At 37.3% G+C, this 58,313-nt stretch overlaps 4 protein-coding genes and 2 long non-coding RNA genes across 7 annotated transcripts in view; all 6 read left to right on the forward strand.

Annotated features, from left to right (window-relative positions):
- Window positions 1-430: 430 nt before the first annotated feature.
- LOC139152098 (uncharacterized) lies at window positions 431-21,731 on the forward strand. The gene is made up of 3 exons (XM_070725203.1): window positions 431-751; window positions 11,470-12,441; window positions 15,139-21,731. The coding sequence occupies exons 2-3, from the start codon at window positions 11,750-11,752 to the stop codon at window positions 15,212-15,214; spliced, it is 768 nt and encodes a 255-aa protein (XP_070581304.1). The 5' UTR covers window positions 431-751; window positions 11,470-11,749; the 3' UTR covers window positions 15,215-21,731.
- A 1,549-nt stretch (window positions 21,732-23,280) lies between these two features.
- On the forward strand, window positions 23,281-31,988 carry LOC139152103 (uncharacterized). Its single transcript, XR_011556550.1, has 3 exons — window positions 23,281-23,581; window positions 27,669-28,075; window positions 30,447-31,988. It is a non-coding gene; the product is annotated as an uncharacterized lncRNA (long non-coding RNA).
- Window positions 31,989-33,087: 1,099 nt separating this feature from the next.
- On the forward strand, window positions 33,088-37,000 carry LOC139152092 (uncharacterized). Of its 2 annotated transcripts, none has more exons than XM_070725194.1 (2): window positions 33,088-33,945; window positions 35,646-37,000. In XM_070725194.1, the coding sequence occupies exons 1-2, from the start codon at window positions 33,251-33,253 to the stop codon at window positions 35,863-35,865; spliced, it is 915 nt and encodes a 304-aa protein (XP_070581295.1). In that variant the 5' UTR covers window positions 33,088-33,250; the 3' UTR covers window positions 35,866-37,000. The 2 variants fall into 2 exon arrangements, with proteins under 2 accessions (XP_070581295.1, XP_070581294.1); XM_070725193.1 differs by having other exon boundaries at window positions 33,090-33,945; window positions 35,640-37,000.
- A 5,453-nt stretch (window positions 37,001-42,453) lies between these two features.
- Window positions 42,454-45,805, forward strand: LOC139152104 (uncharacterized). Its single transcript, XR_011556551.1, has 3 exons — window positions 42,454-42,756; window positions 43,159-43,778; window positions 44,264-45,805. It is a non-coding gene; the product is annotated as an uncharacterized lncRNA (long non-coding RNA).
- A 1,707-nt stretch (window positions 45,806-47,512) lies between these two features.
- Window positions 47,513-52,758, forward strand: LOC139152099 (uncharacterized). Its single transcript, XM_070725204.1, has 3 exons — window positions 47,513-47,904; window positions 49,987-50,742; window positions 51,104-52,758. The coding sequence occupies exons 2-3, from the start codon at window positions 50,025-50,027 to the stop codon at window positions 51,130-51,132; spliced, it is 747 nt and encodes a 248-aa protein (XP_070581305.1). The 5' UTR covers window positions 47,513-47,904; window positions 49,987-50,024; the 3' UTR covers window positions 51,133-52,758.
- A 4,114-nt stretch (window positions 52,759-56,872) lies between these two features.
- LOC139152093 (uncharacterized) overlaps window positions 56,873-58,313 on the forward strand; it is a 3,154-nt gene continuing 1,713 nt past the window's right edge. The window contains exons 1-3 of the mRNA XM_070725195.1: window positions 56,873-57,016; window positions 57,233-57,363; window positions 58,255-58,313. The exon at window positions 58,255-58,313 is cut by the window's right edge and continues 59 nt beyond it. Coding sequence (XP_070581296.1) covers window positions 56,947-57,016; window positions 57,233-57,363; window positions 58,255-58,313 — 260 coding nt within the window. The 5' untranslated portion in view covers window positions 56,873-56,946. The remainder of the gene's footprint in view (window positions 57,017-57,232; window positions 57,364-58,254) is intronic.

Consider the following 58,313-nt stretch of genomic DNA (forward strand, 5'->3'; position numbering starts at 1 on the left):
CTCTTTCTTAATTACGTTCGGAAAATATCAAAATAACACTTGTAAATGCTTTCAAAGCATCTTAAAACCGGCATATATGACAAACAAAACTCATTGCTTGTATCATGGAAGGGGGAGTTGTCTTTTTCAAGTTAGAGTGCTTTTCATGAGCACAGTGCCAGCCAGCTTCATCAATGGGTCAGGGAACCAGACTGCACATCCAGGGAAGAACTTCAAAAACATTGGATATAAACTTCCAATTTATCGGGTTCACATATATAGTCATAGCAACTGTTTTAAGGCACTTAGAGTCCTTCGTTATCGCTTTAAGGATGCACAAGAGTATACCTGCTTGCTTTCTGCGGCAGTTAGATCTGCAATTACTTAGATACTAACCGAGAGTTTGATGGGGGCGCTGTGTTTTACTTACTCGGTCAGAGGTTAAGGGTCAAGGAATATGCCATAGAAGCACTCTCAGGTGACAGAGTGTTTACCACCGTTGTATACACCACATCAGAACTGTTTCGTTTCGTGTGATGACCTCGTCTGTATCTCACTAAGCTTTGTACCAAACCCAGAATAGCAAACAATCTTTTTAACTGCATTGTCTCATGACGGTAACATTAACTGTGTCGACAGATGTCGACCAGTCTGTCGTCAGTATGCAATGTCACGCCGCGCGTCGGGACAGTTGTGTTGCCCGGCGGAGTAAGCTGTTTTGATCTCACTGACGTTGTTAGGCTCACAACTGTACAATGTTAACCGATGCAAGGTGAGTAAATTATCCCTTTTTAGCATACTACAGTAAACCTTGGCTTCGATAAACGTGCACCGTACAGGGCTCCAAATATGAACATTTAGTTTGTACCATATCATGAAGGTCATTACCAAGGAAAACGGATGCTACTTTCTTTGAATTTGTTCACATCGTCATCATCTCATTTAGCCATGAGAATCAGATCCGAATCAAGTAACTCCATTAGTAGTTTAAAGCAATTGAAAAACTGTGAAAAAAATTACATATTATAGTTAACCATGTTGAGGTAGGAAGTGATCTCATTTCCTACCTCACTCACAGTGTTATTATCAGGAATTTGCTCAAAATACGAGATCAAAAATCATGAACCAGGGCGATCAAATCGTTTTGCTAGTAATTTTTAGTCGGATTTTTGGCTCCACACTTCTGAAAAGTAATACACAAACATTTTCCACTGATCTGCTGGTATTTTTAGTTGTAATTGCCACAGAGGCTCAGAGTCAGTACATGTACATCATATGAAAAGATCGTGTAGTGTTGACAATTACTTTTCATCTGTCACTGTTGGAGGATAAGAAATTTTCTTGATATATATATATATATATATATATATATATATATACACACACACACACAGTAAGACCTGTCTAGACCAAATCGTACAAGGACTGAGAAAATTGTTCGGTTTGGAGCTCAGGTGTTTGGTTTATAGAGATCCTTTTCACAGAGAGATCTATTGGAATGGGAGTGGGAAAAGGGTTTAGTGTAGACAAGTTTCAAGTTTCGACAGGGTTTGGGTTAGACTAGTTTCACTGTATGTGTGTGTATAAGTGGAAGCAGGTCTCCTCGACCCTGGTCCATTTTGACCCCAGTCATTCACACCCTCTTGTTTCTGGTTTATATGGTCACCTCAACCCCCATACCCTAAGTCACTTCGGCCTCGTCACCCTTCTGTTACATGACAACATTTTAAATATATCATTCAACTTGCCTGGGAGAATTTATGGCATTTCTATGAGAATCTGCATGCTTGTTCAGAACAATAATATTGCCGTTTTTATACAAAAAATGCAGGCACCATTGTCCAGCGCCTGTGCATGGGGACAATTGGCTATGTAAAGCTATAAAATGCATGTGCAGCCTACTCTTTGCCATGGAGGTTTTTGGCACTGGTAGCTTCCAGGCCTCACTAGCTTAGAGGGCGTGGTGTACGACGAGCTTCCGCTATAGCCCTTCAAAGTGCTATGAGCATTGAATAAAACTGACGACGTGCTTTCGAGATAACAATTTACAAGTTTGTCTCTGCAATACTGAAGGAAAGGTACGAGGGGGACAACGTGACCGGGGCTGACGGAGTCAAATCAGTCAGGGGTCGAAGTGACTAGAAACCCTCCTCATGATGTTCCATGTATACAGAGGGAAGCCCTGTCTCAATGTAACTGTCAGTGTCAGGGGAGGTGTGAAATACTTTATTTATAGGGATTGGGAAATATTTGGAAAGGCAAAAGAAGCCAACTTGTGTAACTTTCCGGAAGTGCCATTTGTCAATTTCATTCATCCATTTGTCTATGATGCCGGTAAACTTGTGCAGTAAATGACAGTGGAAATGAACACATCACATCCAGGGGCCACTAAAACTGATCCTAATGTTTGTGTATGAGATAATTTCATGGATCATGTGATGTAGATACCAGTACATGTATGTACGGTACTTATACTCAACCAATGAAATTTCCTTTCTCAGACTTGGTATTCACTCATTTGATGTCGGAGTGCTGCCATGATGGTATAAAAACAGATCTTCACAGTGCTGCTGACTCATTAAGCACAACAGGTCAAGTCCTTTTCTGGTCAAATATTAATTGTTACTTTGAAAAGATAAGGACACCTGTATTTGATTGTTGAAATGCAGCTGTAATCTGCCCATCATTTATAAGCCATTATGGTCATTTTTCTGTTATTGAGATTCAGAGTACGATATCAAAAATTAACTTTGCTCTGGCATTTTCTTGATTCAAATACAATCCATTGTTATAGAAAAGTTTGCACTGATTAGGTGTCTGTTTCAGGTTGTTCAAAATTTTAAGCTGGTTTTGTTTACGGAAAGAGAAGTGGATTTTAAAAAAGTTCAATGACTTAACTTCTTTCACACACATACCAGTAGACTGGTTTATTGGTGATTTTTACTAGTTTTAAAACCAATGATTGTGAACAACTGCCAGACAGAGCCATTTGTATTCTGTCACTCATAAATGTGATCAAATGTGATCAATCAGTCTGATGGCAAATTATGAAGTGCCATGATTTTAAGATTTCCAGATAGCATCTGTGTTAACTTTCATCCTATGCCATCATTTTAGTCAAACTGTCTGTTAAATATATGTGAATGCAGTTTCAACAATTGTACTCCAAGAAACATGCACAGATACTACTGGGCTCAATTTAACCTTACTATTCTCCATGAAAATATCTTGATGGAAGGAATCTAAGAAAATCGTAAATTTTTGGTCAGAAAAGACAATGAAAGCCCACGACAAAAACTCCCACCTCTAATGGCGAACTCAAAAGAAGTGAAACATGTTCATTTACTGCTGATTATAGAGTGCTGTCTGTGTTTTCACTAAGATACAGAACAAAACAAAACATGAAGAAACAGAAAATATCAGTAAATATCTCTTTGTCATTTTTATTTACATGTACCGGTATGGTAAATATATCATTTTTATGGTGTGGTAATATTTGAGTATCTAATGCCTTCATCCAAACTGTTACATTATATTCTCTGTCTGACATCAATGCTTTACACTTCTGAACTTTCAGTCAAGGGACGGAGGTTCAATTTAAATAAGGAGATTCCATCTGCTGAACTTCAAGCATGACAATCTGAGATGGCCCCTCTCTTCAGTTTTACTCACCAATACTTTCTATGTCACCATCATTGTTAACTGTTTATTATGAGACAGGAGATCAACTCAGAAAATGCTATGTTTTCTAGTATATAAAATGGCTAACATTTATTATTGGTACGAGTAATACCAAATTTACATAGGTGACTACTGAACGATGTTATATACACTGTAATTAGATTCTTGTATTGTAAAGATAGATAGATACAGAGTGTACATACACGTGTATACGGCATTCACAGGTGCTTTGACCGAAAATCAATCTGAATGGATGTTCACACTATACATGTAATTGTGGAGCATGAGGGTCGGGTATGTCTGCCACAAGGGAACCCTATACTAGTAATTGTTGTTATGTTGACCATGACAAAAATATTCACTGTGTGCCCCAGTAAAATTAAGTCTGCTCATTATCTTATATTAAATTACATCGCTTCTCATCCCAATATAATTAGATCACTGGCATGTTGAACCTGAGCAGGGAAAGAAAAAAATGTACTACACAACGTTGTTAATTTACCGTCAAAATATATTAGCATTCCATGTTCACATATATTCCAAGGAAGCTTTATCCTTTTCCCGTCGAATATCAAATACCGGTACATCCTTGTATTTAACAAACAAATTTGAGAGTGTTCAAATGATGATAACAGATCATAGACTATGGAATAATAGTGAAAGTTTATTCACAAAATACCAGTATTTATGTTTATTTACATTGTACAGCAGAGGCATTGTCTCACACATGTAGCATCTCAAAGTTAACAATGTATGTGAACATAAACCTTGGTATTTCTTGAATTATCCATTATATTGAATTTTACAAGAAAATTAATGTAGTGCTTCATGATCACAGTCCCTCTATGGATAGAGGGACTGTGGTTTGATGAATGTTCTGTACGTACATTTGGTTGCGTGATCATGTGCATCAACAAACATACGGAACCAGCTCCTGCTGTCAAGGAATTTATCAGCCTGGGTTACTCCATTCATCATGTGATCATGTGATTTAATTATTGTGAGAAAAGTTTCTGTGAAAAAATATGGAAAAGAACAAATTCTGCCAAAATTTGAAGAATTAGAGCATTCAAATATTATAAAGTTAATAACATACTAAATAGTGGGTACAAACATCAATTTTGTTCGTTAAAAATCTGTTTAACCCTTTGAGTGCCAAAGTCAAATTTTGTCGCCTTTACAGAATATACCTCATTCAAATTTTTTCAGATTTTTGCCAAAATTTTGATAAAGAACTGTACAGTAGCAAAGGAAATGTGATTTCCATTTGATAAATTTTCAAAAATTACAGAATTCATAAAATTTGGTAAAATATTACAATAAAATTTTGATGGGAAAAATTACGGCACTGAACAGGTTGATCACCCATTTGCCACTTGTACATGTATCTCCAAAAGGGGTACCGACGACTGATTGCATTCTTAAACTTTCATCTGTCTCACGAGACTGAAATAAGAGTTTAAAAAATTGCATTTTTAGTAAAATTTCAGAATTTTTATAACATAATATCTATACCACCATACTTCTGAAATTGTAGGGAACCTGGAGCCCAAAATGACATTCTTCTTCAAGCTATAGCAAGAACAGGGCAAAATAAGAAACAAGATCAAAATTGTGTAAGGAGTAATAACCAGCTGTAGATGTATGTGTCAGATTATTCAAGGCTCCAAACTAAAAAATTTATGAGATCATAGTGGGTGTATAATTATATGAATTATGGATAAAAAATGAAAAAGTTGACTAGGTCAAAGGTTGAAATTCCAATGTGCTTTACTATCAGCAAGTTACAGGGTAGAACTATTTTATTTTGGGGAAGAGTACAGGATTTTGGGGGGGGGGGGGGATTGTTGGCTGATGACGGAGAAAAATAATTTGTTTGTGCAATGGCTCAAGAAAATATATTCCAACGGATTGGAGGAAATAAAAGTTTGTCTTGATATGCCTGTTATCAGCAAAAATTTGGAAGCTCCGATTGTAGTGTTTGTGTATTTTGACAGCATTCTTGATACATGTATATGCACCCAACAACAGTATGGTTAAAACTCATTGCAGTCATTGTTGCAATTGGCAGACATACATGTACTGGAACACATACACTTTGCAGCATAGCAATATTTATACAATCAAGGTTTTACTTTGTGACTTGATCAGTAAAGAGTGAAAATACAGGATTATTTCCAATACAATGTATTATTCTCTGTATGCTGTAAGATTAGTATGCTGGATTGCACTGCACATGCAAGACATTTTCACATGGCTCCTGGTAGCATTATGACAGCTTGAAGGAAAGCAATTCACAGAGCTTGTGAATACAGCACTTCCTAAACCATTTTTTACCCCTTAACACATGTACATTTAATTTGAAATAAATGAAAACCTAGATTCTGAACTTTTACTCATTGCTACTTGTACAGAATGCTGCAAGTTATCGATAGGTGCAGTTGTGAACTAGTGACAGGTAGATACAGGTACTCATGTACTCATAACAAAGAAAAAAAACATTTGCATATTGTTTCTGGATATTGAAAAAATAATTTTATTTGACTGATGGTAAAAGCAATTGTTGTTTGAGTGACAGAAACAAATATCATTGGCATACCCTCTTTCTCCATCCCTTTGAAATCAAATGGTTCTCACCTAACAGTTGAAAACAGAAAAACAAGGTACTCTCGTGATAGATCTGTTAAAAGCCAGTGTTCTTACATTGTATTTCTCAATAAGATGTTGACTGTCAATACCATTCAGACACTGCATTTACCGTACAGTGTGTCATAAGCCTTTAGTTACATACTGTATGTATACCGGTACCATTTCACATTCTATGGGCATAACAATATTTTATTCCAAACATTCAATTTCCTGATAATACAATAATTAATTCAATAATATCACCACTGACATAAAAATTATCTGAGATTTAGAAATGCCATGATAATAAAGTCATACCTAATATATACACTTACAAAATTATTACATTATGTTTGAACTGAAAAAGTTCAGCTAAAATTATTGTAAGATTTACCAATTTTGCCTTCTCTCCTTTGGTAGACATTTATTGAGAAAAAGGAGATTCATATGAATGATATTTGTTACTAGGCAGACAGCTGTAACATCAGTGGAATACAAATAATCCTTGCATTGTACATCAAGGTTGAGAGGTACATACTCTTATCTTTGATGTTACCATAACCATTGTTCCTCTTGTGATTTCAAATGCCTCAGGATTACAAGCTGCTGTCCCCCTGTTACCATGGTAATACATGCGTCATAATGTAGCTTTGGTAGATGTGCTGTAATGATGGGTTATCAGGGCCAATTACATCAACTTTGGTCATCCATAGATCAGCCAGTACCGGTATCTACAGCTAAAATTTAATTAGGTAATGTGATCAGTTGAGCAAAACAAACATATCAATGATAGAATAGAGTTGATATACTGATATCAGAGAGAGTTTGGTAAATTTCTTCATTGTGTATGCATGAACCTTAACATACTGTTAAGCATGTCTTTTTGCAAGCATCCTTTTGTAGCAAATTTAGCAAAGTCTGTCAAATAGCTAATTAAATATGCCACCGATTTGATCGTTACTCTATATTTACTATGGTTAGGATGTCCTTTGAGCTACATTAAAAAGCTGCTGATTGCAATAAAATCTGAAAATGCTAAAAAAGCATGCAGCTAATAAAAGGTGTTTTACACTAGGTCTTAGTTAAGAAATAAATTGTAATTGACTCTTTACTGTGAACAATGGAGCAGGACAAATACCAGTAGAGGTTAATTAATAAGCAAATGATAAATGTTGTAAAAATAGAATTCGGGTATAAAATCAATTTTTGACTCAAATACCCCATAATGATAGAGCGTTACTTGTTAACGTGCAAGATAAATGTTATAAGTTCAAGGCAATATGCAGGTGTGTACTCCTTCAAAATCCACTAATTTCATGACTTTCGCAAACACTATATTGTCAATCTGAATCAAGATACATCAAAAGTTCCTTCTTTTTATTGAACTTTATTTACACATGACGTACTGGTACATGGACACAGAGATTAACCATGGTTCATGGTCAGGATGCCTGGTAGGCTCATCGACCCATACAAGACTATTGTATTCATTATTGGTAGACCAAGTTAACCATCAACATTTGTCTTGTGAGCTTTGCTGCTGCCATCTCATGATCAATAAATTACATACCACAGGTATTACCTACAGCCTTTGTAGTAATATTTCATCAGAATTCATCCTGTCTAATACTTATCCAGATCCCAAAGCAACACTGCCATCAATAAATGTCTCATGGTATGTTTGATGTTTCAAAGGCAAAAGGTAATGTCTTTGAAATATTGTAGTGATTCATAGACATGTAGATATGCTCTGCATTATACAAAAGACAAAGTCATTTCTCTCACAAAGCTTGAACTGAACAATTTCTCATATATGACCAAGGAATAGCTTACAAATCATCCAAATCATCATACATGTATAGATACATATATACATATTCCCATGGCCAGGATTATACGATGAAGAAAAATAAGTTGATTTGAGGGGTTGATTTTATAATGCCAGATTTATGAATAATAGTATAATGACAAACAGGTTTCTGATTTGTAGGGTACATGTGCAGAAATTTTTTATGAAATATCTTCTATGATCATACCACCCATGTTCACCTACAGTATACTGTATGAACAGGTAAGGGGGCTTAAAAATTGCTTCCTTTATTGGCTTTGCTTTCAACAACACTGATCTGTTCAGATTAGTGACTGACCAGTAGCGTCTGGTGTCTGATGTCCATAATGTCAATTTCTCATGAAAAGCTGGTCCCATTGCTTTGATATTTTGAACAAGTAGTCCCGGGGAAAGCATAAATTTTACTCATGTAAATTACATGAATTTTTTGTCAGTTTTCCTCCAAAATAATTCTTTGTCACCGAAACAGCTGATACATTTACCTGTCAAATTGGGTTTTGGTTCCTTGGGATGACCTTATTCAGTTTTGGTTGAATAGTTGTGACATTTACATATTTGTATTTTGGGATTGTCCCCCTCATTTTTTGTCAAAACAATGTTTTCTCTGTAACTGCACTTAGAATAGCTTAGATGTTTGAAATGTACAGGTGTGTAGAGGCTTCACTTAATGTATATGTAGATGTATACAAATGATGATCAATATATGTGTACATATCTTAAAGGGGCAGGTCATTTCTCACCATTATCTAAAAGCAAATAGACAAACTTTTAAAGTTTCAATGGAAAACAAAGTTTAACACAATGTAAATACTCAATGTCAATAAGAATTAATGTGAGAATTAGGGATTGAGGACTACCCCTTTAATCTTTCTGGTGATGATTGTCGCTCCACTTTCACAGACATATACAGTAGCTGTAGAGATAGGTTGGTTGACTGTGGAGTCAGTCATCCATCTTGTGTTATCTGTTGTCCTCCATCAACTTTGCCCTATTTTTCAAAAGCTGCTGTTCATAAATCTTTGATATTTTATGTACAAGTCAGTCAACATGACCAAACTCTGTTCTTAATGTAATAAGGATAATTTGCAGTTTTCTATTACCATGCATGTACATGTACTTGTACAGATATTACCTGCAAAGTAGACACCACTCTGAACAACTGTGACTGCTTTCAAGGTGATACTGTTAACTCACTCACAAAGTTTCCTTCTCAGAAACTATAGGGTCAATTTATTGAAATTTGTCTTGCAGAATCTGACATGTGTTGTTATATACTCTTTACATGTAATTGTATCGATATCAAGATGAAATGATTGATATTGTTGAAATCATTAGGGCAAGGCTTCATCAAAACAACTGACTAACTGTTCCACAAGGTTTTATAGAAAAATTAAATCAAGGATTAATATCATATCCTCATAGTAATATACACAGATATTACATGTACCTGTTAAGTACACAATTTGGATCACTTTCAACAGGTGCCACCAACCAGTAAATTTCATCAATTTCGCAAAATCATCACAAAACATGTTTTGAAGGCTGACATACCAATTTTACATATTTTTGACCTTGACCTAAAATTTGGAGGGGAAAGTACATGTAGAGCTGTTCGTAACTTCCCTCCCACTGGCATACACAGAAAATGTGCCCTCCCACTGAATTTTGATGCCCAACGCCCTGCTGTAACTATAGTCTGCCCGCTTCCCACAACAAATCAAGCTCCCCACTGCCCTCTCCCTACTGCTAAAATTCCCCATTGCTCGCTAGATGCCCACTAGGCAACCCCAGATCAACGCAGAACTGTGCATTGCTCCCCTCTAAGTTAGGCACTCAATCTCCCCTTAAGTTCTATCAACTAGGCTTTCCCCTCTCTCAACATATTTTCTGGTACCCATTGTCAAAAATTTTCTCCCCGCCCGCTGAAAATAATAAAATTTCTTCCCCACTGACAGTAAATATCATTTTTTTGTCCCCGCCCACTGATTAGTTTTGAAATTTGCCTGCCCGCTGAAAAACTGCCACGGACACCTTTTTGCATGAACAGCTTAATTAGTTGGCGGCACCTGTTTCAAAGTTAAATTGGTAACTCACTCACAAAATGATACTGTAACTTTAGAATGTCATTGTTTTCATCAATGTTTTTGTTCTTTTGGAGATTATACATCTTTTTAATTCATTCTGTGAACCTTCCTTCAACTTTGAATATTATTGTATGTAGAAATAGATATGCTTGAGCAACTATAGTTACAGGGATAAGTTCATACATGTATGCTCAAATGTATACAGCTTAAAAGATGGAAATGAAATATTTACCTATACCATTGTGCACAGTGAAATAGCGTTGCCTTCCTGTAATGTTTTTGAAATCGTGGCGGAGTGTAATATTTAGAATTGTGAATGCCAACTTAGTTTGCCCGGTGTCCTGCAAAAAAGTACACACTATGTATAGAATATTGGGTCCAACATTAATTGCGTGTAATTTCTTCCAGTTGTTTATTGAAAATACACCTTTTCATTGTAGGAACCATTCATTCATTTTGAGAGCAAAAATTGCCAGTAGAAAACAGTCTGTTAAGGTACATGTAGAATACACATCAGGGACAGATACTCTCCAACTATTACTGTTAGTCTATCACATGGGGAAACTCATTTGAAAGCTGATGGGGCAAAAGTTTCAGTTTTTCAATTTCGAGGCACCTATTACCTTAACTGTTACTTACATGTAGATATATTATTTAATAATAATAAATAAATGTATAATAATAAATGTATATATAATAACAATATTTGCATTATTACATTCTTTAGAATATTGTCATTATTTTTTTATTTATAATATTCATTTTTTTATCTCCTGTATGTTATTGTTGTTTGCTTTTTTCATTTGTACATATTTCATCTCATTAGGGTGACTGGCTTTGTATAGGTGGTTCACACCTGTTTCAGTCATCCTATCCTATGTCGGTACACGTATCGTGTCCGCTGTGGATGAATATTATAAATAAATAAATAAATAAAATAAATAAATTATTTGGAATTTTCTTTTCATTCATGTACATACATGTACATGTATACGTATGGCTTTCAAAGTTGTCCGTGTAATGTTCTCATGTTAGTTTGTTCTGAATTATGACAAAACTTCTAACATATGTAGTTTAACTCTGCCCAAAAATTACATTCAAAGTTTAATACCTCCTAGTACCGTAATGTATATACAACCCAATATGAGATTGGGTTTGCTCGGTATAGATAAAGGTTATATCTTAATTGATGATGGTCTACATAGGAGCACAGTGTCATTGACACTATTTTTATCATTTTCCACACAGATATCACTGGTCATGGACACATACCTCCAGTACATGCATTGCTGTCACTGACAAACAAGTTTCTTCATGTCTACATGGATGTCACCTCTGATTAACTGTTCTGGACAAAGAAATCTCATCATTGCAATACCAGGGAATATATGTCTCATTTGTACAGAGAATTGCTGAATCTCTCACACAAGAGAATGCCACAACTCACTATCAACAAGACGTTATTTCACAAGAAAAAACGGTCACAACATTCGCAATAGTTTCAGTATCCTAGTTTTCAGTGTATAAAATGTCAACCTGTTCATGTGCATGTCTATGGAGGGCATTCAAAACATGTTGGTCCAGAAACTGTCCATGTTTTGACTGTTTCACTGGAGACTGCTCTGGAGTATGCATGATCATCATTTGTTTCTGCACTATTGGAGTGTCATTGACTCTAATCGGCGTCTTTGTGCTCTTGAAAGGCTACGTATTTGATGATGACAACTTTGTACAAGTCGTAGGTCTAGTGGAACTATCTCTGGGACTGTTTTTCTGTCTCTTATCATGCCTTGGTACGTGGGCATTTTCAGTGAGCAGAAAAAAGTCAACTGCTATGAGACGACAACCACAAAATGAAGGCAATAATAAACACAAGGAACAGGCATCATCCTCAGAGTATCCCACGGATATCGCTCTTCAGGTCATTCAAAATGGAGTCACTCCAACCGGGGCAGTTCCAAATGATCGTGAGAACTGCCTTGAGGAGGTGCCACCCACCCCTCCCCTAATGGGTGAATCACCACTTGACCTCTATGTTCATTCAGGACCACCATCAGAGTTTGGCAGTGCATCAAATATTGGAATTGACAATGAACCTGCCGTTGTCATGGTGAAATCAAGAGACACTGATATGGACAACTCTGAGGACAATGGAATCCCAGCCATAAACACATCATTCCAATTACATAGTACTAGAAAAGATGAAGACCCTAAAGACAGGTAAGTTAATGGAATTCAGAACCACCAGTATATTGGAACATGTACATGTTTTGTATTGTACATGTATGTCTACCATGGCCGTTTGAATAGTGTGAAATCCATGTTTCCTGATCATTTGTAACAATCAGAGAATAGAGACACAAATCTGCTGACTCAATGGAACTTCTGTCAGATACAATGTAGATAAGTTTGTTTCGACTCATAATGGTCATTAAAATGTGGCAAGTTCAGTAGTGTTACTTGTGGGTACACTAGTATGTATCCATCACAGATGCTTAAACGCACAAGGGCCTTGAACCAGACCTGTCCCAAATCTCTAGGCATATTAATGTCATAACAGAATGAACAGAAGGAAAAAACCGGCAAAATGCTGTCATGTTGATATTGGAGTAAGACCACAAACAGCCATATAAACCCTGTCATGGTGATATTGGAGTAAGGCCACAAACAGCCATATAAACCCTGTCATGGTGATATTGGAGTAAGGCCACAAACTGCTATGTAAACCCTGTCATGGTGATATTGGGGCACACAGTCCATGTAGCCGACAATGAGATGCAAATGATATGCGGTAAAGGTCTCCTCGACTAACTTTCAGCTGGTTGCTCACTTTCTACTATTTTTATAGTATTTTATACAAAGGCACAGACTTATTCTACCTTCAACTTAAAACTGATAGTGATTTTGTAGCTCGTTCTTTACTATTTTTCATACTTTTTGGTAGCCGGTAACAGACACTTCGTGTTCGTGTCGGCTACATGGACGATCTGCCGATATTGGAGTAAGGCCACAAACTGCCATGTAAACCCTGTCATGTTGATATCTGAGTAAGGCCACAAACTGCCATGTAAACCCTGTCATGGTGATATTCGAGTAGGCCACAAACTGCCATCTGTCATGTTGATATTGGAGTAAGGCCACAAACTACCATGTAAACACTGTCATGTAAGGCCACAAACTGCCATGTAAACCCTGTCATGGTGATATTGGAGTAAGGCCACAAACTGCCATGTAAACCCTGTCATTGTGATATTGGAGTAAGGCCACAAACAGCCATGTAATTCCTGTCATGGTGATATAAAGGCCACAAACTGCTATGTAAACCCTGTCATGGTGATATTGGAGTAAGGCCACAAATGCCATGTAAACCCTGTCATGTTGATATCTGAGTAAGGCCACAAACTGCCATGTAAACCCTGTCATGGTGATATTCGAGTAAGGCCACAAACTGCCATCTGTCATGTTGATATTGGAGTAAGGCCACAAACTACCATGTAAACACTGTCATGTAAGGCCACAAACTGCCATGTAAACCCTGTCATGGTGATATTGGAGTAAGGCCACAAACTGCCATGTAAACCCTGTCATGGTGATATTGGAGTAAGGCCACAAACTGCCATGTAAACCCTGTCATGGTGATATTGGAGTAAGGCCACAAACTGCCATGTAAACCCTGTCATGGTGATATTGGAGTAAGGCCACAAACTGCCATGTAAACCCTGTCATGGTGATATTAGAGTAAGGCCACAAACTGCCATGTAAACCCTGTCATGGTGATATTGGAGTAAGGCCACAAACTGCCATGTAAACACTGTCATGTAAGGCCACAAACTGCCATGTAAACCCTGTCATGGTGATATTGGAGTAAGGCCACAAACTGCCATGTAAACCCTGTCATGGTGATATTGGAGTAAGGCCACAAACTGCCATGTAAACCCTGTCATGGTGATATTGGAGTAAGGCCACAAACTGCCATGTAAACACTGTCATGTAAGGCCACAAACTGCCATGTAAACCCTGTCATGGTGATATTAGAGTAAGGCCACAAACTGCCATGTAAACCCTGTCATGGTGATATTGGAGTAAGCTTAGGCCACAAACTGCCATGTAAACCCAAGCAAAACAAATACACATAAAGGCTAACATGTACTGGTTGTACTAGTGAAAAAAATGATATACTTCAAACAAAGAGCTACCCTTGAACAAGGGATTCAGTTCCTGATCTTTATTGAATAAAAAAAATTGCACAACACCTGTAATTTTTTTATTTGCACTGACTTATAGGATATTTTATCTAATATTGCAATATTACAATTAAACTTCTAGTCAATGTTCATGTGCAATCACATCTCAGATTTCTTTATCTTGTTCAAGATGTCATTTAATAGCTACCGTACTGTAGTACATGTAGGTTGATTGATTCTGATTTCTAGTGTTACTGGCTTTTGAAGTGAAAATTACATGTAGAATGGCAACATACACACTGTGTATTTTACATTGTTTCTGAGCTCACGTGAAATCCATTTCAGCAAAGACTGATCCTGTTTTGCATGTGTGTAATTTTCAAGTAGAAATTTACCAACAATTGACCAATGCAGGATGTTGGTGATATGCGAGAGAGTCCTATTCAGAAAAAATATAAATACATGTACCAGTACAATGAATAGTATGGTTATTGTGTAGTGTACAATTGTACAGCACTTCCATCCCACATTGCCTATAACTGCTACTGTATATACATGTATAAATGTATTTGAAAAGCAGCATGCAGATTCAAAGCCCAACGGTTCTGTTGAAAAGTATTCAAAAATTATGTGCATGTGCAATCAACTTCAGCCAAACGTTTTTGACCCAAGTAATAATTTCAATGCGGTGGAAGTGTCACTAAATACACTCTGTTTATTAATTACTTTACAGACCATCAGGGAACAAAATGGAAGCAAACTTGACATCTGAGGTTTCTCTTGTTGATGCAGAAGATGAGTTGATCTAGTGAAGATGAGTTGATCTAATGAAGACAAGCAAACATGTATAACATCTGTTAATCATGATGGTATGTGAAGAAGAATTTTATTGAGAGCAAGGCATTCACAAGAACTGTGTATGTGTGACTGCTTTTGTCTACTAACCAACCATGAAAGATGTTGTCATTTGTCTTCAAATTAGCTGAACTTACCCAACTTCAATAAGATTCCATCCAAATTGAATATTCAATAATCTACTGGGAATGATATCGATAAGAGCAGAGACACATTGATAAATGGGATAAACACAGATTTTAGGGAGCATATATCATAAATTGAATATGACATATCCAAATGTGACCATGTTTTGATTTGTAGCAGATTACTGTGGAGCCCTAGCTCTTGTATTTTCAACAATACCTCTCCTGTCTGATCATTCATAGTTTATGGATGAACTGTGCTTGATGCAGACACTTAATTCAGTCAGAATGGTACTTCGTAAAAAGTACTGTAAAAGTATTGATTATTTACCAGGATTAATTTTGCTATTTTCGCTGATAAATGAAATTCCACTCAAAATGTCAAATGACAATAAATTCTATTGTTTTGTTGGCAATCAGTGAATTTAAATTCCAGTAAAAATATATCAAACATCAAAATATGGACATTAAATACTAGTGACAATTCCAGGGTTTTCTTTTTTCATGACATGCATCCAATGTGTTAGTGTAAATGTTACTAATAGATTATGTACATGCAAGGTAACCCAGAGTATTCAAACCCATCCCCCTGCTAAAAAACATCAACAATCAGTTGCAAAAAACTCCAGGTGACAACTTCCACTTCTTGTACTGTAGATAATTTTCTACCTTGGCAATTTTCACCGATAGATCAAATCTGCTCAATGAAATTCCCAATTTGTAGATCATTGCTTTCTTGTTCTGTATGCATTAAGGTAGTACTAGTGTGTGCCTCGAAAGTGAAAAACTTAAACTTTTGCGAAAACTTTTCCCAGGGAATCTTTCAACCATTCTCTTTCAAAACCAAAAATAAAAATCGGGGGTCACCGTGCAAATTCTTGTACTAAAGAAACAAACTACTCAAAATTTACCAATATTTGAAATTCAAAATGGTCACCTTCAACAAAGACTGATCCTGTCTTCACTAGATCAACTCATCATTTTCGATTTTAAAAAAACTAAGATGGTGAAAAATTTTCTAACACCAAGAGCTTGAACATGACCCCCAACAAGTGGTATATCAGAAAAGAATTGTAAAAGTTAGAGAGTCCGAATATCTGTCTCCGAGGTGCATTCTACCTTAATGCATTAATTTTGTCATCTGAAAATAATATACCCAAAAGTACAAGAGATAATTTGACCCTAAAGTACCAGAAATTATTTGACCCAAAACTATCTCAAAATTGAATGCAAATCTTGCTTGCAGTTTTATATATGCAGTAAGCATTTATTTCTGAAGACAAACTGGCTGTGATTCTGGAAGTGTTTTGATATGATTGACTACCAAGGATTATCTGACAGTTACACTGACAGTACAGGTCAGGAATAGATTTCTGACCTGGCAAGTCTATGTCATAATACCTACACAATGTATGATATACATAGTTCTGACTTATGTCTTCCTCATTTGCATAAGCCAAACCAAAGCGATTCATAAATAATAAGAATATATGTATAACAATTAATGAAGCAAAAGAGAATAATAAGAAAAAATAACTTGACCAATTATATTCTTTGGTTTTTTTCTATGTGTCTTTATGTCTTAGGATCAGCTATCTCTGTTTCAAAATACCTATAGTCTTTTTGACCTACCTGTAACCATAGCCAGTCAAGAAGGAAAGACTTGTTATGCTGTAACCGACATTTCTAAAATCTGGATATATGCGCCCTCAACGGCTAACATTAGTTATTCCTGTCAGTGTATGGCTATACTCTGGCTGTACTTAGTACAGGCAGAGTCAAAAAGACAATAGGTACACAGCTTAATGCATAGGTAGTTAATCCTATGGCAGTAAAACAAAGGGCACATAAAAAAATGAAAAAAGTGTTCTTTATTTACCATAAACAACAAGCTGAAAAGAAAACTGAAAAGAAGAAAAAAAACAAAGAATAAAATTGGTCGAGCACTTTGATTTTCTTATCATTCTCTCGTTTCAAAAATATTTACCCTGTTCACACTGAGAAAAGTGCGTCACCACTACACCAACATCACTTTTACAATTCTTATCTGAACTCTCAGCGTTGGCCTAGCAACAGACCAGTTTGTCTGGATCTATCCGGATCTGGAGGGGGTCTAGGGCTGACACAAAATCAGAGTCAGCCCAGATATCTGTGTGTGGATATACATAACACTGATTGATTGCCAAGTTTGATCATCAGGATTACAATTCCTGGAAGTTTTCAATCCAGCCCTGACCATCCCATGTTGTCAGTACAACAACTTACCGCCTTGTTTCACTCTGCAAACCAGATTATATCAGCTGGTTCAGAGTGCTTGTACAACTTACCGCCTGGTTTCACTCTGCAAACCAGATTATATCAGCTGATTCAGAGTGCTTGTACAACTGACAGACACAGACATGATAACAGCATTGTTCAAATTGCCATGTTCTGATCATTTCTTCACTGCTGACGAATCTGATTCCTGCCCGTAAAGATATGCTGAAGTTGTCTCTGATGGTTAAAATAATCAGTGGCAATCATAGTAGCCCTTCTTGTGCATACTGTAGAACATGTACGAAAAAGCATGTACAGTACAAACATTGTGATGTTAATCCAAGGCTGCCATTTTCAACTTTGAAATCAGAGGTCACCTTAAGAGTTAAAGTTATGTTGGCGTATTTTGTCTTTGAGATCATGTCTGAACATAATTAGATTTAATAATGGGTCTGGTGCTATGTCAGATCTATTTGGCCCTAGCCAAATTTGTCTGTGTGAACCAGGTTTTTTATACATGTATTCTAATTTATTTATGAATCCCTGTGACCTTATCAATGAATAATCACCCTGAGTTCTGTCTATAATCTTTACAATGTCTTTTGGTGTGGAAATCGGTATCTGCATGAAGTACATCAAAGTGTCTTCTTCAAAAGAAAACACTTTGCACTAACTGACACTTTGTAGATTCCAGAATTCATGCTGCTGTTTTTGTGATGTCTTTAGGAGAGGCATGTCATAACTGATGAGATACTACTTTTACCGTTAAATGGTCAATGACAAATGTTTTTTGTAATGCTTGAATTTTTTGTAAATACTTCAATAAATTGTACAGTAGTGATAATGTAACTACCATTATAAATTACCTAGAATTATTATGACAAACAATTATCAACAGACGAAATCAAATTTGTATTTTATGATGTTACATTTATCCAAGCAACACTTAGACTGAAAAATGTGTTTGAAGTCAATGATTTTGTATAATTTGTGATTTTTAGGCATTGGTTACATTTAGTGCAGTGTGTTACAAAGCTGTTTGGATGTTGTCACTCTTTGTTTATCAAATGCAGCATGTGTTGTCAATCCTCAAACAAATAAGTAGACACTCATTAGATGACAGAGAAAGTGATTGTTTGATAAGGTTGATTTGACCTGTGTTTATCTGATTTTATTGATTATTTGGAATGGCTATACAGATCTATTCCAAGTATTGTATAAATTCATATTCTGTACATTCTCCAATTTTCATGCAGACTACCTGCTGACTTGTGTGTCTAAATCTAACATAATTTTTCCAAGGTTTGAAGGACGTCATCTTTTGCATATGGTTACAGTACAGACCAATTTAGCTTACTTCCAATCTTTGGTGAAATGTACCTGTTTAAACCATGGCAGCCAACCCACAGAAGTCCGAAAATGTGCATGATCTTAAAACAAGCTAGTAAATTAAAGTTGAACTCACAATATACCCCAGTATAACACAAAACAGCTTTGAGCATCACTGTACAGTGTACATGTCATTCTTTATCAAAGAATGTTAACCTTGGACACAATTTGTATCTGTAAAAGGAGTGTCAACAAAATATTTGAGTCACTTTCAGTCATATCATTTTTAATGCATTCAAAAAGTTGATGTTGGTGCCATAACTAATCAATAATTGATCACTCGTTAAAACAGTCCAATCATATTGTACAAAAATCATGAAGGAAGTTATAATTTAAAGAATACAATCAGTGCATTTTACACTTCATCTACATGTTTAACTTTCAGTTTATGACTTCTCAGTTTTGAGATACTATAGATGAATTGCCTGTCCACATGCATCAACTCTGCTGCAAATTGTAAGCACGCTATACTTGGTGTGAACCGTCCAAGAATTTGATATTTTCGTATTGTAAAGGACTCAACAGAAGGACTCAAAGTAAGCTTATTATCACGAATTCTAGGTTCATTTACATGTATTTGATGTATGTTAGTATTTCAGTTCGGTGACTTCTGACCTAAGAGACAACATTATTAAATTTAAAACCTTTGACATGATTAACTTCACAAGGATACAATCCCTGTAACAGGGTTTGTTTCCTGTATGTTTTCTTAAAATAAAGTTTTCTTTGTGTTTAACATATATTTTCAGTAGGCCAAATGCCCCTACTCTTAATTTTTTCAGGTTTTGTTACAGATGCTTTGAAATTACAAGGAACAATGACAGAGAATGTGAAATCCATCCATACATTTGCATTTATATGATGTAATATGCCGACACTGAACTTTGAAAATTTGAATCAAGCACACTTCACAAAACAGTGCAAAAGTTGTCCATGAGTAACATCACATTATACATCAGAAGTACAGTACTGTCATGCAGTGTATTTTTGCTACTTTTCATATTGTGCATTTTTGATTGTTTTGTAATACAATGTGCAAAGTGTAAAAAACATCGCTTTGATTTTGTACATACAGCGAGTTCATTCATATATTTTTTATATCAATATTTATATTTATACAGCGTAGATGTATAATATTTTAGATGTATAATGTTGTAGATTAGTTTCAAGAACCCAGCTGTGCTACTCTTTTCATAAAACATCTCAAATGAAACATAACAACAGTTTCCTCAATGTAAAGCCCTTAGCTCTTTTGGAGTTGTCAATGAGCCACTCACAGGTCATGTGACATTATATAATATCTCTCTTATATCCTGTTATGTTCACTCCTGAGTATAGAAGATAGAAGTCAGCTTCAAGAATGTAGTAGTGAGGATGTAATTTTTCAGAGACTGGTCGAGTACTGGTGCAATATGATTGAAGTTCATGTCAATGGCATACAAAGTTTGCACTATGACCATGAAATCAAATATCAAATCAGTGACTTTTCCATTGTACACACAAATAACAAAACCAATCTTATTTATACAGTATACATTTTAAAAAGTCCCTATTATTTCTAATTGTATCTATTTGGTTTATCTTCAACTCTCCATGTCACAAATTTCTGTAAATCTTACATCGTTGAATTGAATGAAAAGTGAATTTCTACTTTAATTTTTCAAGTTCTATGGTGAGCTTCAGTGATAGGGTTACTTAGAGTATTTACCAAGAGGATTGGTGTTGACTTTGCTTATTAGGTAACAAAAACCACAGTTCATGATACTCTCAGTTTGGAGATCATTTGTGCATGTGGAGATGATGATGAGAAGAAAGGGTGTATAACCTTGAACTTGTGTATTTATCAGTATAGCTGCTGTCACAGTAACAGTTCTTGTTTCAAAAACTACAACCTTCCATGGATATTAGCAATATAATAAATACATGTCATATTTTCATATCCAATCTCATTATTTTTGACAATTTCTCTGATTGTCCAACATGAAATGTATTTTGTTCTTATCATACCAGTTGTCACTATTCATTTTCAAAATTTCTTTCACCTCAGTGGTATCATGTTGACAATTTTGATCCAATCAAATAAATAATGATTTGTAATGGGCGACATGTCAATGGCCATTTTCACTTGACTGTGGTGTACTCTGTCCATGTTATTATTATAGATAGCACTGTAGGTATGCTCTACAATAACAGAATGTTTGATTTTGTTAATAACAAGGTTTTAGTTTTAACAGGTTACAATCCGTGGGATTGTGTAACTAGCCTGGTATACGATGGATCATCACCACTATTAAGATCATCAACATCATCAACATCATCATCATCATCAACATCTTCATTAAATTTGCCATCATTGTCCTTCTTATAATCTCTAAGAATTTTTCTGAACCAACTTTTATGGTTTGTTGATTACAGAATTTCAAATTTATTCCCAATTTTTGTTGCACTAATACTTTGTTATTTTTTTTATATTGAACATAACATTACGTGCATTAATTTGATGATTGATATATTTTTGATCACGTATTTACATTTATACTTTTTCCAATTCATGTCATTATGTATGTTCTGTTTGATTCATAAAATCCAATGATTTGATGTATCAAACATCTATAATAAAGAAAATCTGATACTCGTACCAGAAAATGTTCATTTTATTAAAGAAATTTGTGTGCCTTTGACAGTGTGTTTTTGTGATCACATTAAAGCTATCTTTCCCAAAGTAAACTTGATAACTGCATACCTACAGTTTAAACAACTCAGTCGGCATCTGTGACACATTATTGTTGAAATAATTATCATTGGGCCTCAACAAGATTTTAATCTCTGTCATTAAAATCAATGGCAAAATTCAGCTGTTGTAATGAACAGTATAGTAATTGTATTGTACATGTGTTCCAGCAGCAACAAGCTTGAGCCAAATCTCAGCATCAATGTTTATGTTACTGGGTTTCCTGTACACAGTATATCTCATTCCCTACACACATGTAAATGTTTATGTCTCATGTATTTTATCTTATGGCTCTTCCAAGATTAAATGTCTCTGCTTGTCCCTCCATGTCATTGCCAATATCATGTTAATAATTTATATTTGCTTACATACTGTACATATATCATGGTGTATGTCTACCAGTATTGGCAATAGCTTTCTTGCCACCAGTAAACCCTGCAGTGTACCCTCTTTTAGGTCAAATAAAAATGTGTGTTTCCAGTAATATGCTTCAGAAATTTAGGGTAGGTTGGTTGGAGAAAATTTTTATTTCTATTTTTTATTGGCTGTGACCCATAAAATACGGTAAAATTGAGAGAATTTATTAGAAATGTTTTGAAAAATTTGGAAAAACATGTGTAGGGTCAGCAGGTTTTTATAGGGTAGTTCGGTTACCAGAGAAACACATATTTTTATTGGGCTTATATTAATGTAAGGCCTTGCATTTCACAATCATTGAGGAAGAATAGCTGCAATCTTTGATAATATTTTTCCTACTTTTTAATAAATCAAATACATTTCCTTCTCCCCATAACATAGTATCAGCATTGCAAAGACAATGCATTTGGTAAAATGTTTTATGTTATTTTGACAACAAATTGTAGTCCAGACAACGAATCAGTTGATTAGCATTATACACAATATGGTGTATGGCCTGTGCTAACAAAGTGAATATACTAAGTATTGTTGTGCAATTTTGAAAAAAAAATTCTTTACAAGCAGAGCGGCAAAAGCTTCAGCCAACGGACCTTCCGATATTCAAGCAGGTTGATGAGATTAACATAAAATGTACCTCAAGGTTGTTTGGACAATGTACATAATGCCATCATCCTGAGGAAGAATGAGAATATATCCCTTCAAATCTGTTGGCAAATAATAGGATGGGTATCATTTCAAAGGATATATATACTTTAAAGTAATATTTCAGTATTTTAATTCACAAAAACTCTGTGGAAGGCAAGACCAAGTGCAGCCTTGAACTTCAGATCTGTTGACGATGTGTTTTTTTGTTTTTTTGTTGTCTTTTTTTTCGAAAAAGATAAATTTATTTCAACAAAGTCGCAAATAAAACAAATCTACATAACTGTGAATGTGTAAAAAATTACAATGATCTGTTGACAATGTGATGAAGTTACCTTGCCCCATGTCTTCAGTGTGAATTGTAATTGAATCCCCAACAACATGTAGAGTGCTCCATGCAACTATGATCGTGTGACATGAGCCGCGCGCGTTGCCATAACAACAGTAAACAGCAAGCTCAGCGTCACTATTAGTCACGGAAACACTAAGTGCTATGCATTGACATTAGTTTCTCTGCTGTTTATTGTGGTGACTGCTGGCTCATGCCCTACTCTCAGATCAGCAGATGAAAGAATTGCGTCTGTTAGCCACCTGTTGAATCGAAAGTTGAGACCGACGCTGCCAACTATAATATAATCTCAGTGTTAGGGGGCCGGAGAGTGAGAAAACAACAGTGGACGACGTTCCATTATTTCACCCTTACAAAAAAGTTAACCGGGTGGTCCAACAAGATCTGTCGCCTGTTTCAGCCCTAGGATATGGTAGGTACAGTTAATTTCCTGGCCAACCGTGACCTGTGCATTGCGGTGTTAAAGCATCCCTTCTCTCTGACAGAAACATTGTAGGGAGGGTATGAGTCAGATGAGTTCAAAAACTGCGACGACTTCTTTGTGCGTCGTCGCCATAGGTGGTTATGTAATGCATTGAGGTTGAATCAAGACGTCGGGTCGTGGTCCTTCCTCCAGGTGCAGTGTAACAATAGATGGTTCATTTGTTCGGTCAACTCATGGGTCCTGACAACAGTCTAGCCAGACCTAACGTTGATCCAGTTGTTTCAGGTACCCCATAATTGACTCAGCAATCGAGTGTTTTAGGTATGCAATTTTAGATCTAGAGACCATGGAGGTACAAACGAGGCACAAGCTGTAACTTTTTATGATTTAAATTACTGAATTTTGTTTTGTATGTCAACTGCAAACGCTTGTTCCAACTCCCCATTCATGTTTAAACACCCAGCTTTTCTATAAAGTTTGTCCCAAGTCTGCGAGTTTATAAATATTAAATTTAAGGAATAGACCAGCAGACTGTCGCGTTGATGATAATGTGATAGCGACTTTCAAGCAATTTACTCGGGCAGACTGTCTCGCAGATCGTTGGGTGAACGAATGGCCCACTAGCTGACGTGTGTCCGAGAAAAGCCAAGCAACTAGGACCAGTCAGTCTACGTGCAATTGTCAGCAATAACATTGTATTGTACACATGTACATGCTGATTTGACAGGCTGAATAATGTGTATCTCAATATGCTTTTGGACTAAAATAAGAAACTGTAGTTGACATTGAAGAAAAAAAATAAAAAAAAAATAAAAAAGCGAGCTTTAAGGTGAAGTACTACGAATTACGTCAAAATTAAGTTGTGGTGTCATTTTCTTGAAACTTTGCACAAATATTCTTGGAAGTTGTGCAAGTGCAAAAATAAAATAAAAAATGGGGGTCACCACGCTCGTTTCCATGGAAACGGACGTTAAAATGGCGTCGTTAGAAATAAATAAAAATGATATAATTCACTTAAATTAAAGAAAGCAATTATAAAAAGCTTAGCAAATGAGTTAATTTTAATAAATACCAAGAATTAAGATCCATATCTATCGAATGTATAGTTTTCATGATGTTTGTAAAGAAATTTTTACATAAGTATCGATTACAAAATGACGATATCGAAATTATATCACTACATAATTTTCGAACTTTCTTCCTGTCGCTTTGAATGGTGTCATTTTGACCAAACTTGGCGAATAAAATCCTGACATAATACCATTTAGTTTACACTTTTAATAAAAGGGTGTCACCACGCTACTTTTTACAATATCTCCAGGTGAATGGGTAATATGCGCCATGTAAATGGGAGAGAAATGTTAATTTTTCGCTCATATTAAATAAAAAACAGCTTCCTAGAATATGACAAGGTTATAGGTCACATGTATTTCTAAGAGACTGGGTCAAAAAATTAGGTAAAAGCGCAATTTCAACAATGACAGGTTAGGAACGGAGAATATCGGGAATGTGGAAAGGCTAAGAACGAGGAACAAATGAAATCTGCTGTAAATAATCATAATGATCATTTTATTGCCTGTTGAAAATTTGACCTTCTACATTTTGAACTACAGAAAGGTACAGAGTCAAAGTAAGGTATTTCGTTCGTATCTTGAATTATAACAGGATCGTTTGGTGTAAAATTCCAATATCAATTAAGATACTACAGTAACCGGAAAATTGCATTCAATGGGTTTACAGCATGGCGGAAATGAGAATGGGAATTTTACAGATCGACCGAAGAAATAGTCTTTCGGGTTAGTAAAACAACCAGCCCGATGAGGAGTGACAGGATGCGACAGTCAAAATAAATGCTTTTTTAAAAATAAACACGATCATTGAGCGTCTTGTGGGAAGATATAAAAATAATTGTTGCTACATGACAAAAGGGAAGATTTTAATTTTGAAATCATAAACTTTCCCTACTTGTCCAGTAATATATCGCCAGCTTCAGCTTATGATATATGCATTTCTCAACTCCTGGGATACAATAGAGCATCTCAACTCCTGAGATACAGTAGAGCATCTCAACTCCTGAGATACAGTAAGGCATCTCGGCTCCTGAGATACAGTAGAGCTTGTAACTCATAAGAAAACTTTTGAGTAAGAAACAGTTTATCAACATATAGCGCTAAGACAGGGTTTCTCAGAAAATAGTTAAGTTAACATCATTTCAAAACTTCTATGGTAGATATAAATATGTTTTATGGAAATATTACACGTTTTAATCTCAAATGACGAGTCACTGCATTCATTGCTTTCACTAACAAGAGAAATTTTGTGGCTTAGCCTAGGAAGGATCTGGACGGGTGTACACGTAGCATGCCAAGCCTATCCATGGCAGACACTTACTGCACTGCATACAGTGGTTCAAGTTGTCCCTCTTGTAGTTTTGTTTTTCTTTCTCTTTTTTGACGTAGTAATCTATACTTACCTTGAACACGATTGGAACTAATTTGGAATAATTGGATAGTGAAGCAGTCTCGGTTTAACCTGCAAATGTAAGCTCATCTGCTTTTCTTTTTAAGTTACACACGTTTTTGTATGAGTAATTTGTAATATTGCAACATTCAGCTATAGGGCACCTAACACTTTAAAGAAATTTGAAAAATATGAAGATCAAATAATCCCAAATTAGTTCTTCCAATCGTGTTCTTGAATGAAAATGGTGATATTACCTTTCATATTTCTCAGTTTTTACCCATGAATATAAGAAAACTTTTTTATAATAGCTATATTTTACCACACTTGGATTACTGTTGTCATTTATGGGGAGCATCAACGTTTATGAAAGGGTTGCATAAGATTCAGAAACGTGCTATCAGAGTGATGTGTGATGCAAGGTATAATGCTTCGACCGAGCATTTATTTCAAACAATGCATATAATGCCATTACCAGATAGAATAGTTTATAAGAATGTTTGTATGTTTTTTAAATGTTTAAATAATCTTGCACCGCAATATATGACATATTTTCTAAAGTTATCACTGGGTATTCCCGTTTTAATTCTTTCAAGGAGGTCCCCAAAGTCATTTCTTCTAGCAGAACAATTACAATTAGACTGCCTACCTATTCAAATAAGGGACCGTTCAGTTTTTACGGCCGGGGGGGCCGGCAAAATCCACGGGGGGGTCATCGTAATTTTGGAATCCGCAAAGGGGGGGGGGGTCATCGCTTTTACACTGGTAGGAAAGGGGGTCACCACATTTTCAAAAACATAATACCAACAATAAAGTTCACTTTATGCCATGGCCATGATGGACCCTCTTTACCGGCAATTCCCCACGGCAATCTTAATGGCCGCGCGCCTTCAGCGGCCCTGTCCAGTAAAGTCTACTTTATGCAATAGCCATGATCGACCCTCTTTACTGGCTGGCCACCTTTGGTGGCCCACTAGAATAAAGTTGACTTTACGTAATGGCCCATGACCCTCTTAACCGGAGGGCTGCCTTTGGCGAACCACTCCAATAAAGTTTACTTTATACAATGTCCATGGACATAAGTTGTCTATGGTAATAAAGTTAAAAATTGCCTTACAGTCGTCCTAATTAACAGACGTTTGCATGGATGTGGCTGAGAAGTTTGTGCACTCGCATCTCTGCTACACGAATAAAGTGTGCCGCGTACCGGAGTTCAAATCCAAACCATGCGGGTAAATTTGACATATGCGTTTTGGTTATTTTTTCAGCGGGGGGGGGGGGGGGGGGGGGGGGGGGGGGGGGTGGGGGGGGGGGGGGGGGGGGGGGGGGGGGGGGTTCATCAATTTTTTTCGTCTGACAAAGCGGAGGTCATCTTTTTTCACGAAAAATGCAGGGGGGGGGGTCTATATTTTTTTGAACACCGGCGACAAGATTTTGCCGCCCCCCCCCAGGCCGTAAAAACTGAACGCTCCCTAAATGTATGTTGTTCAATTATTGAACACCCATTGTTTACCAATGCAGCATGCACGTAATGATAATTAAAGTCTACATAGCCGTATCGAATGAAGACTACTTTCGAGTTACTCCCCTTACTTCTACCCTATTTCCCTTACAGTATCCTAAGACATCATTCTAAGATAGCATGGGAGGAGGAGAACGTGGTAGACGAGGAGGGAGAAGGCGGGCACGGGCACGCCGAGCTGGAGCTCGTCGACGAAGACGAAGACGAGCTGGACGGCGAACTCATGGTACAGGTGGTGGAAATAGCCTCATAGCCGTCCTTCTTTGCGGCTCATGTATGGTAGGTAATTACAGCGATACGGAATCTGACGTCGGTGATGAAACGATTGTCCCTCCGAATACAGAAGGTCAACATCAAGTTGTTATGACGTCACAGGATCAGCCAACTGGCACACATGCAATGGTACATGGAAGGAAAGATGAAACACTCCCACCTGGATATATCGCAGGCAATGAAGGGAATGATCAGTCTCAACCACCTTCATACAACACGATATTCGGGTATGTTATGTATATAACGTTATCAGCTCATACACAAACTGTCTGAGATAGTCCCTCTCTATATGGACACATCACATCATGTCGCACTACTGCACTTTAAGAGACATGCTACAATTTTCAGACAATGGTACATTAGTTTCTTAAAATTGTTCAGTATATTACTTCATACTTCAAGTGCTGCCTGGCGAAAAGTGAGGGAAATGTCGAATGAAGTTGAAAAGAGGTTTGAAATGTACAGAATCAGCAAATTGAATTAAACATTTATTGTTACTCGATTGGCAAGGAAACGGAACTGAAACTGCTGATAATATTGTCTGTATTCTAGATATTAATAGCAAACACATATCGCAATTATTTATAGTGCTTGCGATCTTGTTTCTCAGGTGATATTGAGTTCTGATATTGCATCAATATTAATATGATTAATTTGAGTTTTATCAGAATGTAACGTAATGGCAGTGTGAAAAACATGCTTTCTCCAGCAAGTATCATTTTCTATTAATGTAAATTTTTATTGAACAGTCATCAATGCAATTAAGTTAATGTTTCCTTAATGAAGTTTCTAGAAATAATGAATTTGGAATAACAGTACTCAGGTGACCTGCATTCATAATTATTATGATTGAATATGAAAACTAATTAACCGCACTGGCACAGACCAAGAACAACACCATCTCTTGTTTACAAAATTTCCGTTACGTACAAGTGGACTGTCGCTGTCTACTTTCCCTGTATGTAAATGACTGGACCACTCAGCAAGAAAGGTGTTCACAGGCAAAGGTTCCTTGATGGGTGGGCATTTTTACTCCTTTCAGAGTGAGGGGAATTTTCTTCTTTTATAATCAGCGATAGCTTTAATTTGGAAACTAAAGTCCGATGGAAGGACTGAGCGGAGAATACCACTGTTTGCGGGCAATCTTGGAACTTTGTTAGCGAATAGTGGAAAAAAGTATCTTGTGGCAGTTTTCAAAATCATTTTTTCATCCTGATATGAGATAAATTGTGTCAGCTGTAGTGTCTTCTTTGTATGGTATTCCCAGCAAATTTGCTGAATGGGTTTTATCAGGTCAAATCTTCGAAGGTGACCGGCCGTATTTGTATGACAGAAAGGCGCGGTGCTCCCTCAACCACCGGTCTTGAAACGCCCATCGTTGAAGTCGTGAATTACCCCTACCGATACCGTTGAGGGCAGGGATTGATATTGATTGGTTTGGAATTTGTCAACACTTTTCGCATCATTTAGAAGCTTAAATGAACAACTTGCAAAACTTGGATGAACATGGTGATTAATAGTTTTAAAAATGTAAAAATGAATTATTCTTGAATGTGCTAGGTCAACAATGTCAAACAGAGAAAGCTTTAAACACTTTCATTTGCCGCTTGATTTCATCTCCTTTGTTGGGTGATTACAACGCTGGAATTCTGTCACCGAATTGTACGTGCAGTTTATACAAAACTTGAAAACGTTAACATGTAATTCAACAGGTAAAAATGACATAACATGTACAATATTGACTGGTGTCAATTGTATAGTTTATCAATATGAAGCTCTGTTACAAAGAAATCAGCCGTGTTTCCAGACCGGTGGTAAAGTGACTAGTCTCCGAAGGGCGGGAGGGAGACAGACAGACAGAGAAATAGAGAGATGATTTTACCCTCTACCCTAGTAGTAGACTGTGTCCCTGATTTACTCTATAGTAATATTGTAATAAAAGGATGAGTAAATGGACATATTAAGTCTGAACATCAATAAATATATTAAAATTAAGACATACATGCATATAACACCGACCACTTTGAAGTCAGGGACACCTTTGAGGTCTCTGCAAACGCCTAATTAACAATTTTAGGATTTGTGACATCACGGAGTACAAATCAGGGAGTTATTTTAATTGCATGGAAGAATAAAAGTATTTTATTTCATTTATTTTCTTTATATTTGACAAAGGAAAGCTTTGTATTGCTTAATGGCAAAGTAATTCTGGTGATGGAAAGTGGAAAATAAAGAGTCGCAGATAACAAGTAGCTTCAAGATAGCACATAACTGCAGATAGACCCGCACAGTCCAAACTCTACTGACAAGAAAACTGTCCGGAGGTCCCTCCATCAATGATCCCTACACGGCGGAGAGATCGTGCAATTTTATGTTTGTAAATCTGAGTACTAAATGATTAACAATGAGGATCAAATGATACAGGCACTTCTCATTATCAAAAATTACACATTATCGAGTTTCGGTTGTAAATCCATCTTCTTCTCGATCATCATCAGATCTGGAACAGTCAAATATTAAATGTTTTTGTGAATATTTTACTTAATTTGTCGTCCATACCTTCCTGATCCCTTTAGTTTGTGTCCATTATATTTATAGAAACCAGACCAATCCTGCCGAAGCACACCCACCTACAGTTCCCAGTGATAATGTTCTATATGCATAACGTGTATGTACACCGTGCCAACATATATACCCCGATATGTCGATGGTAATTGAAGTCCCTGGAACTCAAGTATTCTTCTCAAATAAATTCACTCGAACAGATTGAAGTCTACCGCACTCGACAATCAATGAAGAACAGAGGCTGTGGTTGAAGTAGTGACTACCTACTTTACCGATTACGAAGAAAATACTAACGCTCATTCAGAGTTACTTTGCGATAAACGCAACATTTATTATAACTAATGGAGTCTGCGCGTGATATCTGAACATCAGAAACTCATGCACCATCTACGAAAATGAGAACTCTCCATAATATTCACTAATATTGGTTCATTATTCTGTTCGCCGACTTGAGCAAACACAATAAGCAATAATGGATGTTTATGATCATTGTATTTCCAATATCTCAACAACTATTATTGCTATAGCGCCTAGAGCTAATCACATAGAATGATAACAATACGTCTCACTTACATTTACAATACTGCAACTTTCAAGAATGTAGAGATTTGAAATCGAGTTCAAATTAAATCATGTCAAACAGGGTACTCAGAAGATATTTAGCTATCATGACTGGTGATAACTTCGGTTTTTTATAAAATTACAAAACTTGTTCGAAGCACCTCCGATTAATTTAAAACCAACGTAGGAATATGTATTCTTGTACTGCATGGAGCAGGGAGGCAAACTTGGCATGATCGGAAAGAAAAGTACCCATATTCCAACACAGCGGCTTTGAAATAGCCATCAAATTATCAAAGAAAGATTTAAAGAGATTTTCAGTTCCAAAAATTCTTTATCATTCATATTTGTTCCTGCTTAATCATTAATTTGCTTATGTAGTATTTGATTGGACTTATACTCATAGGTCCTTTCGAATATAGATCTATTTCACAACTTACAGCACCACATCGTATAATTACTTGGATAAACAGCATGCCCGATGAGGGAGTATTTCAACAAAGTCGGCACTAAAGACAGAAAAAATACAGAAAAAAAGTTGTTTTGGAATGAAATTTCATCTACAATACAAAACGAACCAGTGGTGGTACCAGGAATTTACGATGATATGCAACATCGCATAGTATTATTTCTGTATAGTTCACTTTCTGTATGAAATATCAAATTTGTGATGTTCATCCTTACCTCGCAAAGCAACAAAATGCAGTCTTCATGGATGATGAATACTTTGTGTTTCAATTACACGACAAAGAACAAATTTAATTAATTTATGGTTATTTTTTTACACTTCAAGATATTTACAGATAAAGTCAAGGGCGCATTTGGAACTCATTGTTTTTACATTAAATCATTATTTCTATTTTCTTTCTTTCACGTCGCCTGTTTTCAGATCGTTCATCTGTACTTGTTTGTTTTTACTTTACATTATTAACGTATACTTTATGTTGATGACTGACCTATCTCTTATCAAGCTTTCGTTTAAATTGTTTGATTAAAAAAACAGTAAAAAGACAACGATTGAGTTTCGTAAGAGCATTCTTTTTATTATTTGCTGTAATGACTCATTGTTTTACAGTTTTAGATATCCTTGAAATGTGATTTAATCATTAAATACAAGGATGATATTATTTGGATGTTATTATTGGAATCTCCCTGTATTTGTTAGCAATGCCCTTCCATCTCACCTGCAGCGTACGGAAGGTGTCGCTCCAACTTTGCCGGGATTCATCCATCTGTGGTTACATCTCGTTAATGTTATGCTAAATATTAGCCCTTCGAGTATGGCGAGAGTATCGAGGCGGCGTAGCCGAACACTCTCGTCATACTCGTAGGGCTAGCTAAAATGTTCTATGTAGCCAAATAAAAAAACGAACTAAATGTATGAGGCCTATATTCGGACGAAGTAAACTTTGCACGAAGAATTTTCAACTTGTAATATGATATATTGCAGGTAAACAAAGTGAACCCTATTAGCGCTCACATACACTACCCAGAGTGTTCAACTCTCAAGTTGAGCGACGCTCAATACAACCTCAGAGAAGACGGCGTAGAGTCGTATTGCTGTCATCTCAGTGAAAGCATTTCACACAAAAAATAACGTTAATGAGTCATAACTTGCTTACATTACTTCATTTTTACGTAACCACCGATTGGAACAAATCTGTTCAGTCTAATATAGTTGCATGGCGATAAGTATTCTCACGGTTTTTTGACGTGACTGTAGTGTTCTGTACTTGATCAGCGACCTTCATTATATGAAATTGCACCACAGCACAAATCGACGTAATGTTATATAAGAACAATGCAAACATGAAATCCTTTTATGGTAATTTGTGCGATCATCCCTTCAACAGTGTAATATTAACAAATATGTATAACATTACCGCCTCGCTATAAGGTTGTTTTCTTTTCTTAATATCAATACTACACATACTACATGATTGTCGGAGACTGACCAATAGTACATGTATGCTTTCACAAGGAAAGTTACATTACGTAATATTACTTAGCCATTTATCAGCTTTTTGTTTACTCGGTGGCGATTGTATGCGATGACGAATAACAGTGTGACAAGAGGAGTAAAGAAACGTTTGTTGAACTAAATTGCCAAGCCAATAATGCATCGGGGTCTATGGTTTAACAGACTGGAAGTTGTATTGAACTTCGGAACGCCATTGAGGATCGAGGACTGAGTTTCGAATAGGATACCGAACAGAACGCGGAGGGCAGCAACAGTCCTATGGAGTCCATACAGCCATGATGGTTAGGAGATAGAAATGGGAAAAGGTGAGAGAAGAGGGGGCAGAGCCAGGGCTCGCCGTCGACGTCAAAATCGAGCCCGTGCCCGCCGTAGACGACATCAACACCATCGACGACGACATCACGGTCACGTAACACATATCCGGTCAGGTCGAGGTCGTCGTCGCCACGCAAGATGGACCTTCGGTATAGGGTTTTTAAAGAGCCGAAGGAATGTTAGTAATACCAACGCCAGTGCTGAACCAACGACTGACACCTCCCAGCAGGGCACAAGTTCAGATCCTCTGAAAATCTCTGCACTCATTTTCGTATTCTCGATTCTCCTGTATATAATTGGCGGTACAGTACTTGGAACAGGTGTGCCGTACAATCAAGGACAGATAATCGCTGGCTCTGTGTTGTTGGCGTTGGCAACTGTAGGTATGGTTGTTTACTACGTTATGCGATTTTATTGCATGGAAATAACAGAGGAAGACATTGATGCCGAAACGGGTAACGTTTCTGGAAACACTACAGATAATCAGGGGTCGGTATTCACGATAGATCTAGAGCCAACTGGTTCCGGTATGCCCACCAACAGTGGGTGGCAGTATACAACAACCATCGACGAAACAGGAAGACGCACAACGACAGTCACCACCATCGACAGCAGTGCAGGTGTGCCTGCTGCAAATGCTTTTACCATGATGTTCGGTAACGTTCACCAAAACAGGTAAGGATAAATACTGCAAATAAGTCTTTTTATCAAATTTGGTTTCCTTATTCAAAATTCTCAAATACTACTGATCCGCTTAAACAGTTAACAGTTAACAGTTAAATAGTTAACGTGCAGTTGGAACAGTTGTAAACGATGGAATGTATTAGTATCGCCTGGTGTCCAAAATATTTACAACCGTCTGCTGACATTTAGGGAATAGTCAGTTTCTTCTTCGGCCGGGGGGGGGGGGGGGGCGGTGGATTATTTTTTGCCGACCTCAAAAAGTGGCTGAACCCCCCTATTCCAAATTTCGAAAACAGGGTGACCCCCCTGCGCAACAACGGTAAAACAAAAGGTGGATATAAATATATATATATATATATATATATATATATATATATATATATATATATATATATATATATATATATAATATATATATATTATATATATTATATATATATATATATGTTCTATTTTATATATATTTATATTTTAAAGAGTCATACTTCGTTTTAATGAAATTGTTGACATGTCAGTTATAAGATAGGAATTTCAAAGTGTCAATTTTAAAGTTTGAATACAGTACATTTTGAATGAGCTGTTAATGTATTTCACACTTTCTATGCTTAACCAGATGTCCTGAACTGCTGTACAGAAATGGAAATGGATGTCAATCATTAATATCAAAGAGGAAAAAGCAGTAAATCAAAAACTTTGATGGGTATTAAAGACTTGCCAGCCATCCAATGAAATCTCCTGAAAAGCCATAGCGAGCTATTTTAGCCAAATCTGATGTGTGCGATGTCTGAGAGGACCTTTTCTTGTAACATTGAAACCATAAAAGCACAGCTAATAATGACGAAAACTGCCTTTTTTAAACTGTTATTTTAGTCATAAAAAAGCATCTTGTTACAGAAAACCTGAGACACACAGGAAAATAGTTGCATCAATGAGAACGAAAGATGTCTTGTCATTTTTCTATCTCTAAAATAAGTCACTGTATCAAATATATATTGTGAAATATTGTGCATGTTGCTTTCTCATACTGAATTCTCATAGAGAAAACATAAAAGTATCAGGAATTTGTCATGCTTTTCATATGAACAGCAGATTTCATAATGGTACACTTTCACTTAGCAAACATCAAGATATCTCTGACATATATCTCTGATTTATTAAAGTATGGCGCCCGAAGGGTGCGCCAAAAAATATGAAACATCCTGATATCTCTGATATATATGTCTTGTACATTAAAATCATGCATCGGAAGGGCGTGCTGAAAAATGTCTGATATATTAAAGTAATGCGCTCGAAGAGCACACTGAAAAATATTGAACATACAAATATTTCTGATATATGTATGCCTGATATGTTAAAGTCGGGCGTGCTGAAAAATATGTCTGATTATTAAAGTTACGCGCCCGAAGGGCGCGCCGAAAAATGCAACTTAATGATGGAATTTGTGGCTGACACAATGCATTTTAGGCAATGATGAGCCTATGTCAAAATCCAAAAACATACTGACCCCCCTATTGGGTATTTCAAAAACATGGTGACCCCCCTATCACCAAAGTCAAAAACAGGGTGATCCCCCCTCCCCCCATGAATCCACCGCACCCCCAGGCCGAAGAAACTGACCAGTCCCTTATGGCAATACAATATAATAAATTTTATCGCAACAATTGAACTTATTTCTCAACCCGCAGCAACAGGGGAACGCATGCTGAAATACACGAAATCACATCTGATTCTGAAGGCGACCCGACAGCAACTGCAGCATGTTGGTATTCACACCAGCCACCTCCATATCCCACCGGTGAAGTTATGAAGGACGATATCGATGATGCAGATATACCGCCGCCACCAACATATGACGAAGTGATGTCAAACAGCAATAATGCTACTTTTCCTTCGGATGCACCAACATCTTAGCCGTTAGAGTGTCGTTAATCAATGGCTTCATGAACTTAAAATAAAGAAGATAAAAGTATCGAGCCAGTTTTTGCTAGGTATTATATAACTGCTGCAAGTATTCTGTGTCGTGTATTATCCAAACACTGATGCTTCGAACACATGATCGAGTCAACTTTTTTCTTTATGTAAAAATATTTGCATAGCAATGCAAAACTGCATTCATAATGGTGATTCCCATTAGTAAATTGTTCCAGCGAAATATTTATACCACTAGTACTATATCATCAACCCATACTAATATTTGCATTATATTTATACCACTAGTACTATATCATCAACCCATACTAATATTTGCACTATATTTATACCACTAGTACTATATCATAAACCCATACTAATATTTGCTCTATGTTTATACCACTAGTATTATATCATCAACCCATACTAATATTTGCACTATATTTATACCACTAGTACTATATCATCAACCCATACTAATATTTCCACTATGTTTATACCACTAGTACTATATCATAAACCCATACTAATATTTGCACTATTATAATAACTATTATACATAGTAACGGGTTTTAATCTAGAAAAATCATTTTGTCGAATAATTTACAGGGTAAGGACCATGAAAAAAAACATTTGTTTTAATTTTGTTTTTATGATAACTTTTTGAGAGACGAACTCGCGAAATTAATGAAATTTAAAATGTGTTTGATTCCCGTCAAATTCATGATCATACACTTCAAGGAGTAAATGGACTTGGAATACTATCCTCATATCCATTCTAAAGTGGTTTACTTCTGTATAATTACAACAAATACCGAAATGCACGAACATTAATAATGCCCATAGCATACTGGTATGTATATAGTGGTATCTCTCTATCCGCCCTGTCTGGTCGACCGTGAAGGGCGGCTCCACTCATGATCGTACAACCATGTCTCTCTTCATGAACATGATGAAGAGAGCTCTCCTGGAACTGGCAGAATGTTTAAAATAGCACACAGAATGTAACTTTAAATGTCAGTTGTATCCCACGAAAATCAGAATAGCAGTTTTTAAGAATGGAAAGTCTTTCCATTTTTCTGATCAAATGTATAACAAAACTTTATGCTATCAATAAAAATATGAAGGAAATTTATCACCTGGTACTATGAGACCAGAAAAACTTTGCCTTTCTGTAAATATTGTAAATGCAGACAGGTTAATGCTACTTAACTTTGATATATATATATATATATATATATATATATATATTATATATATATATATATATATATATATATATATATATATATATATATATATATATATATATAAGATATATATATGCTTCAGCATTTCTGTTTACTTTATATATATATATATATATATATATAAGTTTGTGTGTTTACATATGTATATACGTGTATATATTAAAGCATACATACTACTATTATACACGTGTCTCTTTCCATAAATAAGACATTTGCCGTGCAGCTACAGTTTTTATTGATAACGTTTACCATCAATTGTATCTTTGCAATGTTATACCTTTTATTTATTGTGCAATCATAAATATGCAATTTTTTCAAGCGATCCTTGTGTTTCAAATCCATCAAAGCTTTTTCCATGTTCCCTTTCCACGGTTTACTGTCAAACCACAGCTATAGCCATGATTGGAATGTTAGCATTTCTTGTTACAGCAGAGACCATCAGTGTATGAATCTGAAGCTGTATACGAAGGAATGTTATTGTGGTTGAACCAAACTGAAATATCCAACCCATCCATGCTAAGTCACAGATTCGAACATCTTAGTTTGGAGAAACATAATATTTCATGTTGCGTTTAAAGGGACATAAGCTGTAACTTGTGGCCATTTTATCAGTATTCTGTTTCTGTATATTACCGTGTCTGACCCTGATCCGTTTGTCATGCTGAAATTTCGAGTATTCTTTTTGTCAACACAGCTTGTATGTGTGTAGTGATCATTGCTTATTGTTTACAAATGAATCCTAGTGCAGACTTGAATACAATTTTCAACAAAAACAAGGCAGTATTGCTGAAGGCAATGAGTACTTGGGCCTTGATAGGGTAATTTTGAGGACAATATATACTACTATTCAAATATGGTCTTGAATTTCCTCCTGTCAATGAGGCATTTGATTAACTGGTTATTAAACGAAGCAATGGCATGACAACTGCAAAATATGTCTAGCAACTTTTGTGGAGTTTGAGGCAGGGGTTCTTTATTTATAGCGGGAATTCCTTAAATTCAAATTACAGCAAATTCTTTTGTTCTCGATGGTAGATGTCTAATATTTAGATGGGCATATTTAGATTTCTACCCTATAGTTATCCCTATATACCAAAAATCGGACATCCAGCTCTATTGGCTTGCTCAGAATTAGATATGTGCATAATTAATGAGGTACAATATGTGGTGTCATAAGGTGTCCCATCATACCATTTATGAAGGGTGTAGCACTTGTGGTTACTGAGTTGTGGACAAATATATATATTTGAGGTCAAAGGTCATCGAGGTCACGTGACATTTTGTCAAAATAATTGTATTGCTAAGTTATTCCTATATACCAAAAATCAGACCTCTAGCTCTATTGGCGCGCTCAAAATTATATATGCGCATAATTAATGAGGTACAATATGTGGTGTCATAAGGTGTCTTATCATACCAAATATGAAGGATGTAGCACTTGTGGTTACTGAGTTGTGGACAAATATATATATATTTGAGGTCAAAGGTCATTGAGGTCACGTCACATTTTGTCATAATAATTGTATTGCTAAGTTATTCCTATATACCAAAAATCAGACCTCTAGCTCTATTGGCTCGCTCAAAATAAGATATGCGCATAATTAATGAGGTACAATATATGGTGTCATAAGGTGTCCTTTCATACCAAATATGAAGGGTGTAGCACTTGTGGTTACTGAGTTGTGGACAAATATGTATATTTGAGGTCAAAGGTCATTGAGGTCACGTGAAGTTTTATCAAACAAATTATATTGTTAACTTATCCCTATATACCAGAAATCAGACCTCTTGCTCTATCGGCTCGCTCATAATTAGATATGCACATAATTAATGGAGTACAATATGTGGCATCATAAGGTGTCCCATCATACCAAATATGAAAGGTTTAGCACTTGTGGTTACTGAGTTATGGACAATAATGTATATTTGAGGTCAAAGGTCACCAAGGTCACATGATATTTTGTCAAAATGTCTGAGATATCTGCGTGAACCGATGGACTCACTGATGGACTCACGGACGGATATGAGCCAATCTATAAGCCCCCTGGACTTTATCCGTGGGGACAAAAAAACTGGTCACTGCATCCTTTAGGCAATATGAATACGATGAGAAACTAAATTTTTATTTTTCTTGGCATCATACATGCGAGTCTATGGAGAACTGCCTTATACATGGGAGTCTAAGGAGGTGTAAACTAAAAAGTCCTCTAACACGGCCAAATTTGATAGCATTGTGAAACAAATCGACGTGCATCTGTATGGGGTTGGGTACTAGGCGTGAACGGACGGACGGACGCACGGACATGACCAAACCTATAAGTCCCCTCGGACTTCGTCCGTGGTGATTAAAAACAACGCAACAGTTATTACAGCTACACCGGCGGTAGGTTCATATCCAGAGCCCCGTACGGTCTGCCGCCGTCGCTTGAAAACAATCTCATGCACCCGGCCATATGGGCAGCTGGCCGGATGCATGACTTCCCGGAGAAGGCGAGCTGTCACGTTCAAGCTCAGGATTATTTGTCGATCAAATTTCAGTAAATTTACCTTACCATAGATGAAATTTTGTCTATAGGCTGAAATTTCGCCGAAGTTTGACAAAATTACATCGATTTTTCAGGTTCATATGCGACATTTTTGAGTTTTGAGTGCAGACAGAAATAAGTTTTGAGGCAACATGGCTGCGACCCCATGTTGACCCCAAGCCCTGCGTACCATGCTATGTGCTACAGCTAATACGGATAGTTTTCAATCGGATTCGAACCCACAACATACGGCATCAGTCGCCTAGCTGAGAGGCCTGAGACAGAACCAGTCGGCTAAATCTCCACTCCCAAAAAAGAGTGGTTCAATAGCCGGCTAAGTTGTTACATTTTTCTGACTGAGACCTCTCAACACGTTGTAGAGTTCGTGAAGCACTCACGCACGCATGCTCACTATCATACATCGCACATACACACTTTATCGAAGCGAAGAAACGAATTTCATCGCTATAACTGGGCGAACGATAACCTCGGGGACAATTCTGTCCACCAGCAGTGTTACCGACCCAGGATAGAAAATACGGATAGTTTTCAATCGGATTCGAACCCACAACATACGGCATCAGTCGCCTAGCTGAGAGGCCTGAGACAGAACCAGTCGGCTAAATCTCCACTCCCAATAAAGAGTGGTTCAATAGCCGGCTAAGTTGTTACATTTTTCTGACTGAGACCTTTCAACACGTTGTAGAGTTCGTGAAGCACTCACGCAAGCATGCTCACTATCATACATCGCACATACACACTTTATCGAAGCGAAGAAACGAATTTCATCGCTTTAACTGGGCGAACGATAACCTCGGGGACAATTCTGTCCACCAGCATCGTACGCAGGGCCAGCGAGAGAGTTGCCGACATCGACGGTTATTTACGAGAAGTGAATAAAAGACTGTCATTTTTGGAAGCGATCGAGTAGCTGAGGTAGGCTGGGATACGACTTGGGCCCAAGAACGCTGAATTTCGGCAGTAATTTGGCTTTTTACGTCAAGTCCCAAAATGGATTTGAAGTCACCGACCCAACGTACGGGTCTTTGCAGGGCTGTGGTGAGCGGGGCGGTAGCTGTAGCGGAACACACAGCATCGTACGCAGGGCTAGTTGACCCCCAAGTGAAAATGTGTTCGCGATCAAATCTTCCTATATTTTTTTCAGAATTTTCAACAAAATCATTGCTTCTTACATCTTTTGTAAATATAAAATACTAAAATAAAACTGCGATGTGCCATGTCTCCAGATTTCTAAAATATCGTTCGTTGACCGTTCGACGCAAACTTGTGACGCAGTTGAAATTCAATACTGACCGCCAAATAATCTTAATGAGACGAGATCAGTCTAGACATCCTCCAAATTATCCAACCATTCGCATTGGAGTTCAGCTCGCTTAGAGTATCATAACATTTTTCGGCCTTCTTTTAGATCGACCCTAATATCTCCCATTTAGGAAATAAATACACAAGCTACCTCGACAAAACTTCGTGCACCATCCAAGACCAAACGCACTACAAATCTGTCTTGACGTCATCATCTCCTTACATGGTAATCGGCATACCGTATTTTTTAGCAAAGGGGACACAGAATACGTCGGAGTATTCAGTTTCAAAACGTATTACATTGTGTGATGTTGTCAAAAAAAGTCATGTTACTGCAGTGGTATAAATTACAAAACACAAAGTTCAAATCAGTTTATTTTGGACTGGCTTTACCCAACATTTCATATTGTTTCTTATGCCAGATTTGACCACGTGCTTACTGGCGACCCCTTTTCATGCAAATTTTGTGTCAAATGACGTGTTCCCCTGGAAAAACAAACGTACGATTTCTAAATGAAGGAGGCGAAATTTGCCCTCAAGACTCGAAACCACCCCTTTATGGGGTGTACCAAGCTATTTTTAACGAGCTTCTCGAATCTGCAGCTCTATTTCGAAATGATGGTCTGGTTTTCTCAGCTCAAGGATAAGTGTTCTCCATCGCTGTGGGCATTACTATTCTCAACCGGGGTACAGTTTCCAGTCGTAATGTTTTTCATCGTGTCCGGGATATAAAACCTTTCCTTTTCAAACTTTCTCTTTGATTAACACTAATCCACATCTTGTCAGTGATTAACATGTTTCAAGTTTAAATGTTAAATTCTGGTCTCGAGCCTCCTGTTCGACCAAACCGAAATTACCCCTCCCACTTTGGCTCGTCCAGTGGGTGTAGCAAGGGTCGTGCCATCGCCTAGTAAACGGAGGGTGCATTAATTGTTGCATTTCGATGCACATTTTGATTATATTCAGAAGATTTTGAGGCAAAAACTCAGATAGAGAAGCATTTATATTCACATCTCACTTATTCAAGAGTGGCTGAGAGCAGCACTTCCATTCAGTTAACATCATTACGCCATTTATTATGCCAAGAAAGATGAAGCCAATACATTTTGCCCTCCCTGGTCTCAGCCAGAAATGGTTATACCTTACAGTTTTTTCCCACGGAATGAAAACAAATGTACTTGGGCTGAGGCCCAAGTACAACAATGGAGATTATACTCATATAGGTTGTGTTGATATGCTAAATACTTGGTATTAAATTACAGTTTAGGGATTCAATGCGGAAAGTGTAGGGAAACCACAAAACAAAAGTTCTGAAAAAATAGCCAAAAGATACAGCCTGTGGAGCTTTAACGTGAATTGATGATTTTTAGAAATGTGGCAATTTACTTGAGTAGAATGACTTTCGTCTGGAGAATCACCAGCTACACTGACTGCACCTCGAATCTCGACTGGTACAGCGCCCTCTTTCACAAAGCGTCCTGTAGCCAGAGTTCGAAGGTTAATAAACAGACTGTCATAGTATTCGTGCACATGAAGCCATACACAGGGCTAAGTTGTGATCCAGCCTTTCAGGCGTACAGAACAATGTATGACCCGACCTCCACAGATGTGCTTGTCAAATACTGCATGGCGCTGTTTGTGCAAGTACTGCGTTCCTACAAAGACCAGCACATGATTTCTCTGACATTGAGCTTGATCATCACCCCGTATTGTTCGCGAGAAAAGAACAGAACAGGTTTTCCACAAATATACGCAAGTGATTAGGAGGTTGGCGTATAAGATAAAGAGTTGAGGTATGTGAAAACGTATTGCGCCACTGTGACTGTCAAAATAGAAAGCTAGGTATAACCAAATCTTGTTACTTTCAAGAGGTCAACTTATAGGTCAAGATGCCATCTGTTTAAAGGAGTAAGGAGTGAGTGAACGGGAAACTCGAAATTTATGCTTCTTTGCAGTCTAAATAATTAATAAATTTGAATGCAGGCTATACAGTAGCACCATTAGTTTACTGATCAACATGTTCACAGTGGTTTCACTTGCTTCGGGAGCTCTAAGAGGCCCCTAGGGAAATCCCCCAGTTTTCGATAACAAATGTATGGCCTTATTTTCTTCGGGTGCGCTATAGACTGTTAACAGCTTTATGTCAGCATGTTGGTCACTTTTGTCAAATCAAGATTTCTTTTTACCATTGGCAGGCTCAGTAGCAACAGAATCAGTCAACGAAACTCAAGGGAAGTTGTTACTTTACAACGATAGCTGATTATGGGTTGTGGAAGTGCAAACCATAGATCTCAATCTGCAAGTGATGGAAACTGCTCTGACAGACAGACTACAAACAGTGAAAGAAAACAACATGGTCGTTTCAGCCATCATCGTCTTCAACTAATGATAATTGGTTTGGAGGAGTTTTTCAGCCGAAGTCGCACATACTCTGACATTATAGACAGACAGACTGTAAAGTCAATTGGCGTTACGTTCATAGCTCTTCTCATCGCAATAGTTCTCTCTGTGATTGGAGTGTTTCTCCTCATATACGTATCTAATAACGACCCTAGCCGTAAATGGGAAATATCGCGATTGTCAGTACAGGGGGTGCTGTAACTTTTATCAGCCTTTTATGTTTTTGCTATGGTTGTTTTAAATACCATGACATTCACAAGCAGATGCAACGAAAGGAAAGCGAAGAGCACACTGAGGAGACTGCAGAGGGTGCTGCCTATGAGTTATCATTGATGCAAAATCAGGAATCGATCATAGAAGAGGTAGATACGCATCATGCTGCAGCTGCATCCGATGTTCAATGGAGTTCAGAAATGTAAGTGGGTCTATACTTTGTCGAATGGGTGTCAGTCGTGAAAATTTATGCACCCATACCGTTTATCCAGTGTTAAAAACAGTCCATCTGATGTCCGTTCAAGCTCAGAAAATCTAAGTGCTTTCCTTTTGCATATGTTTCATTCGAGGTTGTTGCTGACACAATCTACGAACACTGTGGGCATGAAATTGAACATATTTCAAGCAACACAAAATAGTACAATTGAAGGGGGATAGACCATAGACAGTACAGAAACTTTTCTACTGTCTGTATGGATAGACAAAATATCTAGTGCTATTGTCTAAGTAAAGCAATAGATTGTGCGAAGATGCTCTGAAAAATTCGCTTATGTGCACGATTACCACATCAAGGACGAAACTTTTGTGGTGTACCAAGTCAATAGTGCCTAGTTTCTATCGATCTTAACCACCTACAGCTTTCAGTTCCATTGTTGATATTTTATCTCTCATTTCTTTCTACTACAGCGTCAGCACGGATGATATGAAACCCGCTGAGTCGACAGAAGACTCACCTCCGGCATATTACGATGTCATGGGTGCTACACCATAATTATTTCGTGAATTTATGGTGACTTTACATTTTAAGAAACGTATTAAATAATTGCTTAGGAATTGCCCCTGACTTGATATTGTGCATTGAAATAAAAACAGAAAGTACAACATCGTTGGATGAATATATCGCTGTATCTGAGCTGTCAGGGTCAATGAGTATATTTCACTGTCAATGCCCGACTGAAGTAAACGTCATACTTTGTGTGGTTAAAAGCCTCAGTCTTCTGGATGCTATTTTGTTTTCAAAACAACAGTTTGTTGACATTTCACGTGTCTCTTCATTTGTTTGTTGTGTGCTACTTTTTCGGCACAACTTTTTTACATCCTAGAAAATTGTATTGACCTGCATACACGCACACCAATGCCAATCGTTCCGCTCTCTTTACGTGAGATTCAAATTAACTTAAAGGACTGTAGGTGTGAATATGTTCGACATGCAAATATCTGCTGTGAAAGTGGTCTGAAACGTTCAACTCAGCAGAAACGTTGTCTATCCAGTGGACATACAGAGTTGTAGTCGCCTGTCTCCTCGATCCTTGTAGATTAAACAGACGGTTGTAGACAAAGTTTCTGTGCAGAAGGGACGCTGTTTCAGTCTCGGGCTTCTATTCCTCTTCGTTGATCGTTTGAACAGTGGTTTCAAGGATCATGAACATTGATATTTGACAAGGTTTTCGTCGTCGCTGGATAGGAATTTGACCAAACCATGTGCATTTCCATGTATTGAAGGTAAATACTACCAAATGATAAAACTTTGGCTTGGATCTTTGATCATGACGATTTACATCCTGGAATTTTATCTATCAAAATGTCCGGAGTGCCGCCAGTGATTCAAGAGGGAAAGGCAGTCACTGTATGACAGTCACTGTTTTCTCACCCCAGTCTGCGTCAGCCGCTAGAGGAACTCTTTTCAGAGTCAGATTTCATATCAAGTGAGTTTGTTCGTTGTCGAATTCAACCTTTGTTATCCGTCTGTACATGTAATTTAGGTCAGCTATGTGACTGTCAAGTGAAAGTTTCCTCGAGATTATTAAGGTTCCAAGACAAGAAATTTGACCTTTTTAATCTAACAATTCTCTAACAGTTAATAAGCTCAGAACCCCCGTAATGTATACATTTTCTGAAAGCCTAGATATACGGGAACATTTTGGTAACCACAGTGTCACCATTGTTTACATCACTATCACGTGACAAGGTAATTTGCATAACCTTTCAAAAATCGGTTTTCCCTACGTTTTGTCTCAATACTTCAAAATATCTGACTCAAACTTGCTGGAATGCAAGCTGTCACAACGCTCTTCCAAAGTATGTCTCAGATTTTTTATATCTTGCTTAGTTTTTTTGGAGCACAATTTTAAAGAAATCAACTACGGTTAAATTCACTGCTCTGGAAGTTTTTCTGGCATAAAAACTGTTTAAGAAGGTTTTAAAAAATTCTGAGACACCTTTTTGAAGACCCTTAGGACAGCTTGCGCTCACACAAATTTCAGCCACATATCTCAAAGCATTGAAACAAACATAGGGAAAACCGATTTTTGAAAGGTTATGAAATTACCTGTCACGTGATAGCTATGTCAACAATGATGACACTATGGTACTCAAAATGTTCCCCTATATCTATGCTTTCTGAAAATATATAATTTACGGGGTTCTGAGCTTATTAAACACTAGAGAATTGTTAGTTTAAAATGGTCAATATCTTGTCTTGGAACCTTAATTTGATATTGTCAACGTTTTCATTACACAGAAAGAATATCATTTACGTTTATTATTAAACTTTGTATTAAAATTGATATATTCATACGCGTAGTTAACACGTACGTTTGCACTCGTGACGTTTTGCACTTTTTCTGCATAAAATAAACGTTGTATTTTGAGCAACTGTTTCGAAATAACAAGAATATGCTCTTTATAGAAACGTACAACGCAACGCATCAAATCGTCCATTCACATTCGTGAAACCAGTGGGTATACAAATGCCCCAAATACGACAAGACCTGGCCAGAGCAGTAACATGGACACGAACCTGTAGCCACACCATTTTAACAGTACAGGTGCATTTGAACAATATACATTCAACTGTTTGCTATCTGCCTGACACCGGTCTATAAGTTATAACATGCTGTGGTCATAAAGACAACTTTAAATGCAATTTATGTCCTCTTAAAATGTTTATTGATAGTATAAATACATAATCGTTCTAATACATTCAAATTATTCTCTCGTTATTGCAGTGCCGTTAAAATTCATGAACGCATCGGGCATTATGCATGTCATACACGGGCTGTTCCGCTATTCAGTGTGGAATTGTAAGGAATTGATCACAACGCAACGTTCTTGTTTTTGATACCGACCATGTATGTATTCGCAGTCTATCCATGCATTTAAATTCAAGAATAAAGAACTTATCTGTTTAGTGTGTCTTGTTTTTTTTATGCAAGTAAGAAAGACGGTCAGTACAGATCTGAGAAGCACTGAGCGATACGAAACTATGATGCACAAATTTGCAGCATTTGCATAATTAAATTAAATTCTATTTATACTTTTGAGCTCTGTTGTTACTGTCTGTTGTGCTTTATGTTAGTCCTTTTTGTCTTTTGCTGGAACTATAAATGGGCGAAAACCCGTTGTTCCCAGTCAGTAAAGTAACAAATAAATAAATAAATAATTTAAGTAACTATTCCATTTTATGTTTACCGCGATTACATTTTGTATCTTACAAATTCGTAACAAATCCCAGCTCTGAACTCTTTCGTAACAACAGAACAAGAAGATGACACCATACTCAGAACAAAGTCAAGGGCAGAGATGTGAAGAAACAGGCGGTCATAAAGCGACAGTCACTGCACCGAAGTAACGAGATTAGGGCCTTGACCTCATTAGCGTTGCCTTTGCTGATTTTAATGTTTCTATCCTTGCATTACAATTACTGACATGGGTGAGGGGACCAGCTGTCTGATCCCCACAAACATCGATTTCTTGGAGTATTTCTCTTCCTATAGTTGCAGTCTCCGACCCTTCAGCTCTCTAAATGTGATCAAAGGCATTATCGGCCATTCTATCCGACCTTTGAGTTGAATTATAATGCAAAAGTCTTTTGTGGATGTCGACAATGAAAACGAGTACGAAATGCCGTCTACACACACCACAACAAAGAAACGACCTAATAATGCACACGTCGCTTTTCCTTATTCATAGGTAAATATTTTGATGTCGTAGTCATGGATTGTCAATATTACCCAATTACATATATCAGACGCAGAAGAGAGATGTGACAATGTCATTAAAATAATGGAAGCCATGTTCTGATTACGCTACGTTCTAACGCGGTTAGTCACTGAATATCAACCTTGTGTGAACGTACACTGTAAACAGAGACAGCGTATATCAGTGCCTACTGGTAACCTGGCTCTTGGGGTAGAACAGGTGACTGCGTAACCAGGGGTATTGGCTAACCCGACTCGGCTGGAGAGTGTCAACGGAAACCAGTCTCTGTGGATGTTTCGTCGAAGAGTGCTTTCTCCTCGTCGAATTCTCCCATACAGTTCATTCAGGTAGGCATTGCAGAGTGTTCTTTCCTATGTGTACATTTAAACATTTCAAATTTAATCAATGCATGTTCGATGTGTGTAGGCTTAATGCACAAAGCCGACATCTATGTCGCGTTGATATGGGACACGCTAACCGAACACCTGTTGATACATTCGAACGTAATAAAACAGAATCTGTTTAGAGAAAGTGAATGTTTTGCACTAATTTCACCGTACACTAGTTAGTAAATGTCATGTGTCAACGTTCATGAACTGTTCAACTGATACTGTCAAGGTCACTGAGGTCATGAAAGAACGACGACTTTCACAGTGGATACTTGATACACAAAATCGCTATGCCACACGACAACACGTTTCCAAGATGCAATGACGTGATAGCACTATGTAAGCTTATATGATGTTCACTTAAAAGTAACCCATAAAATTCAACCTGATTTCCTTCGAGCTAACTCAGGGTGGTGGACGACGAAGTTGATGTCAAACGCTGACCAGGGGAAATGGATTACAATATGTCTGTATCGACGGATTTCATGATATAGTAAGGATACTGACGAAATCAAGAAACCAGTCTGTTGTCGGTAATACGGTGGTCGGTCTATTGATAATGCCGTTAAATTTGAGAAACTAATATGTCGACTATATACATACACAAGTTTTTTTAACAACCTAAAACATGATCGTAGTCGATGGCATTAAAATTCATTTGACATGGTGTAAACCTAGAGAAATATTTCGGAATAAGTTGTTTTGTACTCTTTCACCACATGTCATTCAATTACCAAAGTAAAGTAGGACGGAACATTACTCAATACCAAAAGGTTAGGGAGCCTTAACTTACTCAAGTTGGCAGCATGCCATCCCTCCAAACTTTGACTCTCCCCGCTGTATCATTTCATTTTCTCCCCTGAACTACCAGTAGGATAACAGTGTTCTTGACGAATCACTGTTAAATATGTATCTTTGACGAAATTTGACTTCTCAGAGAATCAAAAATCCCATCATATGGTGTCTTTGATTTGCTTCAGAAAGGGGTAACAAATTAGCTAAAAGCAAGAAAGGGATTTTAGGAGAAATAAGAATCATTTCTTTGGAGAGTTTGAGAGAGCTAAACAGTCAGAGGCAGAATTTAGTAAACATAAGGCAATACATCAAAATAAAGCTAAGGATACTCTAACCAGCTTCAGCTCAGTGTTCCGCATTTTTAGTGTAAAAGTACCAGGACAATCAGCATGGATTTGTGACCTGACACTTTGGCTAGAGCAGGAAAATTTGTCAACCTGTCTTCGAGGAAAAATCGCCGGCCAGCTATTTGCGTAACAGGATTCATGACTAGATTTTCTCCCGGCACGTGAAACATCTATCGAAACAATTTCAAAGACTAGTTGCCATAAGGCCAAGAAACTTATCCCCGCCGCGTCAATTCAGACTCGCCGCGTCAACCTTTTTTTCCGCTCATGAGAAAATAAAAAAAAATAATAAACGCAAAAATACGCGACGATAGTGCATAACACAGTGCTGTATTGAACAGAACGGTAAACAAAATAACTGACACTAACATTCCATTCAGAACTGTACACATATGTCACTGTTATATTACGCTGTCAAAACTGCATTGCTGCACTAAAAGTCAAACCGCAGAACTCTTGCTATACAAAAATAATAAAGCAACACTGCTGTGCATTTATCTCTGCGTGCATTCCTATGTTGTTTTCATGTTATTTCCGCGTTCTTGTTGATTGAAGAATAAACAAAATTGAGAGTAAAAAAATAACGCGTCACCGCATCATTTTTGAAATATGTCTAGGATGAGAAACAAACTTTATTTTTCTTGACCTAACTTGTATTTTTGACACTACAAATAATCTCTGTGAAATTCCAATCTATGAGCTGTCCAAAGGGTTGTGATAGTACTTGCAATACTCTGACAGCAGTCCCTGAAGACACAAATTTTCAGCCAATGTAATCATACTATACTCACATTCTTCATCAATGTATCTTCATTATAGAAATTAATATTCGACTGGCTCTAAAATGACAGAAAAAATGTAAAAGTTATTGACGTTTACCTTTTTTCTCAATTTTCAGCACAACTTCTGTAAGGCTTGAGACATACTCTTATAAAGATGGGGGCTGGAGAGAAGGGGAGGCGTGGCGGTCGTTCACGTACTCGTGGACGACGAATCGGCGGTTTAAATCGACGCCGTGGTATTGGAACCATTGGTCGTCGTCGTCGTGGTGGCGGCGGCAAGATCATCTATTCTGGACCTGGAGGAAGTGCCATTGCCCTAGCAATTATTTTCATAGTTTTAGGAATATTCCTGCTTGTTCCTGGTTGTGTTCTCCTAAGCTCAGGACTAAGCAATACATGGAGTGGTTCAGGAATGCTGGTGCCTGGAATCGCTCTCCTTTCAATGTCTGGAGTTTTGCTAATCACAGGAATTACAATATTCATTGTGAAAAAAGGATGTGGTGGATGTAATAACAGTGTTGGCTCCAGTGAATCGGAAACTACTACTGTAGTTCCTGCTACCGAGTCGAGCGTTCCTGCCGCAACAACAAGTACAACCCAAATAGGCGCCAATGGGCAAAACGACGACCGACCGAAACACATTCACATCAACCTGCAGTATACACAAATGCCAGGTCAGCCAATGCCAGGTCAGCCAATGCCTCCCCCTGGTCAGTTTTATCCAGTCCTTCAGGAACAGGACATATGCCTCCTCCAGATGCCTATGTTAGTATGTATCCATCTGCGCAGTATGGAATTGCCCCTCAGCCGGTGTTCACTCCACAAAATGCAAATGACATGGCATATCCACCACCTCTCCAACCTCAGCATCCGTAAGTTTCAAAATATATTGTTCAGGCGCTACTTCGTAATCCATTGTTTATCACTTTATCTAGTACCAAATACCAAGTGCTAACGTCTAAGCTGTACAGTGAAGGGTCATTACTATGGAAACTACTAGTATTTCATTGAGTTGAAATGTAATTGTGCTGATTGTTTCCTGTAAATTCTACAGTATCGTGATCCCTCTTGAATCAGGGCCAATATCTGTCTCCCTTGGTATGACTGTGATAATCACATATCGTCCCTTTATTCATACCGTACGTGTGTATGCAATGACTTTACATTTCAAACTGCCATTAAATGACTTTTATTTCTGACAACGAGTTTCCACTATTCTCATCAATTACTCAGATCCGAAACGAATACCCCGGGTCACATGACAGTCACGGGAATGCCGTCTCACACGATTACTATCAACCAACCACCGGACAACTCATCGACTGTGTCAACTGCTCCTCCGCCAACATATGATGATGCTACGAGGCATAATTCTAACCTCGTTTAGGCGTGGCCAATAAGAGTGTACAGTGATCTCCGATCGAGATGTCTATTTACAAAAAACTGTTTCCGTCCAATGACGTCACAGTATTTACCCGTGTCTGTGATAGATATAATATTGATATTTCTTTTACTTTTCTACATTCCAAAAACGTTTTCATCCTTCCATTTTCTTACTTGTGGCAAGCACCTACTTAATTTCGCTCTTTCTGTACAGCTACTTAAGGTGGCGTTGCTTAACCACACTCTCCTTTTTTTTGAAAGCAAGATTTCTGATCAAAGATGACAAGAAAAGGCCCTCATACTAAAATACTTCTAAATGAACAGAAGCTGATTTTTAGTTTAGTGGCAATGGTTTATTCAAATTGCGAAGGGTACATATTTGAGAAAAAAAGCTTATGTTTGGTATTAAAAAAACATTAATTTACGTCAAAAACCCGACACTACTTTATTAAATTTAATATGGCATCGAAACTAAACTTCATGAAGACAAAAACTACAATTTTGTTTTGCGTTATGCATTTTCATTCTTAAATGACAAGGAATGAAAACTGTTATTCCTTAAAATAGTGGTCAGAAGCAAACTGGAATGAGTCTTATTCCAAATGTAAGAATGTTGTCATCAAACAAAATCATCGTTTTTTGTATCGTCCTTGAAGAATGAAATTTGGAAATTTTACAAAATTTGACACAGCCAAAAGAGAGTTCCCTTCTTTTGAAATGCTGAAAACAGAAGAAAGAAAGCCAGGAAGACGGGCGATTTGCATAAATTTACATTTCTTTCTGAACGAACTTTTCTGACTGCTTGCCATGATAATTAAAGGTGATTGTACCAATATTTTAATCCTGGGTCAACATATTATTAAAAAGTTAATGAATCTGTGCAAAAATAACATAAGACTGTTGTTTTGCGTAGCGCCCCCTGCATTTCTCTTTTCGATAAAAAGACTCTGCTCAAAAGTTCAGTGGATAGAAATGTATTTAGATTAGCTATATTTGGAACAATAAATTTGGAGCAATCAATGGCCTACCGACTTTTATTCAATATCCTTACCTGCCAGTAAGTCCAGCCATCAAAGCTTACCAGCAGGGGCACTTTGATTCGTTAATAAGCAACTTTGCTCTGTACTACAAGTGACCGCCAAATCACTGAAAAATGACCGCATGGTTGCTTGCTTTCACCGATATTTTCAGTTTTAATGTTCTTATGCCAAGATCACAATGGAGACTTGTTTATATGTGGTTATCGAAAGCTGTGTCCGTTTTTGTCGAAATTGTTTCTTTTTAGAATACGAAACTTATCCTGTTTGTCTCAACATGTATGACAGAAGGTCAAAGTTATAGTGTTAGCGTGGACAGTGCTTCAACTTGCCGGTCTGATCTGATCGGCAGTAAACATTATTATCGGAAGTTATTGAAATAAATTTCATGTCAGTTCCTTTGATCTTTTTATGTCCCTTGTCGATAACCCTACAAAGAGTCGTGATATAAAGTATTACAGTGATCACTTCATTCCCTGCAAGAACTATATCACACGGACATTTTCGACCAACAAAAGCTACGATTCTGAGTTTCCAAGGATATTATATCTGTTCGTTGTTCTGTAAACATTTATTTCTATAATTTACAGAATAAAAAAAAAATAAACACGCGAGTTTCCGCAGGGTGTATTTACCCATCAGTAAATATCAGATAGATTTTCGAAGAAAATAATTTAAAATCAAACATTTAAATTTAAATCAAGATTTGTCTTTCCGTTGGAATATTATGGATCAACACACTAGTTAGGAAACAAAATTTCAATGCGACATACGGCATAATGTCAATTTTGTTTTTCACTTCTACAGTTACACTTCAAGAGGCAAATTTCCGGTCAAAATGGTGGAAAACGAAACGTGCTTTAAAAGTCTCCAAAGTTTGTCCATAGCCATAGTAAAATAATACCTTAACAATGCTGTAAATGATAAATCGAATTACTTTAAAACTCGGAACAGTGGAAGCAAACCCATTAATCAAGTATCGCATCGATCTAAGTCAAATCTGTATACATGGTTCTCCTTATGCGTGTTCTGGGCGCTAGCGTATACACCAGCGTGTACACAAACCCATGGACCACCGCATCGATGAGTTCTATTCGCGCTACGCACGTCATAGAGCTCTTGTTCGAGTCACTGGGCGCCGACCTTTGTGCGTGTGTTCCATTATAGAATAAGTCATTATACAGAGGTCCGTTCCTAAGTAAACAATATTCCTATGATTTTGACGATGACGTTTGAGTATGCAGTGAGAAAATACTGTTTTTCAAAACGTCAACAAAATCTCCAAAAATACTTTGAACTAGTGGGACAAAAGCATCCTCGCCGAATCTGTAAAATATACTAGAAGAATTAAACAATGACTGTTGATGGTAGCTGATTGAATGTACGGTAAGTATCGTTTCATTTTCAGACATAATGAACCGTCCCTTGTTTTAAAGATAAATGATTTCGCATTAATATGATTTAAAGCCCACGTGACCAGCCCTTTTCTAGAAATTGTAAGTACCACCAATTTTTGCATGTAAAGTTATTGTCTAAGATATTTTGAACAGAAAATTCGGAGGGTAAGTGAAAGATATTTTGGCTCTTTCACTACGATTCGAAGTTAAGTCCCTCAATGTTTTTCCGTTTGCTTATCTCCGACAATAAGAATTTTGAGTTCATTATGAAGAGAGTTCATTTGAATATTCGTATCTGACGTTTCTCGACATTTTCCAGTCTGACGTGAAATCTAATTTAGCAGGTTGTTGATATGCACCAGCAGATTGGATGTTTTTTTTCTTTACTTGTGAGTCGTACAACTTCATTTCATTAATAAGGCAATAAAAAACATATGTCCGGATTTTAATCATCAGTACACGATTACTTCCCCATAGATATACTAGTGATGTGTAAAACCATGTACAGAACAAGAAGTCAGACAATTTACATTGGACGATACGCCATTCCTCGTGCACGTGGTATATGTGGATGCCTTCTCCTTTGTCATGGAATATTTCTCTGCTCCTTAGGAATCACCATGGTGACCATCAATCAGTCATCTGACGTCATCCTTGGATCAAAATCACCATTTGCCATTGTTGGTCCTGTTTTCTTTCAGTCTAGGCATAGTCTTAACGTGCTTCGGTGTCCTTGCCTGCTACAGGTCTGTCGAGCATTCATCTGTGCCGGTACAATCAAACATCTAACGTCACCGTGACTCTCGCACTATGATGAACTTGACATACGAATTGGAGCGAAGTAGCCGGCAACAGCTGCCATGACAATCGGTCGTCTCCATACAACCCCTATTAGTTTTGGATCTTTGCCATAAATCAAACTGACATGCATCGTCTTGAGACATGTGTGTTGAATGTTGAAGATTAATCGTCGGAGAAGTTTGATATGACTGTGAACTGCAATAATAATCTGTCACATTTGGTTCTAAGTGAGGAAACAACTTTAATGATTGTGTGTGTTTTTTACATGTAAGGTGTAACTTTTAATGCCAGAGGGCAAAACTGTTCATAAAGCAAACGCAGTCAAGTCCATACCGTGTTTGCGTGTGTCCATGTGTCTCTGTGTTGATGAAAGCAGGGATGATTGCACAGTGACATTAGTGCACGTCACGGTCACATTTCAAGTAGCGTCTTATTTGAATTCATGATTTTGATATTTTGTTCTCTTTTCAAGTCTTTGCTGCAGCGCCCCCACCTTTGTCTGATTAAGGTACAATGCGCCTCAGGTGCATATATTCGGACTCTAAAACTTATCGAATATTCTTGCAGCCTACCACTTGTTGTGGCTCATTTTGAATCTTACGGAGTAAAATAAGTTTTTACAGCTTAGTTTAGCGAAAATCAGAAATTTTTTTTTCCCCTGCATAGATAACACAGTGATTGCGACCGTTTTGAATGCCAAATATCGGTAATATTGAGCGAGACTTATTGTTTCTCTGTGACCGAAATTTGCTCGGTGACCCTATTTTTATTCTTGATATTTAAAAATCAACTGTTGAAGGTTTGTTTGAGAAAAGTTTGAGCAAAAGTTTAAGTCTTTCATTTCGAGGTAAACTTTGCAATGACTTCAGCAGCATAGCGTTACAATTGCAGTCTATGAGTATACTATGCCGTGTAATATCGTATCGCATTCATGTTGAATCAGTTTTCTGTTTATAACCGACAACAGTTGCTAACCGGTCTGAAACTTTAATAGTTCCCTGAGTGTCCTTATTAGCTTTACATACGTCACAGTATCCATACGTGGCATACATGGCCGTCAAAGACACAACACAGGCCAGGCACTGCATTACGTCACAATTGATAACAATCCGACACTAACGAAGCTAATCACAACAGAACATTTAACTTTCGGGATGTGACACAGGCAGTAATTCCGAGTTCTCGGTTACGCTCGGGAAATTTGAAAATATAGTTTTTTTAATATGTAATAATTACACCTAGGTGTGTTTTAATACAGATAATTTTGAAAGAGGAAAGTGAAAACTATTGGCAGCTGTCTTCTTCCGCCAGACGTTCAAATATGTCCTTATCGCATGTTCATACTACTATTTCATGAAGTACAACAATAAAACCCCTTGCTAGCCTTCTTCCCACCGCAGGACCTCTCCTTCTAAACCTAGCAAACTTCGACCAATGCCCCTCACCGTCATTTAAGTGACCATTTTCTAAATCATTGTCCGCATAGCAGAAGAAGAAAGTGTCCCCACGTGCCGATTGTTAAAAAACAACGCTGGTCCCCTTGCCCTTTACGAACCAGAGAAATGTTTGCTCGTCCGCCAAAATACCGTATGCGAAGGCATTTTCATCGATAGAAGGCGACGAGTCTATTGTTTAGACATCTAGAAATGATCGTCGAGGAAAACTCAGCCCGCACAGTTTTTACATTCATTTCCACAATCCAAGATAAAAAGCTGTTCCTTGACTACCGACAAGGAAACCTGAAGGGACGATAACGTTGCAACAAAGATGGAGTGAGTTGCTATGGTGATATACTTGTCAGCAACGCGTCTCCACACGTCGTCACTAAGCAGTTGGCGACATCTACTTCGTGATATTTCTGGTGACCAAACTTTTCACCCCATGCAATGCAATGTTGATTTTCTTTCAAGAGATGTGTTGCCATTATTATACTAGAATTTATTGCTTTGAACAACCGCTTGTTAATTGCAGGTCATGGTCATAATAAAATTGCAACACCGTGAGACAAGCAGTAACAAAACTCAAACAAACAAACGAGAGCTTTGGAAACTGGTTCCAATCGATGTTATTAACTCTTCACAGTTAAATCTATCCCACACAGATATTTTTTTTTAGTTTTCAGTTTATTTATGGTTTAAGATTGTTCTGGAGATCTAGATCTTCAGCAAAGTTGTACCTAGATGAGATAATGTTTATTCACAAAGGAAGCAGCAGTTCAAGGAATAGAGGTGATAAATATTTGCCATTCGGTATTCGGCACTTTAAAGAAGCTCAATTCATATTCACATTTTATGTCAATTACAAGTGATGATGTACACCATGCAAACATAAGCGAAATTCAATATTGTTTGTCAATGAAAGGACTCTTTATAATCGTGTCACCTTTGAAATATTCCGATCAGTTGTCGATGTTCATTGCAACCAGAAGACAGGACTTTCTACTCAAGCAATCAACAGGATGGCAGGGAATCATTTACGAGAAAGCTTCTTCATTTTCATTTGTCTCATTTCGTCCGTGAAGACACAGGGTAGGTAGCATTCTTCTATTTGATACCATTAGAAAGATGACGTTGTTGGGGCATTGCATCAACAAACGGCTAATAGTCAAATGATAAATGTATATTTAACTTCGTACCAAGCAAGTACTACATTTAAAACATCACGTTTTCGAATGACTTATCAGCGACTCGATTAGATGCGTCACTTTCAAACAATCATTCATCTCCTGATTATTCCTATTACAGAGTCTGAACAGTTGACCGACATGGAAGCGGTAAAGGATGCACTCCTTGCAGGTTATCCACTCAAATACTTCGCTGATTATACAAAATGTGCCAGAACGCCCGTTGTTACAATTCCTGGGGTAGACATTGAGGTGAGCCATGTCAATTACCATCATGATAACAGCGTGACCATATATACAGTTAGCATAAAATCACCCATTTTAGATGTTTCCTTCTGCACATATTGGCCGTGTCTTATTCGTCTTCTTTTCTCCATAGTCTCTTGGCTATGACCAACTGTTCATCAACATGGAACCCAGTGCTACTTTGCTTCCAAAGGGTTTACTCAGGCAAAAATAGAATTCAGACTTACTGTTACTAGTAATTTAAATTTTCATTGATAGAAATAAAAAGTCGATTCCGAAATATTTGAGCAAATACAAAAATTAAGTCTGTGATGTAAAATTGATATTTCCCCCCAAATTGTCCCCTTGGCAATTTGTTTCACCATAAAAAATCGACAAACATAGCAAATACCGACCATGAATAAGTACACGTAGATCTCAACAAAACTATGCCTCTATGTGCGATTACATAAAAGATATATCCGTCAGTGTAGAGCAAATACAATTGCTCTGTATATAGTCATCGCACGGTGACTGCTTGCGACATCGTTGTTACTGTCTCCTGGTTACCAATAAACACATCACAGCCCTTGAGTCTGCTAACACCTCTATCCAAACAAAACGGACAACGCCTAGATCAACCAAAACCATTTGTTATCAAATACAATAAATCTATCAACGATAGAGCAATGACACTTGAAGAGATAATATCTGTGGCAGTAAACACTGATTATACGTAGGAATTCGTAAAATATTTAAAAGTGGACTTTTCAAGTCTTTGCAAAGAATGTTACAACTGAGAAAATAGGAGTTGCATCACTGGCTCTCTCTCTCTCTCTCTCTCTCTCTCTCTCTCTCTCTCTCTCTCTCTCTCTCTCTCTCTCTCTCTCTCTCTCTCTCTCTCTCCCCAACAAATAGGAACCATCAGACTATGGCACTACGATTGACTCTTTCCGTGGTCTCCGTGACGTCACTGG

This window comes from Ptychodera flava, chromosome 15 (assembly GCF_041260155.1).
Source record: "Ptychodera flava strain L36383 chromosome 15, AS_Pfla_20210202, whole genome shotgun sequence".
Lineage (NCBI taxonomy): Eukaryota > Metazoa > Hemichordata > Enteropneusta > Ptychoderidae > Ptychodera > Ptychodera flava.

What these genes read in the sequence shown, in the direction of transcription:
- LOC139152098 (XM_070725203.1), top strand. Translation starts at nt 11,750, where the DNA reads ATGTCAACCTGTTCATGTGCATGTCTATGGAGGGCATTCAAAACATGT. An exon ending in GATGAAGACCCTAAAGACAG is followed by an intron (nt 12,442 to 15,138) that starts GTAAGTTAATGG and finishes ATTACTTTACAG; the next exon opens with ACCATCAGGGAACAAAATGG.
- LOC139152092 (XM_070725193.1), top strand. Translation starts at nt 33,251, where the DNA reads ATGGGAAAAGGTGAGAGAAGAGGGGGCAGAGCCAGGGCTCGCCGTCGA. An exon ending in GGTAACGTTCACCAAAACAG is followed by an intron (nt 33,946 to 35,639) that starts GTAAGGATAAAT and finishes CTCAACCCGCAG; the next exon opens with CAACAGGGGAACGCATGCTG.
- LOC139152099 (XM_070725204.1), top strand. Translation starts at nt 50,025, where the DNA reads ATGGGGGCTGGAGAGAAGGGGAGGCGTGGCGGTCGTTCACGTACTCGT. An exon ending in CCTCTCCAACCTCAGCATCC is followed by an intron (nt 50,743 to 51,103) that starts GTAAGTTTCAAA and finishes TCAATTACTCAG; the next exon opens with ATCCGAAACGAATACCCCGG.